The 72089-nt window shown below is 36.4% G+C and overlaps 4 protein-coding genes and 1 long non-coding RNA gene across 5 annotated transcripts; all 5 read left to right on the top strand.

The window, feature by feature from the left end:
- The first annotated feature begins 16353 nt into the window (after positions 1–16353).
- LOC148768529 (uncharacterized) lies at positions 16354–18169 on the top strand. Its single transcript, XM_088821246.1, has 6 exons — positions 16354–16601; positions 16692–16855; positions 17096–17162; positions 17264–17342; positions 17441–17530; positions 17616–18169. The coding sequence occupies exons 1-6, from the start codon at positions 16500–16502 to the stop codon at positions 17810–17812; spliced, it is 699 nt and encodes a 232-aa protein (XP_088677372.1). The 5' UTR covers positions 16354–16499; the 3' UTR covers positions 17813–18169.
- A 3173-nt stretch (positions 18170–21342) lies between these two features.
- LOC148768528 (zinc finger BED domain-containing protein RICESLEEPER 2-like) lies at positions 21343–23013 on the top strand. The gene has a single exon (XM_088821245.1). The coding sequence runs from the start codon at positions 21343–21345 to the stop codon at positions 23011–23013; it is 1671 nt and encodes a 556-aa protein (XP_088677371.1).
- A 4501-nt stretch (positions 23014–27514) lies between these two features.
- On the top strand, positions 27515–29782 carry LOC148768527 (uncharacterized). Its single transcript, XR_016032860.1, has 2 exons — positions 27515–27783; positions 29566–29782. It is a non-coding gene; the product is annotated as an uncharacterized LOC148768527 (long non-coding RNA).
- Positions 29783–30486: 704 nt separating this feature from the next.
- LOC105964362 (uncharacterized) lies at positions 30487–32618 on the top strand. The gene is made up of 3 exons (XM_088821243.1): positions 30487–31947; positions 32050–32265; positions 32346–32618. The coding sequence occupies exons 1-3, from the start codon at positions 30487–30489 to the stop codon at positions 32616–32618; spliced, it is 1950 nt and encodes a 649-aa protein (XP_088677369.1).
- Positions 32619–67910: 35292 nt separating this feature from the next.
- On the top strand, positions 67911–69348 carry LOC148768526 (uncharacterized). The gene is made up of 2 exons (XM_088821242.1): positions 67911–69224; positions 69310–69348. Exons 1-2 carry the CDS (start codon positions 67911–67913, stop codon positions 69346–69348), a joined length of 1353 nt encoding a protein of 450 aa, XP_088677368.1.
- The last annotated feature ends 2741 nt before the right edge of the window (positions 69349–72089 follow it).

Here is a 72089-nt window from a genome sequence, read left to right as displayed (position 1 = left end):
GCACTTAATTAAAAGAGGGACATCTAACTTTTTTGTCTTTCAAATAAAAACAGTTGATTCAAACTTATTTACCAATAAGGAAAATCCTTTTATATATATCAAAATTACCCCCAATTCATTGAAACTCAATTCAACTCCAATTTCATGATTTACACCCTAAGTTAGCCCAATTTCATCAATTAACCAATTTTAACCCTATTTTTAATTTTGACCCACCACCACCGCACACCGCCGGTCAGCCGCCGTTGACCGTCGGTCTCCGGCATTGACTTTTTTTTTTCGAAAACTTTATTTTTTCGGTAGGTCAACCGCCGTTGACAGTAAGATATTGTCACTAAGATATTTTCTGGTTGACAGTAAATTAACGTAATTATACTATCAATGACAGTTAATTAACGTAATTGTACTGCCGTTGACACTACATTTATGTAATTGTTATGCCGTTGACAGTAAATTAACATAATATTATTATTATTTTTTTGTTATTTTTTTTTATTTTGTTTGATTTGTTGACAAGTCAACGTAATTATATTACTGTCGTTGACAGTAAAATAACTGTAAACACAATAATATTACTGTCAACCACATCAATATTATTATTTTTTGAGTTTTTTATTTTGTTTGAGTTATTCACGGAGTAACGTAATAATATTACTGTGGTTGACGATAATATTACTGTTGTTGTAGTAATATTGTTGTGAACCACATCAATATTATTATTTTGTTTAGATTTTTTTTTTTGTTTGAGTTATTCACAGAGTAACGTAATAATATTACTGTCTATTATTGCAATATTATGTTGTGGACGGTAATATTACTGTTGTTATAGTAATATTACTGTCAATCATAGTAATATTAGTTCTTTTGGCTTTTTATTATGTTTACATTTGTTGAACGGTCAACATAGTAATATTACTCTATTACACAATAATAATCAGTTTTGTTGTGTTAATATTACTGTGCTAGAGCTTAATATAGCAATATTACTGTGTTAAACTGTAGTTTAGTTAATGTTACTGTGTTTAACAGTGATATAGTTAATATTACTGTCAGTCACAACAATATTTTGAAAAAAAAAAGAATTTGGGTCAAAATTGAATAGTTTGTGAAATTTGGGGTCAAATTGAGGTTAAATTAAGTTAATATTGAAATTGGAGCATATTAAAGTATGATGGACTATTTTATTCGTTTACAAAAATCTGGACCATGTGTGGACTTATTGGTAAATGAGTTTTTAGTCTGAATGTCTTTATGAATAAGAGGGTGTTTGGCTAAGCTTATAAGATGTTAAAATGAGCTTATAAGATGTTTTAGAGCTTATAAGCTCTTCCAAAGTGTTTGGTAAATTTATAAAAAAAGATCTTAATTTTTTTTTAAGGAGACAAAATAAAATCTTTTTGAATAAGTACCTCTACCCACCTTTTTATTTAAGATCTTATAATGAGTAAAAATAGGAAATAAGCTCATTATCCAAAGACTCTAAAAATTAATCATAAAAATAAGATGTAACAACTTATCAGCTCTAAAAACATCTTATCAGACGTAAGAGCTTATCAGCTGTTTAAAATAAGCTTAGTCAAACACCCTCTAAGTACCCATTGATGAGCTTATTTGTAATCATCCCTTTTAATTTTAAGATATAATATTATATTAAATAGATAATAAAAAAATAGAATAAAGTAATATAGATTTACAAGAGTCTATGGGGTGGGTATACAAACTAGTTTCCGGAGGAAAAAAAATAGAACCCGTACCCTCTTCATTTATTTGCGGGGCGGGTACTTGTATATTGCCATCCCTAAATAGTGGTGTAGAAATTTAGATTGGATTTTGAAATAAAAAATAAAATGAAAATCCAAATTGAAATAGGATTGATGTGATACGTTCCTTAAGGTGTCATACTTCTTCCTTGATAGGAATACTCAAGAGAGTCCATGTTATAAATAAACGATTTCTTTTTCTTTTTCGAATTTATGTTAGAAGCGATTGACATACAAGAGAAATAAAATTATTTTTATCAAGAGAAAGAGCAAACGAAGGAGGAGGAAGGTGCAGCCGAGTCTAGATATATAATAGCAGAAGGAAAAAAACACATACAAGTATATATTTATATATTCAGATTTTAGTGCAGTATTATTTAATTTATGGTTAGTGAGAATCCTCGTCTTGCTTTCTTATTGTTTACCCCCAAAATAAAAAAATAATAGAGAATTCATTGCTTTCTTGAAATCTTTATGTGAATTTTTGGCGTTTGTGTGTGAAGGTGTATAAAAATTGTATACACGTTGCATCAGGTATTAATATTAATAATAATTAAAATAATATTAATCATATAATAATAATTGTTAATGTTGGAATTTCAAAGTGGATTTTTTTTCCGTACAAATGTAGAGTCATAAGAATAAGATAGTGATTTAACAAATATAATCTTATCCTTGAACCGAATAAAACATGTAAACAAATAAAAGTACATACAATAGAAAGAGGGGTGTTTGTAGGAAATTAGTTACGAAAAGTTTCATATAACAAGATGCGTGCGGGCTAACTGGTCCCGAGGAGGCATGGAGGAAACGCATATCATGTGTTTTTGGGCATTTATTTAGGTCTTTTTAGGATAAAGGTGTTGATTCCAATCACGTCAATACATATTGTTTCGTATTTTTAACTGAATTTAATTTTTTATAAATGTTATAAATTTGACGAATTATAATTTGTAAAATGAATTAATTGTGCGGGGCATATATGTTATTAATTTAAAAAATATTAAAACCTCTTCCGAGACGAGTCAAATCACCACCAAAGTTCTCTATTGTGGGGGCATATAGTAATAGATTTTATAAATAGTGAGTAATGAAAATAAAATCATAATAAATGAATTATAATGTTGATGGGAGGCGGGAAAGTAGGGCATTATTAGAACAATATTTTTAATTGAAGATAATATATATAATTATAGGGTACGTGGCTGATTATGGATAAAACTTAGAAGACACACACCGGCCTTGTTATAGTTTGTCTCATTTATATACCAATTTCAGAAATATCCGCAAACTATATCAAAAGATATTTGGTAACGCGTCCCTTTATTTGCAAAATAAATTGCAGAGAGAGAGAGGAGAGAGAAAGCATTTGGGGTGGGGTTGGGTGGCGTCTGTCGAATGGCCATTGAAAAAGCCACCCCACCCTTTACGTTTCTTGGTTCTATCTCCATCTCATCTCTGTGTGTATCTTTTGGTAACTCATTAATATATATAATATATAATATAAATACCCACACCATTAAATTCGGTGAGATAGTTAGATCTTGTGCACCTCCTCCCTCCAATTCAAAGATTATTGGTATCACAATCAATACCAGAAAATACTATTATTATTATTGGTATATGACAATGCCCACCGTCGGCATGTTATTTTTCTTGATTGTTTAATTTTCTAATTCTGCAATTGTAAACAATTGATTCTGAAACATTGAAACTAAAACAGGGGAATTGATTCAGAGAAAGGAGAGTTGGATTATTTAAGGATTTGAATTGAGTGGGGAATGTTCATCGATCGAATTAAATTAAATAAAATAAAATGGCGTCATACCAACTAATCAAAGAAGGGGGATTAGATATGAAGGGAAACAACAACTATATGTTGGGAATCGGACACGTGTACGCAGCGGAAAATAAAAATTTTATGCGATTTAAACAATTTAAAACACATAAACACATGCCCCATAATTGAAATCAATTAATTGCGTACCTTTGCGCTTCCAACGAAATTAAAAACAACATACATGCTTAATTATTAAACCGAATTTAAATCAATTAGCATGCTCGTGTTTAAATCAAATAACATGCTCGCAACAAATAAAACGATTTCATGTAATCACATAAAATCATACAAGAACGAACATGAACATTTTATTTAAACGTAAACGAATAAAAAACAATGAATTCGTGAGTTTACCTCTTGAAGCGTGAGGTAGGAGCAGTAAGCTAGATGACATTGCTATGGAAACCAATCCGTACAATCCGGGGCAGCAGCGGTGGAGCGGCAGCAGCGGCAAGACGGGCCACCGCGGCGCGTGTGACTCACGCGCAGTCTTCGGGCGGCGCGTGGGGATGCGTGCGGCTTCGGCTCGTGTGGTGCTCCTCGATTCTTCGATCTTCGATCTTCCTCCTCTCGGATTTCACCTCGTATACTTCGATCTACTAAACACATGGCACTAGACACGTAATAGTTAGAAAAACGGAAGAAAAGAAAGAAGGAAAGGAATACCGAAAGGGATCGGCCAACAAATGGCCGATTCCGGCGAATTTCCGGCGACGGTGCGGTGGCCGAGTGGAGACGACCGAGCAAGAGAGAGAGAGAGAGAGAGAGAGAGCGGCTAGGGTTAGGTTTTTTGTTGTGTGTGTGTGCAAGACCTATAATCAAGTATTTATAGTGTCTTGCATAAAACCCTAGCGGGCTTAAGTTGGACCGGGCCCAACAGCCTAAGTTCGTTAGTTCTTTTACTTGCTCGTCTCTCTCATTTCAATGATCGGAAAATTATAACGATTACATTTTCGGAATCATTATAATGTCCTCGTCATTACGAGTGCCATCTCTCGATTTCCAAATTTCCAAAAGTGGAAACCCTAATTCAGTGCACTTTCTAAATTTGGAAACTTCCTGATTTAGAAAGTTCACTAATACGTTTGCCTTTTCTTTTCCTTTTCTTATTCTCATTCATAATTCCAAATTACGAATGTTGGACCCAATCATATTGACTTCTAATCATGCAAAGATAAACCATTTTATCTTTGACCGTTTATTTAAAGATCTCATGTGCACGAGCAGTGTGATCCTCGATGGTTCAGGTGTAAGCTAGCCGTGGGCCCACAACCCTTTGTGGTCAAAACTCGTCCCTTAGAGTTACGATTAAGATGAAGCTCGTTTCACCTTAATCACCCAACGAATCAAGATTGGCGTCTAGCAACTACGCGTCATGATTCACTAGAAACTAATGAAGTGCCTGCGAGAACCTTCAGATATAGTTAACGTACAGTACGGTCCCTCCGATTCATATGTCGCGATTGAACTAGAGGCATTGGTTCGTCGAGACCTCTTTATTTGTTCAATGACGGTGCGATCGTTCTAAGTATTGTAATCGTTACGTGCATGGCTTAGAGAATCAAATTCTCTAATCATCACTTAATCAGCTCTGGCCAGAGACTTAGAATGATTACAAACTATCAGAACACACAGGACATCCAAGACTATTCTAGCGATCGAATCCCCGACTACAATGCACAGACCTCCCACTAGATTTCGGACTGCATGAACACTGGCCCTTGGGATGGTCCTCGGTGGAACTCAGGGACAGGTCACGATATAGCTGGTCCTCTAGTGATGTCACGGTGATGTCTAGGTCATAAGGACTAATGGTGTACAACTATACCATAGATATCTCTACTCGATTATTGGGAACAACTTAGAGATTTCTAGGGTGAGGGAGTTAAGTGAACTCGTCAACTTACGAGCACCCACTTATGCATGACGATATCACAATACCGTTTACTAATGAGATACAATACACATACACTAAGTGCTAGTCTCTTAATGGGAAAGGTCGATATCCTCATTGGTGGCGTAGCCCTTCGACTAGGAACATGTTTGACAGTTATAATACTTAAGCAAATATCTCACGATCCTAACGATCAATTACTAGTACTTGTAATAACTGTAAGGAGTATATCTATGCTTGTGACAAAGGGATAAAGATATAGAATGCCAAGTTGTTTTATCATTAATACGAATAAAGGTTCGTTTATTACCATAATAAATACGAAAGACCACCTCCACATGTTGGCTTGTTGGTCACCTACTCTAACAATCTCCCACTTGACCTAAAGCCAACTACCCATGAATCGTAATCCCATCGACTCTTGATGTTTATCGTGGACCGATTTCGGTAAAGGCTTCGTAAAGGGGTTTGCAACGTTCTCTTCCGAGGTGACACGTTCTACTTTAAGTTCACCTTTTTCAATGATCTCTCAGATCACATGATACTTTCTCAGAATATGCTTCGAATTTTAATGAGATCTCGGCTTCTTAGCTTGCGCCAAGGCTCCGGTGTTATCACAGTACAACGGTAATGGATCACTAGCATTAGGAATGACACCCAACTCTTGGATGAAATTCCTTATCCAAGTCCCATATTTTGCAGCTTCGGACGCTGCAATGTATTCCGCTTCGATAGTGGAATCGGCCATCGTGATTTGCTTGGAACTCTTCCAACACACGGCACAACCATTGAGCGTGAATACAAATCTCGAGTTCGACTTTGAGTCATCCACATCTGATTGAAAACTAGAGTCAGTGAAGCACTCTAATTTCAACTTGGCACCCCCATAAACCAGAAATATATCCTTAGTCCTTCGTAAGTTCTTGAGGATATCTTTCACGGCCTTCCAGTGAGCCGGGCCGGGGTTAGACTGATATCTGCTTGTGACACTCACAGCATACGCAATATCGGGTCTCGTACATAGCATGCCATACATATAATGCTTCCTATGGCAGAAGCATAAGGTGTCCTTTTCATCTCCTCGATTTCACTAGGTGTTTGCGGACACATAGATTTCGAGAGACGAAACCTATGGGACATTGGAAAGAATCCTTTCATGGATTCTTCCATGCTAAACCGTTTCATAACGTTGTTTATGTACATGTTTTTGGATAATCCAAGCATCTTCCTTGCTCTATCTCTATAGATGCGTATTCCTAATACATAAGATGCTTCTCCCAAATCCTTCATTGACAAACGTGTGGACAACCATGCTTTCATTTGTTGCAACATTCCTACGTCATTCCCAATGAGTAGAATGTCATCAACGTAAAGCACTAAAAATATCACTGCCCTCCCACTAACCTTCTTGTATACACAAGGTTCCTTCGGATTCTTCTCAAAATCAAACTCTTTGATAGTTGAGTCGAACCTAATGTTCCAACTTCGGGATGCTTGTTTCAATCCATAAATGGATAGCTAGAGCTTGCAAACCTTTTGCTCACTTCCAGAAGATATGAAGCCTTCCGGCTGCGCCATGTAAATTTCTTCCTCAATATCTCCATTAAGGAAGGCGGTCTTCACATCCATTTGCCATATCTCGTAGTTGTACCACGCAGCTATGGCCAACAAAATCCTAATGGACTTCAGCATCGCGACTGGTGAAAAGGTTTCCTCATAGTCAACACCTTGCCTTTGAGTGTATCCTTTCGCAACCAATCTTGCTTTATAGGTCGATACCTTTCCATCAACTCCAATTTTCTTCTTATAGATCCACTTGCAACCTATAGGAACAATTCCCTTATGATACGAACCCCATAGAACTCGTTACGAGACCCAATACCCTACGCGGAAGCAAGATCGAAACACCCAAAAACAAAGATTCAAGTTTGGCGGAAGCACGGAATAATGACCCCATAGCTATAAAGAGCTAGAAACCATTATTATCAAGGTGGAATATTGACCCCGTGATTATAATGAACCAGAAACCAATATTATGGCGCTAAGAAAATTACAAGAATCCACTTGTAAATTCCCGAAGAATGCTGTAGAACAGCGAAGGAGAATTAACTCTCAAAATACTCAAATATTCATTAAAATTCGTCCCATAAAAGAAGCCAAATTGGCAACCTATTTATAAGGTCTAAAAAGACTCCTTTTTCACAAGGAAAGGGCTTCCTACCTAAACTATAATAAGGAAACATGTAAATAAGCAAATCCTAACCATAAAAGACTCTAAAATAATAAAAACATAATAAATACTGTTGGCACCAGATTTCTGTTAGTGAAGATTGAAGAAATCCGCCATACGTGTAAACTAAAGATTGGCAAAGATTTGTTTTCCATGTTTATTTTGGAATTAATTAGAGTCGTATTCTTTTAATATTTTTATTAGGACTTAGATTTATTTCCATGTATTATATTCTAGTTAGGTATCTTTTGTACTTATCTAGAATAGAAGTAGAAATCGACTAGGATTCTATTACCTAGTTAAATCGATTTCTTAGGGCCCAAGTTAGGTTTAGGGTGGTGATTTCGTGCCTATATAAGGCCCTCAACCTCATATGAGTCCGATGGAGCTTTAATCGAAAATATCCCAGCATAAAGGCTTTGAAGGGTGCAGCCCGTGCTGCAGCCCTGTCTGCACGACAGGTGTGGCAACAGAACAGGTTTCTTCTACCAGGCCATAAAGAAGATCGGCGTTTCAGGAGAAGCGCTTAAAAGATCTCGAGAGAGGTCGATTCGCCGTTTGAAGGAAGTTCAACATTGGAGGAAGTCCGAGAGTGCGGAGGAGGAATTGCTTTGATTATCAACAAGTTCGAGTCGTGTGCAAGAACGGCGTATCACATAAAGAGGGAGTCTTTAGTGTTTTATTAAGTCCTATTAATGTACACTTAAATCTGAACTAGTTTTGCAAGTCCTCGTGGATGTAGGGTACGTTTGTATCCGAACCACATTAAATTCTTGTGTTCTTTATTCTCCTTTCATGAGATTTATTACTGTGACAACACAAGAATTCTGTTACGACACCTAATGTTGTAACACGTAGTCTGTCCCAACAGATGAGTGGACTTTGATAGGCATTTAAATTCAACAATTGGTATCAGAGCGGGTCACTAGATATACTTAGTGTCTGATTTTGGGTTTTGATTTATTTGCTTTGCTTATTGGATGACGTGTTCACAAGGAAGGTTGAGACGGAAGTCTGTCACGATATTCACCTAATTCCGCTGCGTTGTAACATGCTCCGTGATGGGACACTCTGATAGAAGACAAAGATGGGTGAAGAAAAGTGACATCTATGTTGTAGGGGGAGTAAATCTTATCTGCAGGGGGAGTTCGTGTTAAACATGGATTCTAACCAATCTATGCCAAAGGGGGAGATTGTTGGCACCAGATTTCTGTCAGTGAAGATTGAAGAAATTCGCCATACGTGGAAACTAAAGATTGACAAAGATTTGTTTTCCATGTTTATTTTGGAATTAATTAGAGTCCTATTCTTGTAATATTTTTATTAGGACTTAGATTTATTTCCATGTATTATATTCTAGTTAGGTATCTTTTGTACTTATCTAGAATAGAAGTAGAAATCGACTAGGATTCTATTACCTAGTTAAATCGATTTCTTAGGGCCCAAGTTAGGTTAAGGGTGGTGATTTCGTGCCTATATAAGGCCATCAACCTCATATGAGTCCGATGGAGCTTTAATCGAAAATATCCCAGCATAAAGGCTTTGAAGGGTGCAGCCCGTGATGCAGCCCTGTCTGCACGACAGGTGTGGCAACAGAACAGGTTTCTTCTACCAGGCCATAAAGAAGATCGGCGTTTCGGGAGAAGTGCTTAAAAGATCTCGGGAGAGGTCGATTCGCCGTTTGAAGGAAGTTCAACATTGGAGGAAGTCCAAGAGTGCGGAGGAGGAATTGCTTTGATTATCAACAAGTTCGAGTCGTGTGCAAGAACGGCGTATCACATAAAGAGGGAGTCTTTAGTGTTTTATTAAGTCCTATTAATGTAAACTTAAATCTGAACTAGTTTTGCAAGTCCTCGTGGATGTAGGGTACGTTTGTATCCGAACCACATTAAATTCTTGTGTTCTTTATTCTGCTTTCAGTAGATTTATTACTGTGACAACACAAGAATTCTGTTACGACACCTAATGTTGTAACACGTAGTCTGTCCCAACAGATGAGTGGACTTTGATAAGCATTTAAATTCAACAAATACTAAATTAAAAACGTGCATAAATAAATTAGATAACTTGATCTTCATGTCGACTTCTCGATCACCTTTCTTAACTCGCGACATTGGGCTGTGCACGTGCATGCAATTAAAGCTCAATTTCGACATTGATCCACTCCGAATATCTCTTTGCTCAAAACATGAAAGTTGTAGATCTTTCAGTTATCTTTCCGAACCATTTTGAATCAGCTTAAATGGACTTCAGATGCGAGAGTTATAACTCGAATGGTAAACTCTGCCAGAATAGGCGAGAATCTCGGATGCATGGAATTCGACTTGTCCAACGAATTCTTCTCTTTCTTTTCTTCCAATTCCAAACCACGGACTCTTCAAAGGCCTGATTCAAGCCTTTATTCTTTAATCCCAACACGAACGGCTCCATTAATCTCACTCGCTTTCCCTTCTTCCAATTCTTTGTCTTGGAGCTTGTGCGAAGAGTTCTTTAAGAACTCTTCGAACATATCGGTGGATTCCGTTTGTTCACCCCGACTTATTAATAGATCTTTCACAATCAATTGTGGCGTCTTCACATACCAAGGTTCTTGCCTCTTTATAGGCAACAGGTCGCGGTTCCACCCCTTTGAATCTGTATTTTTGGATGTTTTCGATCTTGCTTCCGCGTAGGGTATTAGGGTCTCGTAACAAGTTCTACGGGGTTCGTATCACCTTAGGTGGATCTACCAAGGTCCACACCTTGTTGGAGTACATGGAGTCCATCTCGGATTTCATGGCAGTTAGCCAATGTCCCATGTCCGCATCCGATACGGCCTCATTGTATGTTATTGGATCTTGTCCAAGATCAACATGATCCTCATCATTCTCGAGGAGGAATAACCTATCCGGCATTTTCCGAACCCTTTCGGATCTACGTACCGTAGGTTAAGGAGGTATATTAGTGGATTGTTGTATTGGTTAGATTACTTGTTCTTGCGTTTGAACTTCACTTTGTAGTTCTTGAACTACTTCAAGTTCTATCATGCTGCCTTTTCTATCGGATAGAAACTCCCTTTCCGAAAAGATGGCATTTCTCGAAACAAACGTCTGTGCTTCCTTGACATAATAGAATTCGTATCCCATTGAGTCTTCGGGATACCCCGCAAAATAGCATAAGTCGGATTTACTCTCCAACTTGTCTCCCACTAATCGCTTCACATAAGCGGGACAACCCCATATCCTAATATGTTTGTAGTTGGGTTTCCGGGAATGCCAAAGTTAATAAGGTGTGGATTTAACTGCTTTGGTGTTAACTCTATTCAGCAAATACGCGACAGTGCGAAGTACATGACCCCACAAGTATGCCGGTAAGTTCGTGAACACCATCATTATGTTCTATTCCGACGTTCGGAAACTCCATTGAGTTGAGGAGTTCCAGGTGGAGTCCATTGAGATTGTATCCCATTCTCTTTTAGATAGTCAATGAACTCGATGCTCAATTATTCTCCACCACGATCGGATCACAGCTTCTTAATACTTCGTCCGAATTGCTTCTCTACTTCGTGTCTAAAATCTTTGAACTTTTCAAATGTTTCGGAGTTGTACTTCATCAAGTATACATACCCATACCTAGAATAATCGTCGGTAAAGGTAGCGAAGTAGTTGTATCCACCCTTCGCACTAACACTTAGTGGACCACATACGCCTGTATGGATCAAATCCAAAAGACCCTCGGCTCGTTCCATTTTCCCTTTGTAGGGTGACTTGGTCATTTTCCCTTTAAGGCAAGATTCATAAGTTTGTAGTGATTTCACGTCCTCCAAAGAGAAAATCCTTCACTAACAAAATCGTTCATCCTTCTTAAAGAGACATGACCTAATCTAACGTGCCAAAGTTGTGCGGGGTTTTGACCTCTCTCCTTACGTTTTGCTGATTTTCGCCTTAGGGACCCCCACTACCTTCACCCACTTCGAACTTGCAGTTTGGGAAGGGAACTCTTTCCCTTCTCTTCTTTTCGGAAGAACTCTTCTTTTGAGAAGTAGCAGCAATGAGAACGGACTTCTCTTTCTTAATGGTGGACTCGAAACTGACCAACATGTTCATTAACTCATCCAAGGGAGGATCTAGTTTGTTCATGTTGAAGTTCACTATGAACGATTCATAGGAACTAGGAAGAGACAACAAGATCAAATCCAACGAGAGCTCGGCCGGGAGGGTGACATCGAGATTCACTAGCTTTTCAAGGAGAGTGATCATTTTGAGACAGTGCTCGTGGACCGAAGTCCCTTCGCGCAGTCTCGCCGTGATCAACTCCTTTGTAGCAGCGTACCTCGATGCCCTTATATTCTCACTATACATGCTATCGAGATGAGCCTTTATATCGAAAGCATGCATGTGAGACTCATATTTCCTCGCAAGCGCGGGTTCCATGGCGGCTATCATATAGTACCTAGCATGTGTGTCATCTTTCTTCCATGCTTCATAATTTTCCTTTTCAGCATCAGTCGCTGTGACAGGTATAGTGGCGGGAAGTCTCTCGTTCAAAACATAGAGACGCCCCTCAACGGTTAGCACAAGCTTAAGACTACGCAACCAATCTAGGTAATTAGGGCCATTGAGTTTATTGTCGATGATTGACATTATGGGATTCTTAGACATGATTATCTGAGAGGTATAGAGAAGAGGATTATTAGAGATTCGCGTTAAATGATTGTTACAATTAAATGTTTGGTCTTATGTTATTTAATTGTTCTCCCACTAATTTTATCGAGTTCCACTTCCCTCTAGTAGACAAACGAGAAAACTGATTTTTCTTAATGGGCTTTAGGTCAAATAGACAAATATAACCCGTAGTTAATCTAGCCCGATTATATTTGCCCAAAGGTAGATCACAATCAATCATATCAACAATATGACCCTAAATTAATTTTCCTCACACTTGATAATGACCTAAGTTAATCTCGCGGATATCAAATCGTCGTGTGTCAAGTCTAACCTACCAATCAAAGATGCTCATAGAACTTGATTATGCCAAACTAATGCAGTCCCTAGTTAATCTAGCCGACCACGTTAATCTAGCATTACCCTTTTCTATGGCTACCTTCATCGCTATGTCAATTGAATTACAGCTTACTTTACCATAGCATTCCCCGCTAACACGGCTTACTGCACTACTGTAAAGGGCTACACATAATCCAACCGTTGGCAGAAGGAAAGAAATAATTCAACAGATTGGGTATTTCTTTATAGCTTGAAATGATTCTTAATTAGATTAAGAATGAGGGATTTTTATTAAAAGTTTTATCTCATCAGAAGGTTCGGATAGGTCTATGTGATTCTTACATCTATGTTTCTCTAAAGGTATATGGAAACGCATATTGTCCTAAGAGGAACATACGACCTAACTACATAATTAATTACATTAATTAATTATCGGGTTTTTCAAAATAATAATAGAACCTCAACTAGCATAAATTATTCAAATAATGTTGAGGTACTACTAATTAAGTTGAACTATAATCAATATTATATATGTGTTCTATTAATTGAAATTAATTTAACAATTTAAATTAATTAATTAATCTAACACCCATTTACTAAAATAGATGATTGTTGACTCGATTATCTAATTGGGATTAATTGAAAATAATTTTCCAAAAATTAAAATCATTTTGTTTTATGTTTAATTTTAGAAATCTTAAATTTTTTTTTTTATTTTCAGTGAACCGGTTCAGCCCAACTGGTCTGATCGGTTCGGACCGAAGCGGTCCGGTTCTGCCCGGTCCAGTTGACCCAAAGCAGTGGGCCGGGTCAGTCGGACCGAGAACCGGTCTGACCGACCCGAATCCACGTTGATTCGTTCAATTGGATCGTGCATAACCATCGAACCGGCCGGTCCGACCGGTTCGATCCGAACAAATTAAAAACCGACATTTTAAAAATAATTTCAGATCCGATTTTCCAATTTTAAACAATTTTAAAGCTGGAAAAATTCTAAACAATATTTCAAAAATATTTTAAACTTACGAAAACTCCCAATTACATAATAAAACAATCGCTACTTTAATAAATCGAACATGCATAAAATCATAGCATATTAAAACGAACGCAATTAATTGCGCAACGAGCTCTGATACCACTGTTGGGAATCGGAAACGTGTACGCAACGGAAAACAAAAATTTTATGTGATTTAAACAATTTAAAACTCATAAACACATGCCCGATAATTGAAATCAATTAATTGCGTACCTTTGCGCTTCCAGCGAAATTAAAAACAACATACATGCTTAATTATTCAACCGAATTTAAATTAATTAGCATGCTCGCGTTTAAATCAAATAACATGCTCGCAACAAATAAAACGATTTCATGTAATCACATAAAATCATACAAGAACGAACATGAACATTTTATCTAAACGTAAACGAATAAAAAACAATGAATTCGTGAGTTTACCTCTGGAAGCGTGAGGTAGGATCACTAAGCTAGACGAGATTGCTTCGGAAACCAATCCGTACAATCCGGGGCACCAACGGTGGAGCGGCAGCAGCGGCAAGACGGGCCACGGCGGCGCGTGGGGATGCGTGCGGCTTCGGCTCGTGTGCTGCTCCTGGATTCTTCGATCTTCGATCTTCCTCCTCTCGGATTTCACCTCGTATACTTCGATCTACTAATCACGTGGCACTAGACACGTAATAGTTAGAAAAAAGGAAGAAAAGAAAGAAGGAAAGGAATACCGAAAGGAATCGGCCAACAGATGGCCGATTCCGGCGAATTTCGGGCGACGGCGTGGTGGCCGAGTGCAGACGGTCGAGCGAGAGAGAGAGAGAGAGAGAGAGAGAGAGAGAGAGAGAGAGAGAGAGAGAGAGAGCGGCTAGGGTTAGGGTTTTTGTTGTGTTTGTGTGTGTAAGACCTATAAATCAAGTATTTATAGTGTCTTGCATAATACCCTAGCGGGCTTAAGTTGGACCGGGCCCAACAGCTTAAGTTCGTTAGTTCTTTTACTTGCTCGTCTCTCTCATTTCAATGATCGGAAAATTGTAACGATTACATTTTCGGAATCATTATAATGTCCTCGTCATTACGAGTGCCATCTCTCGATTTCCAACTTTCCAAAAGTGGAAACCCTAATTCAGTGCACTTTCTAAATTATGAAACTTCCCGATTTAGAAAGTTCACTAATACGTTTGCCTATTCTTTTCCTTTTCTTATTCTCATTCATAATTCCAAATTACGAATGTTGGACCCAATCATATTGACTTCCAATCATGCAAAGATAAACCATTTTATCTTTGACTGTTTATTCAAAGATCTCATGTGCACGAGCAGTGTGACCCTCGATGGTTCAGGTGTAAGCTAGCCGTGTGCCCACAACCCTTTGTGTTCAAAACTCATCCCTTAGAGTTACGATTAAGATGAAGCTCATTTCACCTTAATCACCCAACGAATCAAGATTGGCGTCTAGCAACTACGCGTCATGATTCCCTAGATACAAATGAAGTGCCTGCAAGAACCTTCAGATATAGTTAACGTACACTACGGTCCCTCCGATTCATATGTCCCGATTGAACTAGAGGCATTGGTTCGTCGAGACCTCTTTACTTGTTCAATGACGGTGCGATCGTTCTAAGTGTTGTAATCGTTACGTGCATGACTTAGAGAATCGAATTCTCTAATCATCACTTAATCAGCTCTGGCCAGAGACTTAGAATGATTACAAACTATCAGAACACACAGGACATCCAAGACTATTCTAGCGGTAGAATCCCCGACTACAATGCACAGACCTCCCACTAGATTTCGGACTGCATGAACACTGGCCCTTGGGATGGTCCTCGGTGGAACTCTGGGACAGGTCACGATATAGCTGGTCCTCTAGTGAAGTCACGGTGATGTCTAGGTCATTAGGACTAATGGTGTACAACTATACCATAGATATCTCTACTCGATTATTGGGAACCACTTAGAGATTTCTAGGGTGGGGGAGTTCAGTGAACTCGTCAACTTACGAGCACCCACTTATGCATGCCGATATCACAATACCGTTTACTAATGAGATACAGTACACATACACTAAGTGCTAGTATCTTAATGGGAAATGCTGATATCCTCATTGGTGGCATAACCCTTCGACTAGGAACACGTTTAACAGTTATAATACTTAAGCAAATATCTCACGATCCTAACGATCAATTACTAGTACTTGTAATACCTGTAAGGAGTATATCTATACTTGTGACAAAGGGACAAAGATATAGAATGCCAAGTTGTTTTATCATTAATACGAATAAAGGTTCGTTTATTACCATAATAAATACGAAGGACCACAGCCATAAAGGAAGAAAAGAAGATAAACTATGTTTTCCGTTCGATTTTGGTCTCCAATGGAGTAGTGATGACGTCTAGAGTCGTCCTGGGTGACTGAGTCGGCGCCTTGGGCGGATGGCTGTGAGAAGAAACTTGTAATGGTTTGGGAGCACTACCCTGGAGCTTCGTGTCCATGGCAGATGCAGAACGTTTGGGGGACGGGTTGGGGGTTGGTTATTTCTTTTCCCAATTAATTTTTATTTAGATTATTATGTTTATTAAATATTTTCTGTACTGTTAATATTTTTTTAATTAATATTAAGTGTTAAATAATTTGCTAAGACAATTAGAAAATGAAATCTATGTTTAACTAAGGGTGCTGATAGAGTAAACGAGGGTGTATTTTCTTTGTTTGCGGAAACAATGCAATTTCTACAATTTAATGGTTTCAATTAGAGATTCTTGTTTCTAAATTTATGCAGGGTGATGGTGTTCATGCTTACCACTGTATATCTTGTGTTGTTATATGGTTTATATGTTCCAGATTGGTCGTATCAGGTTCCACTCAGTTCATCTTTTGAGGTTAAAGTAAGTTGTTATATTTCATTATTTAAACGAAAAAAAAACATTTGGGACGAGAGAGATTAACTTATGACATTTTTTTGACATTTGCTGCAGAAGGTGAAATGTGGTGTGCGAGGTAACACTGGGCCTGCATGTAATGCTGCTGGAATGATTGATCGCATAATTTTGGGCGTTCAACACTTATATAGGAAGCCAATATACGCTCGAACACAAGTAATTCTGTCACTAAGTGGAAAGTTATATCGTCTTCACTTGTTGTATTGCTTTCCTTAAAAAAAAAAAAAAAAAAAAAAAAAAAAAAAAAAGAAAATCTGAGATGCTAGTTTTCTATGACAACAATGCAGTATCAACTCACCAGATTACGGCCCCCTTTGACCCGGAAGAACTTTTAAGGTTTCTTTGCCTCTTTTGTACTTTTATTTCACTACACTAACATTTTCAACCTTCATATCTTGCCTTCAGTTTTAACCGTTAACCTCGTTTTGCCATTTTTCTAGTACAGTGATGACACTTGCCACCTGCTTGATAGGTTTACAATATGGCCATGTTATTGTTCACTTTAAGGTACAAACAAGTTTTTCTTTTTCTTTTGTTTTTGGAGGTGTTTGAGAAAGCAGTTACTTTCTCTCTCTCATGATTTGATATTTCTACCTTAATCTCATCAGGATCATAAGTGTAGACTCTTGCAATGGCTAGTACCATCATCGGGCTTTATAATCCTGGGCGTTCTATGCAATATTTTTGGTAATTTTTTTTTCATTTAATTGTTTTAAATTTACGCACGTGGAAAATATTAATATATGTATAGGATTCACTGACGGGATAATATGTTATTGATGTAGGGATGCATATAAACAAGGCTTTATACTCTTTCAGCTATATGTGTGTTACTACAGGTGTTGCAGGGATTCTACTTGCTTCAATTTATCTAGTGGTAATTAAATTAAGCCTCCACAAAATCTCCGACTGTGAATATATTCTGAAAAAGTAACTTTATTTTGATGTTGTTGATGATGTTGGTAGATGTGTATGGATACAGACGGTTTACAATGGTGTTAGAATGGATGGGAATGAACGCATTGGTGATATATGTTCTTGTAGCATGCAATATTTTACCTCTCATTCTACAAGGGTTTTGTTGGAACCATCCTGGTAACAATATTGTAAGTTTTTCTTTTTCACCTCTTGGATTTTTATTTTTTTTATTACGTTAATAATAATATTCACCCCATGTTTCTTTTTTTTCTTCACAAATATGACATGTTTTTTTGCAGCTAAGTTTGATTGGAATTGGAAAAAAGACACACTAATGAGGCGGTTGGGGGTGATATACTAATAATAATATTCCATTTATTGGTTGAGGGCTGCATTACTTTTTGACACAATTCTTGAATAAATCTGTTATTGGCACGAATTAGACTTTTAGTATGACTTGTTACCTTATTGAGAAACAGTTACAAATCATTTAATCAAGAAAAAAATGCTGTTAAAATCTCTTCCACTTTTACTCGAGGAACACATTTCAAGCTTACAGAGTTGGAAACTGGAAAAATAAATATTGATGTTAGATTTTATTTGGTTTACTTAGAATTATCCTTAACATGAATGAATGTTTTAAATTCTCCAACAATGAGCATAAACTTACATGGGTCGGAAACTCTTAACCGATGGCAATTATATTTTTTTGTCTGAACCGAGGTATTGTATATACTAGGGGTCTTTACAAATAAGCCCATCAATGGGTACTTATTCATAGAGAGATTCAGACAAAAAATTCTTTTACAGATAAGTCCATACATGGTCCAGATTTTTGTAAAAGACTAAAATAACTCCTCATTTAATATACTCCAATTTCATCATTAATTTAATTTAACCTCAGTTTGACCTTAAATTTCACAAATTATTCAATTTTGACCCAAATTTTTTTTTTTGCCGCGGGATCGACGTTGACTTTTTGATTTTTTTTTTCGGCGGTTTCCTGCGTTGACTTTTTCGATTTTTTTTTCCTGTAACATTTTTTTTTTGTTTAAACAGCAATATTGCTGTGATTGACAGTAATATTAAATATATTACTGTTAAAAACACTAACTACAGTTTAACACAGTAATATTGCTATATTAATCTCTAGCACAATAATATTAACACAACAAAACTCATTATTATTGTGTAATAGAGTAATATTACTATGTTGACCGTTCAATAAATGTAAACATAATAAAAAGCCAAAAGATTAATACTACAGTGAGTGACAGTAATATTACTATAACAACAGTTATATTACCGTCAACCACTGTAATATTACAATAATAGACAATAATAGACAGTAATATTATTACGTTACTCCGTGAATAACTCAAACAAACAAAAAAATCCAAACAAAATAATAATATTGATGTGGTTGACATCAATATTACTATAACAACAGTAATATTACCGTGCACCACAGTAATATTATTGTGTTTACAGTAATATTACGATAATAGACAGTAACGTTATTACGTTACTCCGTGAATAACTCCAACAAAACAAAAAACCCAAAAAAATAATAATATTGATGTTGTTGACAATAATATTATTGTATTTAGAGTTATTTTACTGTCAACGACAGTAATATAATAACGTTGACTTGCCAACAAATCAAACAAAATGAAATAAATAACAAAAAATAAATAATAATAATATTATGTTAATTTACTGTCAACGACAGAACACTTACATAAATGTATTGTCAACGACATTACAATTACGTTAATTAACTGTCATTGACAGTATAATTACGTTAATTTATTGTCAGTGACAGCACAATTACGGTCAACGTTTAGCGGCGGATGTAAAAGAAAAAAAAACAAAAAAAAAAACGAAAAAAAAACAAAAAAAAAATGTAAAACAAAAACACTAAAAAAAGTCAACGCCGGAATCCAGCGGCAGAGAAAAATAGACAAGAAAAAAAAAAAAAAAAAAAAAAAAAAGGAAAAGTCAACGCCGGAATCCAGCGGCAAAAAAAATTGTTGAAAAATAAAGTCAAAACTGAATTTGTGTGGTCAAAATTGAATTTTTGTGGTCAAAACTGAATTTGGTATAAACGGTTGGAGGTAATATTGTCATATACATGAATGTTTCCTTTATTTATAATAAATATTAAATGAATGGGGATAAAGAGATATAGCGCCTAAACCTAGAATAATATAGATACTTGGTTGGTAACTTATGCACAAAAACTCAATTTATAAATGGTAAAATATAAATATATTAATTAAATAATTAAATATATTTAATTATCTTTAATTTTGAAAAATGATGACATATTTTTCGATCATTTATTCTCGCCAATCAATTTGCCACATGGGATGAAATTGAATACATATCACCAATTAAAATCGCCAAATATAAAGCAACTAGGACCGGCAATTGAGCCGGGCCTACCCGAAGCCTGATGGCTCGCCCCGATTTTATTTGAGCCGAGCCGAATTAATTGTGAGCCGGGCCGAGTTTGAGCCTTTTAATTAGACCCGATTAAACTATGGGCCGAGTTTGAGCTTACTATGGCTCAACCCGAATAAAGCCCGACTAAGTTGATAATTAAATATAAAATATTATATATATATATATATATATATATATATATATATATATATATATATATATATATATATATATATATATATATATATATCCTGCAAAATAGTTTAACTAATAGTCTTCAAAAGTGCTTGTTGATGAAATTCGAAAATTTTGGTCTCTTTGGCCAAAATGGAAATTCAAATTTTGCCCTAGGAATGCTAATATGTCTGCCCACAATCTTGCAAAATGGGCTTTTGATTCCAAATGGGATGGCGTTGTTTCTGCTTCTGTTATTCCTTCTTCTTGTTTTTGTGATTGTTGTGATTTTGGTTCCCCACCTGTAAACTCTCTGTTTGGTCTTAATTAATTTCATTCTCTTATCAAAAAAAAATAGTTTAACTAATAGGTAATATGTACGGATGGTAACAAGTCAACAATTACTCAATTAGTAGTAACTAATTTATAAATTTAATCAAAATCAATCTTTAGAAAATGAAAAGTTTCCTACATCAAAGATACTAACCGTATCTTAACTTTTTTCTTAATTCATATAAAACATTAAAACCAGAATTTACAGTATCTTGCAAAAATCATGTTTAGGGTTTCTCTGCATATGTCAACAATTGAGGTAATCTTAATTTATCATTCTTTTTTTTTTCTAAATTTTTTTCTTCAATACAATTTCATATTATGAGAAAATTAAAGTAAAACCTGGGATTATTGTAGTTGATTCCAGTTCGTGATATCAAAAGGTATTAGATATAACTTTGAAGACTTATCTCCACAGTTCAACGAAAATTGGGTCATTATTTTTTTGAGTTTGTATTTCAATTTTTATTGAGTTTGTATTTCCAGTGTTCGACGAAAATTAAAGGTTTTATTGAGTTTGTATTTCCATTTTTTTTTCTTACAAATTTATATCATAGACTCCTAGTTTATGACATCAAAAGATAGCATATATTGTAGCCCTGGCATTGGTTTGAATTGCTTAAGTGTTTTTTTTTTTTGGTAATATATAGTACTTTTTTGCAATAGATTTAAATACAATGAATATATATTTTTAAATAATGAAATTGAGTGGTAAACTACATGACTGAAGTTATTATTCCTCAATAATATATGGTCTGACCATTATTTTGTGCTAATAATTATTCATTAGGTACCAACCAATGAAGATGTAAATATGGTCGAGGAAGATACTACGACAACATGTTTGAATCATGATACGAAGAGAAAAAGATCGGTAAAGTTGAGATCTGAAGTTTGGAATCACTTCTCAAAAGTTGAGAACAAAGATGGAACAAAAGCAAAATGCAAGTGTAACTACTGCAAAAAGGCGTTTTCTTGTCCGAGAAAAGGTGGAACGACACACTTACTCCGTCATATCACCGAGTTAAAATGTCCGATCTATCGGAAGATGCAAACTAATAAGAATGTCGGCAGGTCTCAAACTCTTATCCATGTTGAAGATAAAAAACAAATTCAAGATGCTAGAATGGTGTCTTGGCAATTTGATCAAGTGAAAAGTCGAAGTGATCTTGCTGAACTTATTATTGTTCAGGAGCTGCCATTTAGTTTTGTTGACGATCCAACTTTTAGGAAGTTCGTTCTTAATTTATGTCCGAAATTCAAGTTTGTTTCCAGGAATACGATAAAGAGCGATTGCTTGAAAATATATCAGACTGAGAAGAAAAGGTTGAAAGATACTCTACAAACCTTAAGTCCAAGAATTTGTCTCACGACCGACACATGGACATCCAAGACTGAGTTGCCATTTATGGCGCTAACTGCTCATTTTATTGATGATTCTTGGAAGCTACATAAGGTGATTCTCAAATTTTTCATTGTCCCAGTTAAGGCCAGTGGGGAAAATTTAGCAGACATAATCACGAATTGTTTGGTAGAGTGGAACATAGAAAAGATTTGCACTATTACAATGGATAATCATTATGCTAATGACATCGTTGCTGAGATTCTTTCAGAGCAATATTCTTCGAGAGAGTTGTTATTACTTGGAGGCCGTCATCTTCAGGTAAGGTGTTGGTGTCATGTTCTTAATTTAATTGTACAAGAAGGAATTGGAGAAATCAAAGACTCTATATTTAGAGTTAGAAAGGCAGTAAAGTATATTAAAGCATCACCGAAAAGAAAGCTTGAGTTTCTTCAGTATGCTGATCAAGAGCGTATACCACGAGGTAAAATGTTGGCTCTTGATTTATGTACAAGATGGAATTCAACATATTTGATGCTTGAATCAGCCTTGCATTTCAGAAAGGCTTACGATCGTATGCGATCGCGGGACATGCAGTTCAAAGATCCACCATTGGCAGAAGATTGGGAGAAAGTTTATGTAATTCACAAGTTCTTGGAGACCTTTAATATTGTCACTAAGATATTTTCTGGGAGTGAGTATTGCACAGCAAATGCATTTTTTCGCGAGGTCTATCGAATATTAATATTACTTCATGAAACCTCAAATGATCTTAGCACGTTATTGGGGAAAATGGCCTTTAATATGCTTTTGAAGTTTGAGAAGTATTGGCTGGATAAGGAACCAAACTTGTTACTTTCGGTTGCACTTGTTCTAGATCCCAGATACAAATTAAAGTATCTTGAGTTTTGCTACATGAAAATCTATGACAATACATTGGCAACAAAGTTAGCAAATCGTGTGAAGTGTGAACTTAAGAACCTGTTTGACAAGTATTCAATTACTTGCCAAGTTTCAAATCCATTGGAGGGGACTTCAAAAACATTTAAAGAAATTGTGCCAGGTGATAATTCATCGAAGATAGACATGATGGCTGAATTCTACAAATTTGCTGAACAAGAAGATGCAATTAATAAAACATAGTTGGAATTGTACTTGGAGGAGAAGCTGCATCCTGGCCAAATTGTTCAAGAAGATAACTTCAATATTTTAGATTGGTGGAAGTTGTACGCTGCAAAGTATCCTATCATGGCTAGAATGGCTCGTGATATTCTTGCAATCCCAGTGTCATCTGTTGCTTCAGAAAGCGCGTTTAGTACTGGAGGAAGAGTTCTGAATAAGTTTCGTAGTTCATTACTCCCTACTACAGTTGAAGCACTAATTTGTTCTCAGGATTGGATTCGTGGAGGTGAAATACAGTGTGACTACGGTAATGAGTTTGACGACGATTTCTCTCGTAAGGGCATTGATTTTATACTAAGTTGTAAATAATATTTTTTTAATTAAATTAATATATACTGATATTGTTTGTTTTGTTTTTTGTTCTTGGGTCATTTTCCTTTTGCAGGTCTTAAGATTTCCGGAAAGAGTTAGGAGTGCATCTAATGAACTATTGCTTCTATTAGTTTTATGTTTTTTTCATTTCGATTTGGACTCATGCATTTTTTTATTGTTTAATTACTTAAGAATTAATTATTTGCGATATTAAACTTCATATTTTTAAGGAATAGACTATGTCGTTTTATCCAATTTTGATCTTCAAGAGTATTTTACATTTTGCTCTTACATGTTCCTCTTATACTAATGAGGCCCGATGGTATATGAGCTTTAGCCAACCTAAGCTCCGCTCACATGGCTCGATTTCCAGCCCTAAAAGCAACCAATTAGGGTGGAATTCAATTTTTATATATTATATAGAGTATAGGGCAAATGGGAAATAGACCCATGACAAGGGCACTTAATTAAAAGAGGGACATCTAACTTTTTTGTCTTTCAAATAAAAACAGCTGATTCAAACTTATTTACCAATAAGGAAAATCCTTGTATATATATCAAAATTACCCCCAATTCATTGAAACTCAATTCAACTCCAATTTCATGATTTACACCCTAAGTTAGCCCAATTTCATCAATTAACCAATTCTAACCCTATTTTTAATTTTGACCCACCACCACCGCACACCGCCGGTCAGCCGCCGTTGACTTTTTTTTTTTGTGAAAACTTTATTTTTTCGGTAGGTCAACCGCCGTTGACCGTCGGTACGCCGGCGTTGACTTTTCTTTTTTTCTTTTTTAATTTTTTTTTCTTAAAAAAACATTTTAATTAATATTACTGTTTTAGCTGCTAAATTACTGCCTCCAACAGTTATTTAACTGTCGGAGACAGTAATTTAACTGTTAATTGACTTTTTTATTCTTAAAAAAATATTTTTAATTAGTATTACTGTCTTAGCTGCTAAATTATTACTTTTTTTTTTAATTTTTTTTTCTTAAAAAAAAAATATTTTAATTAATATTACTGTCTTGGCTGCTAAATTACTGTCTTCAACAGTAATTTAACTGTATTAGACAGTAATATTAATAATATTACAATTCGGGAAAATAATATTCATAATATTACTGTTCCAAACAGTAATATTACTGTTTGAGACAGTAATTTAGTAGCCAAGACAGTAATATTAATTACAATAATTTTTTCCAAGAAAACAAAAATTCGACAAAAAAACTCAACGCCGAGGACCGGCGGTTTCCGTTGGTCAATTCCAGAATCTGGCCAGAAAAAAAATTTATTTTCTGAAAAAAAAAATATTTTTTCAAAAAAATATTATTTTGGTGGTTAATGTGATATATTTGTTTACAATTAGGGTCAATGTGTAATATTAAGGAAGTTAGAGCATAATGGATGGAATTGATAAGAATTATATTATGGATAGTATTTTAGACGAGCTAATAGCAATGACCCCCCTGTGTTATTTCTAATTGGCGAATACCCCCCTGTATTATAAATATTAGCACAAAGCCCCCTATATTGTGTTTGGCATTGCACACCGCCACCTATTCATCATTTGGCTGTTGACTAAAGTAAAAAGACTATATTACCCCTAATGTAAAAAAATTAAAAAAACCCCCAAAACTCAAAACACCTGCTACGTGTTCTCAAAACCAAAAATATCCACCTCTCCCAAATTCAATCCCAAATCGAAGAGAAAAAAAAAACTCTAAACTCCAAACTCAATTTCGATCGAAATACTCTCCCAAATGCCTTCTATTTAAAGATTCTCGAAGAAAGACGTGAAGACGACTGTGAAATTTCGATTAAAGAGGTATGAAGTTTTTGGGGAGTTGTGGGTTGTGGTCCAGACATTTGTATTAAAATAGTAGGGTTTAAGTTTCTGAGGTTTTCGTTTTTTTGGGGGAGTTGTAGGTTGGAGTCCAAACTTTATGTATTTTTTTCGAGAATGTGGGTTGTTGTCGAGACATTGTCTGGATCTTTTGGGGATTGTGGATTAGTGGTCCATTTTTTTATATTATTGTTTTATGTAGGGTATATGTTGTCTATATCTTCAAGAGACATGTGGGGTCTTATTTTTTGGGGGTTTCAATTTTTTAATTTTTTTATTCAAATTTTTGTTTATGATTTTTGTCCAGACATTGTCTGCATTTCTTTTTTTTACTGTTGAGATTTTTAGGGTTTTCTGTTTGTTTTTTTTTTTTTTTTTATTAACTATTGTAGAGTTTTTTCACTTAAAGTTTTATTATTTATGCAGATGAACCTGTTGTGTGAAGTATCTGTATGGTTGGATGGGGTTTTCGTATATAATCCTGAATTGTGTTATGTTGGAGGGAGAAATGTAGTGGCTGGAAAGATTTGCTTGGACTACTTGAACAGGCAGTTACTGTATGATATGTATAAAGCATGTGGAGGTAAAAAAGTGAATGTCAACTTTTACTTCTTGTACCCTGGGCAATCACTTGAACATGGGCTCAAGTACATTATAGATGATGTAAGTATTGCATGGTTGGTGAATGTTCATGAAGAACTGGACCAGTTGACACTTTACACTGAAGATGTAGACATAGAGCCAATCATTGCAGTTGATAAGGATGGGAATGTAATTGAAAAGAGGAAAGAAATTCTTTATTTGCGGAATGGTGATGAAGATACAGTTGATGAAGACTCAACAACTGCACAACCTCAGCCTAAAGAACCTCATCCTGAAGAACCAACTAGTGAAGAAGTACAACCTGAAGAACCAACAAGTGAAGAACTACATCATGAAGAAGCAGCAGCTGAAGAAGTACAGCCTGAAGAACCAACACTTGAAGAGATTTTTGCTGAATTCCTAACCACTGAAGAACCAACACCTGAAGATGTGTTTGCTGAAGTACCAAGAAATGAACAACAACCAACTGAAGAACCAAGAAATGAAGATACCAGAAATGATGATGTGGTGTTTTCTGAGGATGATGATTCAGATGATGGTGACTACATTCAGCCTGAAGATTGTTCAGATGATGTTGATGTACATTCTGATGCTCCAAGTGAAGAGTTAGAAGACATTGAGGGGTCTTCAGATGATGACATTTTTTTGAATAGACAGTTCAGTAAGCAAGACTTGATCAAGAAGTTGAAAAGAATGGGCAAGAAATCCAAAAGACCAGCTAGAAGGTTGCAGAAATGTGCAGTGCAACCATCTACAACCCAATGGTACAGTGAGGCAGAAGATGATGATACTATTGAGAATCTGAATGACTCAACTAAAGCCAAATGCCCTACATTCAGTGAAGGACAGAGTATGAAGAATAAAAATTTAGAAGAGTTGATGAAATTTTCAAATGTTGATGCATTTAGAGAGGCTCTCACATATTGGTTAGTGAGAAATGGGTATGTGTAACACCCCACCTTTCCAAAACCCGAAAATCCTAAAACCCGGGATTAATATTCCTAACTCGAGAAAACCCTTAGGAAATATTATTACGTGATTATATGCATTACGTGAATTTAACTATACTATTTACGTGAATAATTACATGTGTTATTATATGTGTGATTTATATGATTTAAATTCCCATAAATTGAAATTCTAGGAATTTCGTGAATTACGTGACTTATGTGAATAATTACATGTCTTGATTATTTGGTAAATTATTTTCGAAATGTGATGACTTATGTGAATTATAAAAAGTGTGAGTATGATTATATATATATATATATATATATATATATATATATATATATATATATATATATATATATATATATATATATATATATATATATATATATATATATATATATATATATATATATATATATATATATATATATATATATATATACACATACACACGTACATACATGCATGCATACGTATACATACATATATACTAATACTTGCTTTATACATTTGAATATATATATATGTCCGAAATTGTGTGTGTGTGTTCGGATGATGTGTGTGGTTAGTGCAAGTTGGGTATTTTAAATAAAGAAATTAGTTATATTTTGCATGTTTCTTCCACTTGTCACTTCCTCCTTTTGTGTGGCATAGCCACTACACTTGTCTACTAATCACCCCCTATTAAGAATGACTAAGCTATTTCTCTCTCTCTTTTTATCATATTACCGTAACCCATCTTCATCATTCTCCCAACCCAAGAATATGAAGAATACTCCCCTCTCTCTCCCTCTTGTTTTCTTTCGGCCAAAGCAAACACCACAAACCCCACCAAGAAATATTACCCAAAATTTCCATCTTTCCACCATAAGTCCTTCAAGATATTTCTCATCTTTAAATCATCTCCATAGCCATATCTCTTTAGTTCTTCCAAGAACTCCATAAAACCCACATCTCCATTATAGTGGAATTTCTTGAAGCCTTCTTGAATCCTTTTATTTTCTATTCCATAAAGGTAAGAAATTCGATTTCTTGCTGCAATTAAGGGACATCAATAGTATTGAAATGATTTTCATGAAATTTTAAAAGATTGGGGAAGATTTCGAAAATTTAGGGCTTTTTGAAGAAAAATGGAAAATGAGTGCTTCTTGTTAAATTCTTGTTCTTGCATGCATCATCTAAGTTGATAGTGGTTAGATACAACTTTTATTGGTCAAAAGCCTTAAAAATTTCAGATTTCAAAAAGGGGTTTTCAAGAAAATGAAATTTTAACTTTTTGTGGTTACATGTGTAGATCTTCGAAAGTTTGGGTCAAATCTGTAATTTCTGCAAAGTCTGTCCTAAAAATGTTTTCAAAACTGTTTTCCAGCATTTATTTAACTAAAATTTCGGATTTAAAGAATTTTTGTAAGAAAAAGTTGATTTTGAAACTCTAGTAGGCTTGCATGTGTAGATCTAGAGATTTTGGGGTAAAATGTGTAATTTCCGAAAATTTCTGCATAAAGTAACTTTCCAACTTCATTTTCTGCATCTAGTAAAGTGGAATTCCAGATTTGTTAGGGGTTTTCATGAAAAAGTTGATTTTGAACTTCTAGTGTGGTTGCATGTATAAATTTCGAAACCTTTGGGTCAAAACTGCAATTTCCGAAAAATCTCTCATTTTTAAAGTTTGGATCTGTTTTCCAGCTAGTACTAAATAGGAAAAAGTTTTATTTAACAAGTTTTTAAATCAATTAGAGTTATATTAGAGTTTTGAATTTTTAAATTGAAAAAGGGATTTTCCTAGTTTTTAATTTCAATAAAATTCGAAACTTTGTAAAACTTTAAAAAAATTTCAGAATCTGAAATTTGAGTCAGTAAGGAGTTCTAGGATTTAATTTGGGGATTTTTGGAATTAGTTTGCTAATATTTCGAAATTAGGACAATTTGCATATCATTTAACATGTTTTGTGCTTTAATGTTCATGTTCTTGATTTAATGGTGATGAGTGATGAATTTTGGTATTTTGGTACTTTAATTACCGTTGGATGTGTTTAATGGCTGTGGGAAATTGATTGAAATGGATTATTACCTAGATGGGGTAATAAGTCCATTAAATGAAGGTAAAATGGTATTTGTTCTTGAGCTTGCTTTGATGAGTAATTAGTGATGTTTAATGTGTTGATTGTGCACGTGTGTGTGCTGAAAATGTGTGAAGGTGTGTGTGCTGATTGTGCATGGTGTGTGTGCCGTGTGTGTTCATGTGTGTGAATTTGGGATTTTTGCCTAAATTACAAATATGTGGTGAATTGTGATAATTGTGTAAATTTGTGGCACTTGATTGATATTTATGATGTCATGTGTGGGTTATAACATTATTTCGAAAAGTTGCATTAAATGATTTTTTTTGAAAGATTAATGGAATATCGGGTAATAAACAACTCGGATATAGTGGGCCGGTATCCAACTAGGATGATGTGGTAGTGGTTTGATTCCACTTAGTGAAAACGGGCTCGTAACAGGTTTATTATCCGGTACAGAAATTAATCTTTCACGGATCCGATAAACCAAAAAAATGTGTTTTTCATGATTTTCACAAAAAGGGCATTTTAGGCATTTTGCATAATTACGTGATCTTATTAAATGATGTGTTTTCGTGAGATATGTGATTTGACCGATTGCCTTGTGTTGTTGTGCGAAACGTGGGTAAGAACGGGTGTACAATATTATATATTATATATAACGTATTTCCAAAGTTCGATAATACTCGGATTTCTTACTGAGCTTTATAGCTCATATAGATGTCTTTTAATTGCAGGTAGTAGTAATCCTCGACCGGGATGGATCGAGTAGTGGATCGAGGTCTTGCCCGGGATTTTGGAAGACGTACGAGGACCTATGAACGATGCTAGACTTTTGGTTATTTTCTTTTGGTGGTGTAACCCTAAACCGTAACATTTCTCTTTTCGTACTTTTGAACTCATTTTCATTATGAATCGTACTTAATTCCTACTTTAATATATTAAGCTTCGTAATTTGCTATTTTCATGCCTTCGTTAGAAATTTTCAAATTATCCACCAAAATAACCTTTTCGAACTCTGATTTATTCTCGAACCGAAAAATGTTTAGTGAGAATGTAGCACTCGAATGAGAAACCTCCTTTCGAAACTTATTTCTAAATCAAGCTTTGTATTCGGCTTAAGCAATCCAGCAAAGTTTTCGAAAATGCAAAGCCTTCAATACCCAAAAGAACAAAGTTTTGATAATTGCATTTTCACCCCATTCCAATGTTTCAAAAATTACAAAGAGATCCTTTGCTTCCGCTAGTTTAATAAATATTCCGATAAACCGGTTCGATTTATCGCCCGTCCAGAAGGGGGGTGCTACAGTATGAACTTGAATTTTTGAAAAATGAAAGGAAAAGGGTAACTGCAGAATGCAAAGAAAAAGGATGTAGTTGGAGAATCCATGCATCTGCTGTACAAGGTGGTCCAATATTTCAGGTATTTAAATATTATATTTTTTGTGTACTATTCTATTTTATATTATGGTTTCTTGGTTTCTGTTTTTTTTTTTTTTTTTTTTTTTTGTAATATTTATGTACTTATCTATTATGTATTATTTTTTAATTAAGTATTTTTAATTTATTTATTGTAGATCAAGAAACTAACTAGAGAACACACCTGTTCAAGGAAAAGAATTAACAAGCATGCTAGTGCAAAATATATTGGAAGGAGAATGGGAGACTCCATTAAAGATAATCCAGATGTTGAAATATGCAAACTTGGAAACTCAGTGATGAGAAAGGTGGGTGTAGAAGCTGGCTATTGGAAGACTTTGAGGGCAAAAAAAGATGCAATCAACAAAATAAGGGGACAAGATGCTCAAGAATACAGTCTCCTGTGGGATTACTGTGAAACTGTTAGAGCTAGAAACCCTGGTGCTAAGTTATTGCTGAGAAAGATTTTTTATTCAGATCCTCCAATCTTTGAGAGGATGTATTTCAGCCTTCCCCCAATGAGGTTGGGATTTCTTGCAGGATGCAGGCCACTAATTGGATTAGATGGCTGTTATTTGAAAACACCACATGGAGGGCAGCTTCTTTGTGCTGTTGGGAGGGATGGGAATGATAACCTTTTTCCAATTTCTCTAGCTGTGGTTCCAGTTGAGAACAGAGAAACCTGGACATGGTTTTTGGGTGAGTTGCTAGAAGAAATTGGAGGTGTTGAAGAAAGGAAATGGACCTTCATTTCTGACAGGCAAAAAGGTCTTCTTGAAGCTATTAAAGATGTTGCCCCTGGTTGTGATCACAGGTTTTGTGTGAGGCACATCTACCAGAATTTCAAGCAAAAATGGCCAGCTTTGGAGCTGAAAACAATGTTATGGAGAGCTGCTTCCACAGGCAACAAGAATGAGTTTGAAGCAGTTATGGTGGAGATTGGCAGGTTTGATAAAGCTGCAGCAGAATATTTAAGAAAAATTCCTCCATGTCATTGGGCCAGATCTTATTTCTCAAGAAGCTGCAAGACAGATGTGTTAGTAAACAATCTGTGTGAATCCTTCAATAGCTACATCCTTGAGGCTAGAGAGAAGCCTATCATTAGCATGTTTGAGTGGATCAGAAGTAGATTGACAAGCAGAATTCAAACAAAAAAGGCTGGAATGGAGAAGTATGAAGGATCTATCTGTCCTAATATCTTGAAAAAGATCAACAAGTCTCAACAACTTGCAAGAAATTGTTTTCCAAGATGGCATGGACAAGAAGAATTTGAAGTGGATATTCATAATGACAGATATGTCGTGGACCTAGCTACCAGAACATGCACATGTGGACTGTTTCAATTAAATGGGTATACTTGTCATCATGCATGGGCTTGCATTGCAGATAGAAGGTATAGAGTTGAGGACTATGTGGACTCGTGGTATAAAAAAGATACATACTTGAAGGTTTATGCATATATGATACATGCAGTCCCTGGACCAAAAGACTACATCAAGTCCTCTTTCGAGCCACTTGCAGCCCCAAAGTTGAACAAGAAAGCTGGGAGACCTAAGAAAATGAGAAGAAGAGGTCCAGATGAACTTCAAACCACTTCTTACAGAAAGGGTCTCACACATACTTGTAAGAACTGCCTACAACTAGGCCATAATAAGGCATCGTGTAAAAATCCTACAAATCCAAGGTCTAAACTTTACAAGGTATTTGTAGCTTTAATATTTTTTTTTCCTTTTAATTACTTGAATTTTTTTAAAGGATTTCAAGCATTAATTGTTATTTGTTGATTTATTTTTCTGTGATAGGGAAACCCTGCAAATGAGGAAGTTCAAAATTCTCAAGGTGCTCCTCCATCTTCCAGTCAAGGACCATCAACCTCTGTTGCACCAACATATGTTCAAACACACTCTTCTACACCAAGGTCAAATGTTTCCAGCTCTGTTGCACCATCTTCTACTCAACCAAGTTCTTCCATTCAAGATCAATCTAGCTTTGTTGCACCTGCTGCTGCACCAGGAAGGGTTAGAAACATAAAAAAATGTTTTATCTTTCTGCTCTTTCTGCCCCATTTATTTTTCTAATTCATAGGTTACACTTTTAGGTATATGTGGGAAGAAGAAATGAGGGTTTACTAGGAAGAAGTAAGAAAATCAAAAAACCGCGGGCAACAAATCAAACACAAAGAGTGTCTGCTGTTGTACCAACGGTTCCTCCAACTTCACAAGCAACTGTTCCTCCAATTGCAACAGCTAATGTTCCTCCAAATGTTCCAAATTCCAGCAACCCTCCTGTGCGCAAAAGGAAGCCTCAAATATCCGAAGTCCTTCATAATATTAGGGAGGCTGCCAAGAAAAAGCGCATTTGGAAAGTTTGACTTGTGTTGAAAGTTGAACATGTTTTTTGATGACTTTTGCTGGTATTTTTGGGTTTTTGATGCAATCATAACAGCCTGTGATGGTTTGATGAAATGTTGGCTGTCTATTGAACATGCAATTGTAACAGCCTATAATGTCTATTGAACATTATTTTTTTTTGTTGACTGTTTCTGAAAAATATTGTTGTTTATTTTATGGATGTTGTTTGTTGGTTGTTTTTTTTTTATGGATTGGTTATTGTTATTGTTTATTTTTGGATGTTGTTTGTTAGTTATTGTTGATACATGAATTGGTTGTTGCTGGAAAATACAGGGAAATTGAAAAAAACAGTGGAGATACTTGACAATTTTCATTAACATAGGGGGGTATGTGCTAATTTATTTCAAATCATAGGGGGGTGGTTGCTGATATTTGTTTATACGTGGGGTTATTTGCTAATTTGGTAACCAAATACTGTGAATTTTACAGAATTTTACCATTGCAAAGTTGAACAAATAATGAACAAATAACATCTCAAACTCTCAATAATACTTGAATAAATAACATTGTCAATATTACATTGATAAACAACAACACTACATTATATCTTGCATTGAATAAAACATATTAAATTGATTAAATGTTTCAAATCTTCATTAACAACACCAGAACAATGGCGAACAATGCTACGCATATAACCCATGAGATTTTCAACAAGATTCGATCATGCCGATGGTTTTCTCTTTTCTCTTCGACGCTAGCTTTAGAAATAACTTCATCTAGCTCTTCGATATCATCTGGCAAACCTTGCTCAGCATATTCCCAACCTGGATATTGTACAGTCACCCCAATGGGTTCCCAAGTTGTTCGATACGGGTCACACCAACGAAAAAATTGGCATTGACGAAACTGACAAGAATAATACAATCTTCCTTTTGATGGTTTTGTTGCAGTTTCGACCACCCTTATACAAGATTTCAAATTGCAGAAACAAAATGGGTTAAGTGGATACCTCAGATCCATATACGCCTTGCATTCTTTTCTCTTCGTCGCGTTGCTTGAGGTGTGAGAAGACATTATTTCTCTAATTTGCTGGGAATTGCAGAATAAGAAATTGGGGAAGAAATTTGCTGGGAAATTGGGGAAGAAGACGAGCAAAACCCCTAATTTGCTGGGAATTGCAGAATATATAGGGAAGAGGATATAAAACGACGTCGTTTAGTCCTTTGATGCTTTTAAGGGTATTTTTGACTTTTAAGGGTATTTTTTGACGCAAAATACACCACCATTTGCATAATTTGCGCGTGTGGTACACGAAAAGTTGTCAGGGGGTTTTGTGACCTTGACTAAATTTCATAGGGGGGTATTTGCTAATAATTTTATCACAGGTGGTTTTCCGACAATTAGAGATAACGCAGGGGTGGTTTTTGCAAAAAACCCTATTTTAGACTAAAGACATGGGGATGGGTTTATTTGAGAGACTGTTTTTTTTTTTTTCCAATGTGCGTTGAAGTTTCATGTGATGGACATTTTTTCCATTCGCCTTAGATTATATAGATTACATAAATCCACTGCCATATACAAAATAATATAGAATGTTTAAGAGTAACATTCGTGAAAAACTGTTACATTATTTGATGAATATATTATAAATGCATTGTATTTTATCAAATAACAACAATTGATCCAAATAAATAGTGGTGGGGATGGCCATGGGGCGGGTTTGGCATTCCCAGCACCCACCCCGTCAGAAAATTCACTAACAATAATAAGAATTTGGAAAATTCTGCAAAGAAAAATAAAGAAATAAGATTTTGAAAGGTTTTTCAATTTGGGGTTTTTGTGCATAAGTCCCCAACCAAACACTTTTATTATTTTAGGTTTAGGGGTTATATCTTTTTCATCAATAAGCTCATCCCTTTAATATTTATTATAAATAAAGGAAACATTCATGTATATGTCAATATTACCCTCAATCATTTATACCCAATTCTTAATTGTAACCCCACAATCCAATTTTGACCACAAAAATCCAAATTTGACTTTTTTTTTCAAAAACAATTTTTTTGCCGCCGGATTCCGGCGTTAACTTTTCACTTTTTTTTCTTTCGGATTTTTTCGCGAGTTTCCGGCGTTGACTTTTTTTTTTTTTTTTCTTCCGGATTTTTTCGCCGGTTTATGGCGTTAACTGTTTTTAGTGTTTTTTTTATGTTTTTTTTTCTATTTTTTTTTTACGTCCGCCGATAAACGTTGACCGTAACTCTGTCATTGACAGTAAATTAACGTAATTATACTGTCAATGACAGTTAATGAACGTAATTGTACTGCCGTTGACACTACATTTATGTAATTGTTATGCCGTTGACAGTAAATTAACGTAATATTATTATTATTTTTTTGTAATTTTTTTTATTTTGTTTGATTTGTTGACAAGTCAACGTAATTATATTACTTTCGTTGACAGTAAAATAACTGTAAACACAATAATATTACTGTCAACCACATCAATATTATTATTTTTTTGAGTTTTTTATTTTGTTAGAGTTATTCACGGAGTAACGTAATAATATTACTGTCTATTATTGTAATATTACTGTAAAAACAATAATATTACTGTGGTTGACGATAATATTACTGTTGTTGTAGTAATATTGTTGTGAACCACATCAATATTATTATTTTGTTTAGATTTTTTGTTTGTTTGAGTTATTTACAGAGTAACGTAATAATATTACTGTCTATTATTGCAATATTATATTGTGGACGGTAATATTACTGTTGTTATAGTAATATTACTCTCAATCACAGTAATATTAGTTCTTTTGGCTTTTTATTATGTTTACATTTGTTGAACGGTCAACATAGTAATATTACTCTATTACACAATAATAATGAGTTTTGTTGTGTTAATATTACTGTGCTAGAGCTTAATATAGCAATATTACTGTGTTAAACTGTAGTTTAGTTAATGTTACTGTGTTTAACAGTGATATAGTTAATATTACTTTCAATCACAACAATATTGCTGTTTAAACGAAAAAAATGTTACAGAAAGAAAAAAAGAAAAAATTGAAAAAGTCAACGCCGGAATCCGGCGGGAAAAAAAAAATTTTGAAAAAAAAACTTTTTGGGTCAAAATTGAATAGTTTGTGAAATTTGGGGTCAATTGAGGTTAAATTAAGTTAATAATGAAATTGGAGCATATTAAAGTATGATGGACTATTTTATTCGTTTACAAAAATCTGGACCATGTGTGGACTTATTGGTAATGAGTTTTTTGTCTGAATCTCTTTATGAATAAGAGGGTGTTTGGCTAAGCTTATAAGATGTTAAAATGAGCTTATAAGATGTTTTAGAGCTTATAAGCTCTTCCAAAGTGTTTGGTAAATTTATAAAAAAAGATCTTAATTTTTTTTTAAAAAAGCTGTTGGAGACCAAATAAAATCTTTTTAAATAATTACCTCTACCCACCTTTTTATTTAAGATCTTATAATGAGTAAAAATAGGAAATAAGCTCATTATCCAAACACTCTAAAAATTAATCATAAAAATAAGATGTAACAACTTATCAGCTCTAAAAACATCTTATCAGACGTAAGAGCTTATCAGCTGTTTAAAATAAGCTTAGCCAAACACCCTCTAAGTACCCATTGATGAGCTTATTTGTAATCATCCCTTTTAATTTTAAGATATAATATTATATTAAATATATAATAAAAAAATAGAATAAAATACTATAGATTTACATGCGAGACGGGTACGGGCCGGCGAGTCTATGGGGTGGGTATACAAACTAGTTTCCGGGGGAAAAAAAATAGAACCCGTACCCTCTTCATTTATTTGCGGGGCGGGTACTTGTATATTGCCATCCCTAAATAGTGGTGTAGAAAATTAGATTGGATTTTGAAATAAAAAATAAAATGAAAATCCAAATTGAAATAGGATTGATGGGATACGTTCCTTAAGGTGTCATACTTCTTCCTTGATAGGAATACTCAAGAGAGTCCATGTTATAAATAAACGATTTCTTTTTCTTTTTCGAATTTATGTTAGAAGCGATTGACATACAAGAGAAATAAAATTATTTTTATCAAGAGAAAGAGCAAACGAAGGAGCAGGAAGGTGCAGCCGAGTCTAGATATATAATAACAGAAGGAAAAAAACACATACAGGTATATATTTATATATTCAGATTTCAGTGCAGTATTATTTAATTTATGGTTAGTGGGAATCCTCGTCTTGCTTTCTTATTGTTTACCCCCAAAATAAAAAAAATAATAGAGAATTCATTGCTTTCTTGAAATCTTTATGTGAATTTTTGGCGTTTGTGTGTGAAGGTGTATAAAAATTGTATACACGTTGCATCAGGTATTAATATTAATAATAATTAAAATAATATTAATCATATAATAATAATTGTTAATGTTGGAATTTCAAAGTGGATTTTTTTTCCGTACAAATGTAGAGTCATAAGAATAAGATAGTGATTTAACAAATATAATCTTATCCTTGAACCGAATAAAACATGTAAACAAATAAAAGTACGTACAATAGAAAGAGGGGTGTTTGTAGGAAATTAGTTAGGAAAAGTTTCATATAACAAGATGCGTGCGGGCTAACTGGTCTTGAGTAGGCATGGAGGAAACGCATATCATGTGTTTTTGGGCATTTATTTAGGTCTTTTTTAGGATAAAGGTGTTGCTTCAAATCACGTCAATACATATTGTTTCGTATTTTTAACTGAACTTAATTTTTTATAAATGTTATAAATTTGACGAATTCTAATTTGTAAAATGAATTAATTGTGCGGGGCATATATATTATTAATTTAAAAAATATTAAAACCTCTTCCGAGACGAGTCAAATCACCACCAAAGCATATAGTAATAGATTTTATAAATAGTGAGTAATGAAAATAAAATCATAATAAATGAATTATAATGTTGATGGGAGGCGGGAAAGTAGGGCATTATTTGAACAATATTTTTAATTGAAGATAATATATATAATTATAGGGTACGTGGCTGATTATGGATAAAACTTAGAAGACAAACACCGGCCTTGTTATAGTTTGTTTCATTTATATAGCAATTTCAGAAATATCCGCAAACTATATCAAAAGATATTTGGTAACGCATCCCTTTATTTGCAAATAAATTGCAGAGAGAGAGAGAGAAGAGGGAGAAAGCATTTGGGGTGGGGCTGGGTGGCGTCTGTCGAATGGCCATTGAAAAAGCCACCCCACCCTTTACGCTTCTTGGTTCTCTCTCCATCTCATCTCTGTGTGTATATTTTGGTAACTCATTAATATATATATATATATTTGCAGAAAATGTGGTAGAACAGGTCACTATGCTAATCAATGTTATGCTAAAGATAAGATTAAAAATCTTGATATTGATGATAATTTAAAAGAAACCCTTTATAAAATTGTCATGAATTCTGAGGATGATATAGATTCTAATAGATCTGATTCCTCTCAAGAATCGGATTTTTCCGATGATATTTCTACTAAGAGTGATGAATGTAATAATTGTGCTCTTGGTAAACCCTGTCTTAATTGCATCAAAGATACAGATAATCCTGTTGAAGATGAATATTATAAACTCATGAGTCAGTTCCAAGACCTGAATATAAATGTGTTAACTAATAATAATATTCTTGACTTTCTTAAACAGATTAAGGATCCTAGTTTAAGAGATTATATATATAATATATATATATATCATATATAATATAAATACCCACACCATTAAATTCGGTGAGATAGTTAAATCTTGTGCACCTCCTCCCTCCAATTCAAAGATTATTGGTATCACAATCAATACCAGAAAATTTTGGTATATGACAATGCCCACCGTCGGCATGTTATTTTTCTTGATTGTTTAATTTTCTGGTTCTGCAATTGTAAACAATTGATTCTGAAACACTGAAACTGAAACACGGGGATTGATTCAGAGAAAGGAGAGTTGGATTATTTAAGGATTTGAATTGAGTGGGGAATGTTCATCGATCGAATTAAATTAAATTAAATAAAATGACGTAATACCAACTAATCAAAGAAGGGGGGTTGGATATGAAGGGAAACAACAACTGTACAGTGAGGATTGATGTTGATGATGTTGAGTCTGCTTCTTCGTCTTCGTCTTCTCCTTCACATAGATTGAGGCCTAAAGCTTCTTCTACTCAGCCATCTTCTCGCCTTGTCTCCCTTGATGTTTTTCGTGGCCTTACTGTTGTGGTAACTTTTCTTCTTATTTTTTTTATTATTAATTTTATTATTATTATCTCTTCTTCGTGCAATTTCCACAACCTAAGAGTTTTCAGTCATCAAATTGCTACTCTTGATTTTTTTAAGGGCATTGTGCTGAATACCCGAAATCTTCTAAATTAATATGTTTTCTTGATCCTAAATTTATTTAGTAAAGAAATTTGGGATTTATTAACTTAAGGAAGATATAGGAATTACATGGATCTTTACTAGTCTTGTTGGAATTACGGTTATATTTGGGTAAACATTCATGAATGCATAATTCGATGTGTGATGATAGTTAATGTTTTGTGTAGTATGTAGTTGTTTGTCACTTGATTGATATTTGTGATGTCTTGTGGTGTTTTAAATTTCGTATGGGTTGTTGTGCAATATTGATATTCTTATGTACTCAACCGGAATTTTAAAATACTTCGACCGTGCCACTTTTGATATTAAGTAAAATAAATTGGGGAGATTAATGAAATACTTAGAAAGGATGAGAAAGGATACGGGGGGCCGGTATTCCAACCATAGATACTACAGTTGGGTGGTTTGATTCCACCGAAAACGGGCTCAGAATAATCTTCTTATTTTCTAAGTAAAGAAGTTAATTTCTTATCGGATCCGACAAAATGAAAAAGTTTTATTTTGTGCACGAATTTTGAATGCTAGAAATATGCATTATACTTAACTTCATTTCACTTGTATGGCTATAATAAAATATATGTAGTACGACTATATTTTCAAATCTCGGTATCTTTCGAGATCCTTACTGAGCTTTGTTAGCTCATATAAATACTCTCCGTTTGCAGGTAGTAGTGCTACTCACCCCACCGGATTGGACTAGTCGACGGTTCGAGAAGCCGACTCCGGGTTTTTGGCTCGTATGGAGGATCTACTTATAATGCTTGTACTACTATCTTTTGTGTATATTGTCCTTAGGACAATAACTATTTCCGTAGTAGCTCATGTGTATTATTATCCGTGGTAAAGGAGGCTAATTCCTCCGAATATGGGCCCCTTTTTGTTAAACTATGGTCCATTTATGTAGAATTAATATGTTGTTTTAATTATGGACTTTGATCTTTTATTTTATCAAGGTGACACCACTTATAGTTTATATTATGGATTAATCAGGTAGTTAGACGTATACTCCTCCATCCCACTAAATCACTTCGCCGAAAAATCTTCCGAAGCCAACTCCGTCTTTAAGTCTTGGTCATGAGAAAAAAAAAAAAAAAAAAATTCGGTTCGCTAAACCTTGGAGTCTACCCATATATCTAAATACTTATATAATACATTTAAAGCTTCTGTGCCTGGCAAACCCTCTCGGTTTGCTATACGATTACTAGGGGGTGTCACAAAAAGGATCATGGAAACACAAACTACAATCCTAGGACATTAATACAAATCAACAAACATGCACAAACACACTCGCTCAAATGGACATGCACAAACGTAAATGTAAAAAAACATGCGCAAAAGTGCAATCGCAATAACGTTCTTCAAAACACGAACTACAACACTAAGACTTTAGTAAGCATAACCAAACAACAGCAAAAACACTAGATACAAAAGATACAGTGTAGTTTAGAAATAACACTCAACGTTTACGTTTATGTGGATTTTTTTTTGGATTCATTTTTATTTCTGTTTTAATTGGTGGATTTAGTAACTTATTGGTATAAATCGATAATTAGATGTCCATGAAGCAAAAATGATCAAAGAGTAAGAAAAGAGTTGCAATTAGGAAAATAAAATCAAATTTGAAGAGAGGATCCCTCAACATCTTTGATAGTGTCCACGAAGTCGAGCATAACTTTCTCATCCGGACTCCAAATCAACTGGTTCCGGCGGCCTAAGAAAGCTATTCAGCTGGCTAAAATTCCTATCTAACGTCAAATTTCCAAATTTGGGGTCGAACATGGCCAAAATTGGATTCCAAAAGCGATCATGAAAATACGTACTACAGTTCAAGGACATGAATGCGCATCAAGAAACATGCACAAAAACACACGCTAGAAAAGTACTCACGCAAAAGTGCATTCGCAAAAAGGATCATAAAAACACAAACTACAATCCTAGGACAATACAAATCAACAAACATGCACACACACTCGCTCAAATGGACATGCACAAACGTACATGTACAAAAACATGCGCAAAAAATTCCATTCGCAACAATGTTCTTAAAAACATGAACTACAACACTAGGACTTTAATATGCATAACCAAACAACAACAAAAACACGAGATACAAAAGATACAGGGGAGTGTAGAAATAACACTCTATGTTTGCGTTTACGTGAATTATTTTTTTTGGATTAATTTATATTTCTGTTTTAATTGGTGGATTTAGTATCTTATAGGTACAAATCGAAAATTAGGTGGCCATGAGGAGAAAATGATCAATGAGTAAGAAAAGAGTTGCAATTAGGAAAATAAATCAAATTAGAAGAGATGATCCCTTAACATCTTTGGTAGTGTACACGAAGTCGAGCATAACTTTCTCATCCGGACTCCAAATCAACTGGTTCCGGCGGCATTAGAAAGCTATTTAAGCTGGCTACAATACATGTCTAACGTCAAATTTCCAAATTCGGACTCGAACACTGTCAAAATTGGATTCGAAAAGCGATCATGGAAATACGTTCTACAGTTCGAGGACATGAATGCGCATAAAGAAACGTGCACAAAAACACTTGCTAGAACAGATACACACATAAGTAAAAGTACAAAAGCATGCACAAAAGTACTCACGCAAAAGTGCATTGTGACACCCCTTTTTTAATCATACCTAATAAATATTTTGGAATATGATAGCGGAAGACATTAAAATTTATTAATCAGGAATAGAAAATTCTGACAAAATATTTCTCTTAGAATCAGAGTAAGAGTGTTCACATATTAACAAACAACATTCACTTAATCAATTTCACAAGCTAAGCATGCATGACTAGAGATTAAGTCCCATTTTAGCAAAGTGAGGAAATTTTGGACAATTTCGATCTATCTATCAAACAAATTAATAACTCTCTAACCACAGGTTAAAAACAATTGAAATTTTTACCACGTGCTATAATAAGGGCCTAGATCATCCAGTAAAAACAGTTTAGCCATTTGAAAGGAAAAATTGAAATGGTACAACTGTACAGTTTGTAAATCTAAAACAGAGGAGTGACCTTTGAAATTTTTTTATAAATTCCCTGCTGTTTCTAATATCCTCAAATTCTATATCAAAGTAGATTAGCGAGTTATGATTCCATTCCAAGTGGAATAAACCCTTTTGAGTGAGAAAAACGTTGTATTTTATTGTAAATACTATAACGACTCTGTTTAGAGCAGTGTTGGAAAACAATTCATAATTAATTAATCTTATCCAAATAATGCAAAAGAACTATCAAAATGAACCTAACAGAGAGTCCTATAATGCTGTAAAATTTCATTCAATAATGTATGGAAGAGATAATTAACACGAATTATCAAACTACTAGACAGGACACACAACTAGCCGACGGGCATTTTATAAGGTTTTTATGAAAACTTGCCCTAAGGTTACACAAGTTTTTGAGGAAATACCATAACATATATCAAAAGAGGTAATTTTACTCCTAAGTAAAATTATATATTATGCATCAATAGTAATTTCCTCCAATAGGCGGGAGAGAACGATAATAAACACCTATAACGGTGTCGAATATCCTTAATAGCAAATTGTACAAATAGAACCACATTAGTATAAGAGCACCCAAAATCCACCATGTCTCCATATGAACTCTTCTCCCGATCCACGAACTCAACTTCAACCACGATCATTGGGCTCGAAATCGGGTAATCCTACAAGCAATTCAACACCTATATGAGTCTTTGAGACTCAATGAGAATTCCATAGAATATCAAATACAATTAGACAAGGAATCATATAATCATACATATACATAAATATACAAGTATACATATACCTCAATCACCATTCTTTAAGAAAATTTACCGATTCACCTTAACCTTCTCGGTGTACCTCTTAGACCTTTTCGATTTACCTCTTAGACCTTCCTTTCATCATTTCATAAGGAATAAGAGGAGATCCCTCACAAGGGAGTCGTCATTCTTTTGGAACCCGTTTCATAAGTGGAATCAAACCACACACTCATCATCTCATTTTTGGGGTACCGGTCCCTCATACCCCGTGCTTATTCGATCTATGTTTTACAATACTTTCCAACTTAAAAAACGTGCAAGTGAGGTTAGTACATACTTTCATTCATTTCAAGCAACTTGATTAGTTGTGTGAGAAAACATTTTTGTTCGGATATCCCTTGAAAAATCAAGTAAAACCATAGACAATAAGCCTTCATTTATTTGGAACCCGTTTCATAAGTAGGATCAATCCACACACTCTTCATCTCATTTTTGGGGTACCGGTCCCTCATACCCCGTGCTTATTCGATCTATGTTTTACAAGATTTTCCAACTTTAAAAACGTGCAAGTGAAGTTAGTATATATTCTTCAATTCACATATTCAAAGTTAGCTTTCACATAAGCACACATATTTCCACATATTTCACAAAGGCACATAGTTTAGCCACAAAATCACAAAAGCAAGTAAGACACATAACAACTGAAGCAAAGAACATAGATCACATATTTACACATATAGCAAAACAACTCCAAGCATTCGGTTATTTATAATTACTATCTCCAAGTTTCATTAATTAAAGTTCAAGCCCTCTTTCTCAAGAGACTTTAAGTTTTCTTTCAAGTAGCACCAAATTTCCATTTATTTCATTTTTTTTCCAAAATATTTGAACCATCGACAATTCAATCACACAAAATTCTATTTTTATTAATCTTGTTCTCGATTTTTATCTTCGTATATTATCTTATTACTTATAGATCATAAACCATGGATCGTAAGCTTCCTCGACCCGGAGGGAGTACACTTACAACCACGTAGGTCGATATATATACACATAGAAACATATACTTATATATAACTGTTGGATGCTAAATACCTAACACGCAAGTGCACGTATCGCAAACAAGTAGTAAAAGTGGACTCGTGAGAGTCGGATGTCGATCCCACAGGAAATACTCAAATTATCTAATCCTAAGTACCAAATTGTAATAACTTATGATTTTATCCAGCCTACGCAAAGTTGTCAAATTAAATCAACTAAAAAATTTAAACTAATTAAGAAAACAATTAATCACGAGAAAATATCAATATAAAAACGGATCTAGGATTTTATCTTCCCCCCTATGCGATAATTCTTCACCCAATTAATCTTCTATCATGCAAGTTACGATTCACGATTATTAACCCAACACACAAAATTACTCATAACCCATTGTCGCGTGTATTATAAGTCTATTATTCATAAACGATTCACTATATGTCTATGCAAACCTAGTATGAATAAAACATTAAATAACAAGTCTCGTAAACGGCTACCTAAGGTATTATCTATATGTCTACGATAATACATGCAATTAACACACTCATCTGGTGAAAACTACTCGAAGGCTCTTCCATCACTGTTCTAATTATTAAAACGATTTGTCAATCAATTCTAACAATAACACATAGCAACATAAATTAGCTACGTTCATGCGCTAAATAAGATCAAAATAGAAGAAATAATCAAAGAATTTAAACTTGCATAATAGTAGAAAAATAGGTTCGAATTACCACATAGGGTTCCAACAAAATCCTAGAATAAAAAATTAGCTACTCATGTTCTCTACGGAAAGCATAATAAAAATACGAAAATTCGTAAAAATCGAAAAATAAAAATAAAAGTAAAGGGAGAACTATGATGAAGATTCGTCAAGTCTTCGTCTTCGTTGCTCCGTTCTCTCGCTCCTAGATTGTGTGTGTTCAAAGATAGATTCCTAATTGTGTGCTATTTGGCCTTTAAATACGGTGCAAAAATGTTAGAGGGCGGTTTCCTTGTGTAATTAAACTTCTTTCACTGCGCCACCTCGTGAACCCAGACGGCCGTGCGAGAATTAGTTCTGAAATCCGGACGGCCGTCCGTGTTGGGGATCGTGCATGTATACGCAGCGGAATTTAAAATTTTTATATCGAACTAGTTTCGATAACATGCATAAACTAATCACATAGTCAACGTACCTTAACGCTTCCGCCATACATATGGTAATTATCGATTTAATTGAAAAACACGTAAAACCGAAAATTACGAAACATGCTTGTTCATCATTCAATAAAATCGAAACACGTAATCACATATTACTCATAATCATAAATTATAATTCATACAAACATGCTCGAATTAATTTACGAAAGTTTCGATTTATTTACCTCTTGTAGCGTGAGATTTCGACGAATCGAAACCTAGAACCAATCACGTACAAGCTGCGAATTACCAATCCTCGGGGCTGCAACTCACGGCTGGAACAAGCTGATCCAGCAAGCGACGAACGGCGGTGAATGGCAGCAGCAGCGGCGGCGCGTGCGGCGGTGCGTGGATTCCGTCGGGGCAGCAGCTCCTCTCCAATTAGGTTTCACCTTGTATTTTCGACCCAGTCGAACTACAGCACTAGATGTAAACGAGTTAGATAAACAAAAAGTAAACGAAGGAGAAGAGAAGAGAAAACCGGCGGATTCCGGCGGTGGTGCGGCGGGGCAGCAACGGCCGAAGGGGAGAGCGGCTAGGGCTTGGGCGGCTAGGGTTTGGTCCAAAAATCTGATCTCAAACTCTTGTTTGAGGTCTATTTATACTTAGGGTTTTCAACCCTAGTGGGTTTAAGTCATTGGGCTTGACCCACTGATGTATAAAGCCCATTCCCTCGTTGGCCTCGTTTCTAATAAACGATCGTCCACAAAATTATAACAAAATTATATTTGTGACGAGCTCAAAGTCCTCGTCGATACGAGTGCCTCTTCGAAATTTTCAATTTCCAAAATTGGAAACATCCACTTCAGTGGACTTGCTAAATCGGAAAACTTCCCAATTTAGAAAGTTCACTAAATTCCGCATGTCTCTCTTTCTCTACGTTTATTCCGATTCGCAATCCACAATTACGAATCTTGGATTCAATCATATCGACATCCAATCGTTCAAAGATTAACACATTAATCTATGCTTGTTGTTATCAAGGATCTATATTACACGTAAAGTGTGACCCTCAATGGTTCAGGTGTATGCTAGCCGTGGGCCCACAACTCTTTGTGATTCGAACAACACATTGTTCTTATACAAACTCCTCCCAAGAGTCCCGATTAGAGTAAAACTCATTTTACCTAATCCCCGATCAAATCGGTGCCCAACGAATCAAGATTGGCGTCTACCAACTACGCATCATGATTCCCTAGATACAAGTGAAGTGCCTGCAAGAACCTTATGATATAGTTAGCGTACAGTACGATCCTTTCGCAACACATGTCCCGATTGAACTAGAGGCATTGGTTCACCGAGACCTCTTATAAAGTTCAATAACCGTGCGAACGTTCTAGGTATTATAAATCCGTTCGTGTGCGACTTAAGGAAACACATTTCCCTAATCACCCCACTATGAACTCTGGCCAGAGATTCCTTGGATTATAAACCGTCAGAACACACAGGACATCCATGACTACTCAAGCGCTCGAATCCCCTACTACAATACGCAGACTTCACACTAGATTTCGGATTGCACGAACGTTGGCCCTTGGAGTGGTCCGCGGTGGGACTCAGAGACAGGTCACGATACAATCGGTCCTCTAGTGAAGTCACGGTGATGTCTGGGTCTTAAGGATTAATGGTGTACAACTATATCTTAAAAACCTATTACTCGATGAATGAGAACCACTTATAGATTTCTAGGGCGAGGGAGTTCAGTGAACTCATCTAGTATGAGCACCCACTCAAGTATGCCGATGTCACAACACCGAGGACTGATGAGACGCAGTACACATACACTAAGTGCTAGTCTCAAAATGGAAAGGCCGGTATCCTCATTATTGGTGTAACCCATCGACTAGGAACAAGGTTTAACAGTTACATTACATTGCTGAGTTATCTCACGATTCTACTAGATCAACTCACAGTAATAGAGTAACTCGTTAGGACTATATCTATGCTGCTTGCATGGGATAACAGATATAGAATGCAAAATGAAATGTTTTATTATTACGAACGAAAAACGATTGTTTTATTACAAGGAAAAAGAGAAGGACCACAGCCATAAGTTGGCTTGCCGGTCACCTACTCTAACAATCTCCCACTTGACCTAAAGCCAACTACTCATAAATCTAAGTCCCATCGACTCTCGATGTTTCTCGTGGACTGATCCTCACAATGTCTTGGTGAAGGGATCTGCAATATCGTCCTCCGAGGTGACTCTGTCTAGCTTGACTTCACCTCTCTCTATGATCTCTCGGATCACATGGTATTTTCTCAACACGTGCTTCGACTTCTGATGAGCTCTTGGTTCCTTAGCTTGCGCTACGGCTCCGTTGTTATCGCAGTACAGCTGTACTCGATCGCTAGCGTTCGGAAATACACCCAACTCTTGGATGAATTTCCTAATCCATGACCCTTCCTTTGAAGCATCTGATGATGCAATACATTCAGCCTCGGTGGTGGAATCAGCCGTCGTGCCTTGTTTGGAACTCTTCCAACACACGACACCCCCGTTGACTTTGAATATATACCCCGAGTTTGACTTCGAGTCATCCACGTCCGATTGAAAACTAGAATCCGTGAAGCCTTCTAATTTCAACTCGGTATCCCCATAGACCAAAAACAAATCTCGAGTTCTTCGCAAGTACTTGAGAATGTCCTTCACAGCCTTCCAATGGGCTGGGCCGGGGTCGGACTGATATCTGCTTGTGACGCTCACAACATACGCAATATCAGGTCGTGTACATAGCATGCCATACATTATGCTTCCTATAGCGGATGCATAAGGTGTCCTTTTCATCTCCTCGATTTCCATTTGCGTTTGAGGACGCATGGATTTCGAGAGACGAACCCCATGGGACATTGGCAAGAATCCCTTCTTGGATTCTTCTATGCTAAACCGTTTAAGAACGGTGTCTATGTACATGGATTGGGACAAGCCAAGCAATCTCCTCGATCTATCTCTATAGATCCGTATTCCTAATACGTACGATGCTTCTCCCAAATCCTTCATCGAGAAACGTGTGGATAACCATACTTTAGTTGACTGCAACATCCCTACATCATTCCCAATGAGGAGTATGTCATCAACATAAAGTACAAGGAAAGTCACTGCACTCCCACTAACCTTCTTGTAGACACAAGGTTCCTCCGGGTTTTTCACAAATTCAAACTCTTTGATAGTTGTGTCGAACCTTTTGTTCCAACTTGGGGATGCTTGTTTCAATCCATAAATGGATCGCTGGAGTTTGCAAACCTTTTGCTCATCTCCAGAAGATAGGAAGCCTTCCGGCTGCGCCATGTAAATTTCCTCCTCAATGTCCCCATTAAGGAAAGCGGTCTTCACATCCATTTGCCATATCTCGTAGTCATACCACGCAGAGATGACCAGCAAAATCCTAATGGACTTAAGCATAGCAACAGGAGAGAAGGTTTCCTCATAGTCAACTCCTTGCTTTTGAGTATAACCCTTCGCTACCAATCTAGCCTTGTAGGTCGATACCTTTCCATCTACTCCAATTTTCTTCTTATAGATCCACTTGCAGCCTATGGGAACGAGTCCCTCGGGTGGGTCTACCAAGGTCCATACCTTGTTGGAGTACATAGAGTCCATTTCGGATTTCATGGAATTTAGCCAATGTCCCTTGTCTGTATTCGATACAGCTTCGTTGAAAGTTCTAGGATCACATCCTTGGTCAACTTCATCAACGAGGAATAACCTATCGGTCGCTCTCCGAACTCTTTCGGATCTACGCAGCGACGGTTAAGGAGGTATATTAGTGGTTTGTTGAATTGGTTCATTATCTGATTGTTGTGCTTGAACTTCAGATTGTGGTTCTCGAACTTCTTCGAGATCAACTACACTGCCCTTTCTATCCGATAGAAATTCCTTCTCAAGGAACACGGCATTTCTCGAGACGAACACCTTTGCCTCGGAAACATAGTAGAATTCGTATCCCATGGAATCCTCGGGATACCCCACAAAATAGTATAAGTCGGATTTTCTATCCAACGTATCTCCCACTAGCCGCTTCACGTAAGCGCGACAACCCCATATCCTAATATGTTTAAACGTGGGTTTCTTGGAGTGCCAAAGTTCATAAGGTGTGGAGTTAACTGCTTTGGTATTAACCCTATTCAGCAAATACACGGCAGTTAGGAGTGCATGACCCCACAGGTATGCCGGTTGCTCGGTGGACCCCATCATAGATCGAACCATGTCTAACAGTGTTCGATTCCGACGTTCGGAAACTCCATTAAGTTGAGGAGTTCCAGGAGGAGTCCATTGAGACAGAATCCCATTCTCTTTAAGATAGTCTATAAACTCAGTACTTAAGTATTCACCACCACGATCGGATCGTAGTTTCTTAATACGTCTACCGAGTTGGTTTTCTACTTGGTGTCTAAAATCTTTGAACTTTTCAAAAGTTTCAGACTTATACTTCATTAAGTACACGAAACCATACCTAGAATAATCGTCGGTAAAGGTAACGAAGTAGTTAAAACCACCCCTAGCACTAACGCTTAGTGGACCACACACGTCTGAATGGATCAAATCCAATAGACCCTCGGCTCGTTCCATTTTCCCTTTGAAGGGAGTCTTGGTCATTTTTCCTTTAAGGCAGGATACACAAGTTTGAAGTGATTTCACGTCCTCCAAGGAGAACAATCCTTCACTCACAAACTTGTTCATCCTTCTCAAGGAAATATGACCCAGTCGAGCGTGCCAATGTTGTGCGGGGTTAAGACTTATATCTTTTCGTTTTGCTGATATAACGTTAATTGGTATTTCACTTGGATTTAGTTCATATAAGTTGTTTATAAGTTTTCCCTTACAAATCATATTTTGATCCTTTTGTATAATGCAAATCGAATTTCCAAAAACAAAAGTAAAACCTTCATTATCCAAAACAGGAATAGAAATAAGGTTTTGAATAAGTGACGGAACAAATAAACAATTGTTCAAAACAATGGAAAAACTAGAATCCAAAACAGAAAGATAAATTGTCCCAATTGCTTCAGCAGCAACCCTTGCTCCGTTGCCGATTCTTAGGTAGGTCTCACCCACATTAAGCCTCCTACTTTTTGTCATGAGCTCCAAATCATTACAAAGATGTGAGCCACAACCAATATCCAATACCCAAGCAGAATATTTAACGGACAAATTAACTTCAACTAAATACGTACCCTTTTCAGAACGTTTATGATCAAGGTAAGCCTTGCAGTTGCGTCGCCAATGGCCCTTCTTTCCACAATGATGGCAAGCATCATCAACTTGCTTGGTGACCTTGTCATTCTTCACTCCGCTCGACTCGCCCTTCTCAAGTTTCTTGCTCGGGCCGAAACTTCTTTCTTTCCTTTTCTTCTGGAAAGAACCTTTCTTCACAGAAGGAGCAACTAGGAGAACAGATTTCTCCTTCTTGATCGTGGACTCATAGCTGACCAACATGTTCAACAACTCATCCAATGGTGGATCGAGCTTGTTCATGTTGAAGTTCACTATGAACGATTCATAAGAACTAGGAAGGGACAGTAGGATCAAATCCACCGAGAGCTCGGCCGGGAGGGTGACATCAAGGCTCACCAACTTCTCAAGGAGAGTGATCATCTTGAGACCGTGCTCGTGGACCGAAGCCCCTTCACGCAGCCTCATGGTGATCAACTCCTTGGTAGCTGAGTACCTTGATGCCCTAGTATTCTCACTGTACATGCTTTCAAGATGATGCTTGATATCATAAGCATGCACGTGAGACTCATACTTCCTCGCGAGCTCTGGCACCATGGATGCTAGCATGTAGCACCTCGCATGGAGGTCGTCCTTCTTCCATGCCTCGAAAGTGGCAGTCTCGTCAGCAGTAGCAGTCGCAGGGAGAGCAGCGGGGGGACGTTCATTGAGCACATAGAGACGCTCCTCGACTTGGAGCACAAGTTTCAGATTGCGAAGCCAATCCAAATAGTTTGGACCGGTGAGATTGTTTTGGTCGAGGATTGAGGAAAGGGGATGTTTGGACATTGTTGCTGAGAAAATTTTAAGAAGACAATAATTAGAGTTTAGTTCGTAATAATCGTTACAATTAAAATTTTGGACTTTTATGTTTTAATTGTTCTCCCACTAATTTTATCGAATTCCACCACCCTCTAGCAGACAATCGAGAAAACTTATTTTTCTTTAATGGGCTTTAGGTCCAATAGCGCTAATGTAACCCGTAGTTAATCTATCCCGATTACATAAGCCTAAAGGTAGAGTACTATCAATCACATCACTATGTGACCCTAAAGTTCGATTTACCTCACACTTGATAATGACCTAAGTTAATCTAGCGAATATCAAAATCTTCGTGTGTCAAGTCTAGCCTACCAATATGAGATGTCATAGATCCAACTATATCAAACTAATGCAATCCCTAGTTAATCTAGCCGACCACATTAATCCAACATAATTTTATCTATGACCGTATCTCCATCTAATGTCAATTAAATTACAGCTTATCCCACAATAGCACTCCCCGCTAACACGGCTTACTGCACTATTATAAGAGGCTACACATAATTTAATTGTTGGTAGAAGGAAAGAAAAATTCAACAATTTGGTTTTTCTTTATAGCTTGATAATTATTCTTGATTAAGAATGACGGATTTTATTTATTAAATCTTATTAGCTCATGTGAAGTTTTAGGTTATGATCGTTTGTGATTCCTACAACTACGTTCTCTAGGTATGTGGAAATGCATATTGATCCTAAGAGAGACATACGATCATCATCGTACTTAATCACAATTATTCATCTCATGAATTAATTAATAAATACGATTAATTGCAAATATAATTAACGGACTCCCTTCGTTCATAAATCATTCAAATAAGAATGAAGTCCATTAATTATTTGCCATCTAATTTGTGTTCCATTAATTAAACTAATTTAACGATTAAATTAAATAATTAATCCAACACCATTCTTTGAATTCAAATTAAATTAATGGATCAATTATCTAATTGGGTTTAATTGTTGAATAATTTCAAAAATTAAAAATCAATTAAGTTTAATATTAATCTCAGAAAATCATAATTTTTTTTTTTGTTTTGTTGTTGTGCTGACTGGACCGGTTCGGTCAGCTGAAAAGCAGCAGAAAAAATTGAATTTTTTCAAAATTAATTTTTTTTATATTTTCTGAAATATTCAAAATATTTAATTAATATTAAACCACCCAATTTGATAACACCAAAAATTCAACAATTCAACAATTCAACAAATCGAAGCATGCTTTCGAAAGCGATAAACACGTTGACAAATAAACGATTAACCCGTGGCTCTGATACCACTGTTGGGGATCGTGCATGTATACGCAGTGGAATTTAAAAAATTTATATCGAAGTAGTTTCGATTACATGCATAAACTAATCACATAGTCAACGTACCTTAACGCTTCCGCCATACATATGGTAATTATCGATTTAATTGAAAAACACGTAAAACCGAAAATTACGAAACATGCTTGTTCATCATTCAATAAAATAGAAACACGTAATCACATATTACTCATAATCATAAATTACAATTCATACAAACATGCTCGAATTAATTTACGAAAGTTTCGATTTATTTACCTCTTGTAGCGTGAGATTTCGACGAATCGAAACATAGAACCAATCACGTACAAGCTGCAAATTACCAATCCTCGAGGCTGCAACTCACGGCTGGAACAAGCTGATCCAGCAAGCGACGAACGGCGGTGAGTGGCAGTAGCAGCGGCGGCGCGTGGCAGCAGCAGCGGCGGCGCGTGAGCGGCGTAGCGGCGCGTGCGGCGCTGCAGCGGCTGTGCATGGATTCGTCGGGGCAGCAGCTCCTCTCCAATTAGGTTTCACCTCGTATTTTCGACCCACTCGAACTACAGCACTAGATGTAAATGAGTTAGATAAACAACAAGTAAACGAAGGAGAAGAGAGGAGAAAACCGGCGGTGATCGGCGGTGGCGCGGCGGAGCAGCAACGGCCGAAGGGATGAGCGGCTAGGGCTTGGGCGGCTAGGGTTTGGTGCAGAAAATCTGATCTCAAACTCTTGTTTGAGGTCTATTTATACTTAGGGTTTTCAACCCTAGTGGGTTTAAGTCATTGGGCTTAACCCACTGATGTATTAAGCCCATTCCCTCGTCGGCCTCGTTTCTAATAAACGATCGTTCACAAAATTATAACAAAATAATATTTGTGACGAGCTCAAAGTCCTCGTCGATACGAGTGCCTCTTCGAAATTTCCAATTTCCAAAATTGGAAACTTCCACTTCAGTGGACTTGCTAAATCGGGAAACTTCCCAATTTAGAAAGTTCACTAAATTCCGCATGTCTCTCTTTCTCTATGTTTATTCCGATTCGCAATCCACAATTACGAATCTTGGATTCAATCATATCAACATCCAATTGTTCAAAGTTTAACACATTAATCTATGCTTGTTGTTATTAGGATCTATATTACACGAGAAGTGTGACCCTCAATGGTTCAGGTGTATGCTAGCCGTGGGCTCACAACTCTTTGTGATTCGAACAGCACATTGTTCTTATACGAACTCCTCCCAAGAGTCCTGATTACAGTAAAACTCATTTTACCTAATCCCCAATCAAATCGGTGCCCAACGAATCAAGATTGGCGTCTAGCAACTACGCATCATGATTCCCTAGATACAAGTGAAGTGCCTGCAAGAACCTTATGATAAAGTTAGCGTACAGTACGATCCCTTCGCAGCACATGTCCCGATTGAACTAGAGGCATTGGTTCACCGAGACCTCTTATAAAGTTCAATAACCGTGCGAACGTTCTAGGTATTATAAATCCATTCGTGTGCAACTTAGGGAAACACATTTCCCTAATTACCCCACTATCAACTCTGGCCAGAGATTCCTTGGATTTTAAACCGTCAGAACACACAGGACATCCATGACTACTCAAGCGCTCGAATCCCCTACTACAATGCACAGACTTCACACTAGATTTCGGATTGCACGAACGTTGGCCCTTGGAGTGGTCCGCGGTGGGACTCAGAGACAGGTCACGATACAATCGGTCCTCCAGTGAAGTCACGGTGATGTCTGGGTCTTAAGGACTAATGGTGTACAACTATATCTTAGAAACCTATTACTCGATGAATGAGAACCACTGATAGATTTCTAGGGCGACGCAGTTCAGTGAACTCATCTAGTATGAGCACCCACTCAAGTATGCCGATGTCACAACACCGAGGACTGATGAGACGCAGTACACATACACTAAGTGCTAGTCTCAAAAGGGAAAGGCCGGTATCCTCATTATTGGCGTAACCCTTCGACTAGGAACAAGGTTTAAAAGTTACATTACATTGCTGAGTTATCTCACGATTCTACTAGATCAACTCACAGTAATAGAGTAATCGTTAGGACTATATCTATGCTGCTTGCATGGGATAAGAGATATAGAATGCCAAATGAAATGTTTTATTATTACGAACGAAAAACGATTGATTTATTACAAGATAAAAGGAAAGACCTCAACCACAAGTTGGCTTGTTGGTCACCTACTCCAACATTTTTATCTAGTGTTTTTGCTGTTGTTTGTTGATGCGTATTAAAGTCTTAGTATTGTAGTTCGTGTTTTAAAGAACGTTGTTGCAAATTCACTTGCGCATGTTTTTTACAAGTAAGTTTGTGCATGTCCATTTGAGCGAGTGTGCTTGTGCATGTTTGTTTATTTATATTAATGTCCTAGGATTGTAGTTTGCGTTTTCATGATCCTTTTTGCGAATGCACATTTGCGTGAGTACCTTTGTGCATGCTTTTGTACTCTTACTTATGTGCGTATCTTTGTAGCGAGGTTTTTTGTGCATGTTTCTTGATGCGCATTCATGTCCTCGAACTATATTACGTATTTTCATGAACGCTTTTGGAATTCAATTTTGACCATGTTCGAGTTCGAATTTGGATTTTTGCCTTTAGACAGGAATTGTAGCCAGTTGAAATAGCTTACTAATGCCGTCAGAACCAGTTGAGTTGGAGTCCGGACGAGAAATTGATGCTCGACTTCGTTGACGTACACTACCAAAGATGTTGAGGGATTCTCTCTTCTTATTTTATTTTATTTTCCTAATTGCAACTCTTTTGTTACTCTTTGATCATTTTTTCTTCCGGGACACCTAATTTTTTGATTTGTACCTATTAGATACCAAATCCACCAATTCAAACTGAAATCTAAATTAACCCGAAAAAAAATCCACGTAAACGTAAACGTAGAGTTTTATTTCTACACTCCACTCTATCTTTTTTATCTAGTGTTTTTGTTGTTGTTTGTTGATGCGTATTAAAGTCTTAGTATTGTAGTTCGTGTTTTTAAGAACGTTGTTGCGAATGCACTTTTGCGCATATTTTTTTACATGTTCGTTTGTGCATGTCCATTTGAGCGAGTTTGCTTGTGCATGTTTGTTTATTTGTATTAATGTCCTAGGATTGTAGTTTGCGTTTTCATGATCCTTTTTGCGAATGCACATTTGCGTGAGTACTTTTGTGCATGCTTTTGTACTCTTACTTATGTGCGTATCTTTGTAGCGAGTGTTTTTGTGCACATTTCTTGATGCGCATTTGTTGGGTGCTAAATACCAACACGCAAGTGTACGTATCGCAAACAAGTAGTAAAGTAGACTCGTGAGAGTCGGATGTCGATCCCACAGGGAATACGCAAATTATTTAATCCTAAGTACCAAATCCTAACAATTGTGATTTTTATCCAGCCTACGCAGGGTTGTCAAATTAATTAACTAAATAAATTAAACTAATTAAGAACGCAAGTAATCACGAGAAAAAATCAATAATAAACGGATCTAGGATTTTATCTTCCCCCTATGCGATAATTCTTCACCCAATTAATTTCCTATCATGCAAGTTACGATTCCCCATTATTAACCCAAGACACGAAATTATTCATAACCAGCTGTCGCTGCGCTATAAACCTATTATTCATAAAAAATTCACTATATGTCTATGCAAACCTAGTATAAATAAAGCATTAAATAGCAAGTCTCGCAAACGGCTACCTAAGGTATTATCTGTATGTCTACGATAATACATGCAATTAACACACACATTCGGTGAAAAACTACTCGAAGGCTCTTCTATCCCTGTTCTAATTAGTAAAACGATCTGTCAATCAATTCTAACAATAACAAATAGCAACATAAGTTAGCTACGCTCATGCACTAAATACGATCAAGATAGAAGAAATAATCGAAGAATTAAACTTGCATAAAAGTAGAAAAATAGGTTCGAGTTACCACATAGGGTTCCAATAAAATCCTAGAATAAAAACTTAGCTACTCATGTTCGTAACGAAAAACATAATAAAAATACGAAAGTTCATAAAAATCAGAAAAGAAAAGGAAAAGGAAACTAGGATGAAGAGTCGTCAAGTCTTCGTCTTCGTTCTCTTGCTCCTTGATTGCGTGTAGAAAAGATAAAAAAAACTAAAAACTAATAATAACGATAAAAGGTAAAAGATCCATCTAATTGTGTGCTCTTGGCCTTTAAATAGGGTGCAAAAATATAATAGGGCGGGTTTCCTTGTGTAATTAAAATTCCTTCACTGCGCCTTCACGTCCACCCGGACGGCCGTGTGAGATTGAGAACTAAAATCCGCACGGCCGTGCGGTCTTTTAATTCTCCAGAATTCTGCTTTTTTCACTTTTGGCCCACTTTTTCTCCGAAATTGCAGTTTTCACCCCAAAAGTTGTCAATTCTCCAATTTGCACCTAAAATACAAATAATAGCCATTTTAAGCACCAATTATTATTAAAACACACCAAAAGCTCCAATTAAAAGGTACAATTAAGTGTATAAATATACACTTAACACACCCCCAAACTTGAACTTTTGCTTGTCCTCAAGTAAAATCAAATAAAATAGCACAAAACAAAACCATACATCTCATTACATAGATCGATGGGTCAACTTCGCGTTTTCAGAACTTGCAATTATGATGACAATTCATAGGTATTCGCGAGCTTAACATTCAACGGCACTTAGTCACTCATTATTACCAAAAACCACAAATCATACAATTGCTTCAAGTATCCAATATTTGCAAGTTAAAGAAAGAAAGAATTTATACTTACATGCATATATTTGACTCCAAATACTCACCAAATTATTCTACTCAACTAATATTGAACAATAAGCTCTTGGGATCATTGGGACTTTGTGGCTTTCAATTGTTAGGCTCTTTGGTCCGAGGTAGGTAATATGGGAATGTGTGGCTAATTTTCTTGAATTGAGGTGATTACGCCAAAATTTGAGAGATAGGCGTTTGAAACAATGAATTCACCTCTAGGGACTTTAATAAACTCGATTCTCCAAAATTCACACGTCAACACTTTTGCCTTGAGGCAATGACTCGAGTTTCAACACAATTCATCCACTAGTCCTTATTTCTCCCTTCTAATCTATTCTTCTTCTTTTTTTTTTTTTTTTTTTTTTTTTTTTTTTTTTTTTTTTTTTTTTTTTTCGAATCGAGGAATTTAGATATATATATAAAGATGCACATATATATCTATTTCTCTTTTTATCTTTTTTTTTTTTTTTTTTTTTTTTTTTTTTTTTCTCGAAGAAGAAAGATCTTATAAAACATTTCGACCGAAATCCAAGGGATAATTATTCAAAAATCTCCACTTTTCTACCTTCTACATATTGGCTAAAAGAAAGAACACCTTTTCTCTCCGAGGCTCAAATCAAGGTTCTAAGGATAAAAATTTAAAGGTACGCTTGAAAGGCTCAAACGGTTCAAAGAAGGCCCAAATCATCTCCCAAATCACTTACTACCCAACACTTCGTATCATAAATGTCCTAAGGTGAGATTTAAAACCGAACAAAGCATGATTGAGCACAAATAAATTCCAAATTTAAAATGCAAAACCTTCAACCAAAGCAATGCACAAGATGTGATTCCTAGTAATAATTCACTTCTACGTTCCGTTGAATCGAAAGCTAAACAAATACATACTCCTTATCAACATAAAACAAGTAGTCTCATCATCAAACATTGACCATCTATCATCATCATAATTCATCGATGCATCGGACACAAATTTTTTCTTTGTTTTTTTTTTTTTTTTTTTTTTTTTTTCGAAAAACGAAAATAATAAAACGGCAATTAAAACAAAAGCTAAAGCATGCAAAATAAAATAAAAAATAAAACACACATAAAGCGCACATAAACGAAAACAAGTAGGTAACACCCCCAAACTTAAAATTCACATTGCCCTCAATGTGATTCGCCCGGAGTTTAAGGATAGAAAACACCTGTTTAAATGTCGGGACCACCGTCGGGTTGCTCACCAACTCCACCGTGCGCATGAGCATTAGAATTGTGAGAATTGTGGGTTGGAAAACCTTGTTAATCGGCCCCGTTTTTTTTTTTTTTTTTTTTTTTCGGACGGCCGTGCGGAATTTAGGCCTGCAATCCGCACGGCCGTGCCAAAAGCCGGATTTGGGCAGTAGCCCCTTCGAATCTCAGACGGCCGTGCGAGATTTTGGCCTAAAATCCGCACGGCCGTGCCAAAAGCTGGTTTTGGGCAGTAGCCTCCCCGAAGTTTCACACGGCCGTGTGAGATTTCGCCCTCTTTCTTGCACGGCCGTGTCAATAATTGCATTTCGGTCCCTGCAAAATAAAAACTTCTTATTAGTGCCCCTGAAACTTTTTTTTTTTTTTTTTTTTTTTTTTTTTTTTTTTTTTTTAATAAAAAAAAACTAACACTAACAAGATAAATAAATAAAAACAAAAATTAAAAGAAAATAAAATAAAAGAACGAAAAACGAAAGCTCGGGTTGCCTCCCGAGAAGCGCTAAGTTTACAGTCTTCAGCCGGACTTTGTCTGCTTCTTTGTTCAAGCTAACGTGACCGAAGTCACTTGGCAATTGAATTCCTCTCCCCGATGACGCTCGTTTGATTTTTAAGGTGGCCACATCCTCCTTGCACGTTCATCACCGTTAGCACCCCAACTCCTTTGACTATCTCTCGGAGGAGTTGAACGTGAGTCCGCACAATAAATATGTTCCTTTAATTTGCCGTTTCCGCCGCCATCTATTGCACTCAAAGATGATTTCCCATGGTCCAAAATTGAAAAATCAAATTTTTCATGATTTGTAAAATCGATAAGATCAATAGTAAAACACTCATTATTCTCACATGGATTTTTATTAGCACAAAAAACATTAAATTTGATCGTTTCATCATGCACTGTCATTGTAAGATCACCACTCGCACAATCAATTAAAGTTTTTGAAGTGGCTAAAAACGGTCTCCCTAAAATAAGAGGTATCTCCCTATCTTCATCTATATCGAGTACAACAAAATCAACCGGGAAGATAAATTTGTTCACCTTTACTAGCACATTCTCTAGAATACCTTTTGGGTAAACCAAAGACCTATCGGCTAATTGAAGAGTTATAGCCGTAGGTTCAATCTCACCTAACCCAAGATTTTTAAAAGTGGAATAAGGCATAAGATTAATGCTAGCACCTAAATCAATAAGCGATCTAAAATTTTTACCTCCTATAGTACAAGGGATAGTGAACTTACCTGGATCGCCGAGTTTTTGTGGAAGGGGCCGTGTAAGAATTGCACTACATTGTTCCGTGAGTTGGATCATCTCGTTCCCTTGCAGTTTCTTCCTCTTTGTCACGAGATCCTTGAGGAACTTCACCCACTTTGGCATCTTTTGAAGGGCTTCAATAAACGGAATATTTACTTGAATTGTATTACGTATTTTCATGAAAACTTTTGGAATTAAATTTTGACCATGTTCGAGTCCGAATTTGGATTTTTGCCGTTAGACAGGAATTGTAGCCAGGAGAAATAGCTTTCTAATATCGTCGGAACCAGTTCAGTTGGAGTCCGGATGAGAAAGTTATGCTCGACTTCGTTGACGTACACTACGAAAGATGTTGAGGGATTCTCTCTTCTAATTTGATTTTATTTTCCTTATTGCAACTCTTTTATTACTCTTTGATCATTTTTGCTTCTTGAACACCTAATTTTATTTTTGTACCTATAAGATACCAAATCCACCAATTCAAACAGAAATATAAATTAATCCGAAGAAAAATCCACGGAAACGTAGACGTAGAGTTTTATTTCTACACTCCACTGTATCTTTTTAATCTAGTTTTTTGCTGTTGTTTGTTGATGCGTATTAAAGTCTTAGTATTGTAGTTCGTGTTTTTAAGAACGTTGTTGCGAATGCACTTTTGCGCATGTTTTTTACATATACATTTGTGCATGTCCATTTGAGCGAGTGTGCTTGTGCATGTTTGTGTATTTGTATTAATGTCCTAGGATTGTAGTTTTCGTTTTCATGATCCTTTATGCGAATGCACATTTGCGTGAGTACTTTTGTGCATGCTTTTGTACTCTTACTTCTGTGCGTATCTTTGTAGCGAGGTTTTTTGTGCACGTTTCTTGATGCGCATTCATGTCCTCGAACTGTATTAAGTATTTTCATGAACGCTTTTGGAATTCAATTTTGACCATGTTCGAGTCCGAATTTAGATTTTTGCCTTTAGACAGGAATTGTAGCCAGTTGAAATAGCTTTCTTATGCTGTCAGAACCAGTTGAGTTGGAGTCCGGATGAGAAAGTTATGCTCGACTTCGTTGACGTACACTACCAAAGATGTTGAGGGATTCTCTCTTCTTATTTGATTTTATTTTCCTAATTGCAACTCTTTTGTTACTCTTTTGATCATTTTTTCTTCCTCGACACCTAATTTTTCGATTTGTACCTATAAGATACCAAATCCACCAATTCAAACAGAAATATAAATTAATCCGAAAAAAAATCCACGTAAACGTAAACGTAGAGTTTTATTTCTACACTCTACTCTATCTTTTTTTTATCTTGTGTTTTTGTTGTTGTTTGTTGATGCATATTAAAGTCTTAGTATTGTAGTTCGTCTTTTTAAGAACGTTGTTGCGAATGCACTTTTGCGCATATTTTTTTACATGTTCGTTTGTGCATGTCCATTTGAGCGAGTTTGCTTGTGCATGTTTGTTTATTTGTATTAATGTCCTAGGATTGTAGTTTGCGTTTTCATGATCCTTTTTGCGAATGCACATTTGCGTGAGTACTTTTGTGCATGCTTTTGTACTCTTACTTATGTGCGTATCTTTGTAGCGAGTGTTTTTGTGCACATTTCTTGATGCGCATTCATGTCCTCGAACTGTATTACGTATTTTCATGAAAACTTTTGGAATTAAATTTTGACCATGTTCGAGTCCGAATTTGGATTTTTGCCGGTAGACAAGAATTGTACCCAGCTGAAATAGCTTTCTAATGCCGTCAAAACTAGTTCAATTGGAGTCCGGATGAGAAAGTTATGCTCGACTTCGTTGACGTACACTACCAAAGATGTTGAGGGATTCTCTCTTCTAATTTGATTTTATTTTCCTTATTGCAACTCTTTTATTACTCTTTGATCATTTTTGCTTCCTGAACACCTAATTTTCTATTTGTACCTATAAGATACCAAATCCACCAATTGAAACAGAAATATAAATTAATCCGAAGAAAAATCCACGTAAACGTAAACGTAGAGTTTTATTTCTACACTCCATTGTATCTTTTTTATCTAGTTTTTTGCTGTTGTTTGTTGATGCGTATTAAAGTCTTAGTATTGTAGTTCGTGTTTTTAAGAACATTGTTGCGAATGCACTTTTGCGCATGTTTTTTACATGTACGTTTGTGCATGTCCATTTGAGCGAGTGTGCTTGTGCATGTTTGTGTATTTGTATTAATGTCCTAGGATTGTAGTTTGCGTTTTCATGATCCTTTTTGCGAATGCACATTTGCGTGAGTACTTTTGTGCATGCTTTTGTACTCTTACATATGTGCGTATCTTGTAGCGAGGTTTTTTGTGCACGTTTCTTGATGCGCATTCATGTCCTCGAACTGTATTACGTATTTTCATGAACGCTTTTGGAATTCAAGTTTGACAATGTTCGAGTCCGAATTTAGATTTTTACCTTTAGACAGGAATTGTAGCCAGTTGAAATAGCTTTCTAATGCCGTCAGAACAAGTTGAGTTGGAGTCTGGTTGAGAAAGTTATGCTCGACTTCGTTGACGTACACTAAGAAAGATGTTGAGGGATTCTCTCTTCTTATTTGATTTTATTTTCCTAATTGCAACTCTTTTGTTACTCTTTGATCATTTTTGCTTCCTGGACACCTAATTTTTCGATTTGTACCTATAAGATACCAAATCCACCAATTCAAACAGAAATATAAATTAATCTGAAAAAAAATCCACGTAAACGTAGAGTTTTATTTCTAATTTCCACTCTATCTTTTTTATCTACTGGTTTTGTTGTTGTTTGTTGATGCGTATTAAAGTCATAGTATTGTAGTTTGTGTTTTTAAGAACGTTGTTGCGAATGCACTTTTGCGCGTGTTTTTTTACATGTACGTTTGTGCAAGTCTATTTGAGCGAGTGTGCTTGTGCATGTTTGTTTATTTGTATTAATGTCTTAGGATTGTAGTTTGTGTTTTCATAATCCTTTTTGCGAATGCACATTTGCTTGAGTACTTTTGTGCATGCTTTTGTACTCTTACTTTTGTGCGTATCTTTGTAGCGAGTGTTTTTGTGCAAGTTTCTTGATGCGCATTCATGTCTTCGAACAGTAGTACGTGTTTTCATGAACACTTTTGGAATTCAATTTTGACCATGTTCGAGTCCGAATTAGGATTTTTGCCGTTAGACAGGAATTGTAGCTAGCTGAAAAAGCTATCTAATGCCGTCCGAACGAGGTTCTTTAGAGTCTGGATGAGAAAGTTATGCTTGACATCGTGGACGTATACTACCAAAGATGTTGAGGGATTCTCTCTTCTAATTTGATTTTATTTTCCTTGATCATTTTTGCTTCCTGGACACCTAATTTTTGATTTGTTCTCATAAGATACCAAATCCACCAATTAAAACAGAAATATAAATTAAGCCGATAAAAAATCCATGTTAACGTAAACGTAGAGTTTTATTTCTTTACTCCACTCTATCTTTTTTATCTAGTGTTTTTGCAGTTGTTTGTCGATGCGTAATAAAGTTATAGTATTGTAGTTCGTGTTTTTAAGAACGTTGTTGCGAATGCACTTTTGTGCATATTTTTTTACATGTACGTTTGTGCATGTCCATTTGAGCGAGTGTGCTTGTGCATGTTTCTTTATTTGTATTAATGTCCTAGGATTGTAGTTTGCGTTTTCATGATCCTTTTTGCGAATGCACATTAGCGCGAGTACTTTTGTGCATGCTTTTGTACTCTTACTTATGTGCGTATCTTTGTAGCGAGTGTTTTTGTGCACGTTTCTTGATGCGCATTCATGTCCTTGAACTTTAGTACGTATTTTCATGAACGCCCTTGGAATCCAATTTTGACCATGTTCGAGTCCTAATTTGGATTATTGACATCTGACAGGAATTATAGCCAGCTGAAATAGCTTTCTAATGCCGCCAGAACCAGTTGATTTGGAGTCCAGATGAGAAAGTTATGCTCGACTCCGTCGACGTACACTACCGAAGATGTTGAGCGATTCACTCTTCTAATTTGATTATATTTTCGTTATTGCAACTCTTTTGTTCCTCTTTGATCATTTTTGCTTCCTGGACACCTAATTTTCGATTTGTACCTATATGATACAAAATCCACCAATTGAAACAGAAATATAAATTAATCTGAAAAAAAATCCACGTAACCGTAGAGTTTTATTTCTACACTCCACTCTATCTTTTTTATCTACATGTTTTTTTTTGTTTGTTGATGCGTATTTAAGTCATAGTATTGTAGTTCGTGTTTTTAAGAACGTTGTTGCGAATGAACTTTTGCGCATGTTTTTTTACATGTACGTTTGTGCATGTCCATTTGAGCGAGTGTGCTTGTGCATGTTTGTTTATTTGTATTTATGTCCTAGGATTGTAGTTTGTGTTTTCATAATCCTTTTTGCGAATGCACATTTGCGTGAGTACTTTTGTGCATGCTTTTGTACTCTTACTTATGTGCGTATCTTTGTAGCGAGTGTTTTTGTGCACGTTTCTTGATGCGCATTCATGTCCTCGAACTGTAGTACGTATTTTTAGGAACGCTTTTGGAATTCAATTTTGACAATGTTCGAGTCCGAATTTGGATTTTTGCCGTTAGACAGGATTTGTAGCTAGCTAAAATAGCTTTCTAATGCCGTCAGAACTAGTTGCTCTAGAGTATAGATGAGAAAGTTATGCTTGACTTCGTGGACGTACAATACCAAAGATGTTGAGGGATTCTCTCTTCTAATTTGATTTTATTTTCCTAATTGCAACTCTTTTCTTTTTCTTTGATCATTTTTGCTTCCTGGACACCTAATTTTTGATTTGTACCTATAAGATACCAAATCCACCAATTAAAACAGAAATGTAAATTAAGCCGAAAAATAATCCATATAAACGTAAACGTAGAGTTTTATTTCTACACTCCATTCTATCTTTTTTATCTAGTGTTTTTGTTGTTGGTTGTTGATGCGTAATAAAGTCCTAGTATTATAGTTCGTGTTTTTAAGAACGTTGTTGTGAATACACTTTTGCGCATGTTTTTTTACATGTACATTTGAGCATGTCCATTTGAGCGAATGTGCTTGTGCATGTTTGTGTATTTGTATAAATGTCCTAGGATTGTAGTTTTCGTTTTCATGATCCTTTTTTGCGAATGCACATTTGCGTGAGTACTTTTGTCCATGCTTTTGTACTCTTACTTATGTGCGTATCTTTGTAGCGAGGTTTTATGTAACACCCCACGTGTTCAAAACACGATAATAAAACCTCTAGTCCCGTAAATGCTAGATTTTTCCAATAATAGGGCTATACGTGAATTATTGATATCCGAATTATTAGATATCAAATTTATTTCGTGACCTTATGTGCCTATGTGTTTCGGTAATTATGCATGCATATTAGGAATTATCATAATATATAATATATATATGAATATATGTATGTGTGTGCCGTGTATGTGTGTGTGTGCAATTAGGGGTGGATTATTAAATAATTAGAAATTAAATAAATGATTATCCTAAGCCTAGCCTAACCCCTATTAACCCAATCCTACACTCCATCTCTAGCATGCTTAATTAGAAGGTCAAGAGTCCTTCTCTCCCCCTCATTTCGGCTGCACCTAAACCCCTCTCCTTCTTCATTGTTCTTTCCTCCTTCAAACCACCGAAACCACCATTGATAGCAGCTCCACCAAAGCTCGAACCACCCCCAAATCAGCAAGATACTTCTCAAACCAACAATGAGAATTCCCTATCTCACCCTTGCCCTTGAATTCTCCAAGAACACTATAAATACATGGTGCCCCTTCACTAATGAGAACACTTCTCACCTTGAAATCTACACCGTGTCCTTCCACATTAAGGTAGCTTGGCTGAATCTTCAAGCTTGAAGAAGGTAAGAAGCTGCCATTCAAAGTTCTTCCACCTCTTCTTTCTTCTTCGTTCTTTTCCCCCTCTAACTTTCGGTTTTTCTTTGAAGGCTCCCAAGAACCTTCCCTTTTTTTCATCTATCCTTTTTTCCTTTCTGTTTTTAAGGTAAGGAATCGAAATCCTTGCTGCAAATGGAGGTATCAAGTATTAAGGATAAAATTTCGAAATTAATTAAAAGACACCCCTAATTCTTGTTTGTGTTGATTCTTGCATTTATTTGGTTCTTTTTGTTAGTTCTTATGATTTATGTTATTGCATGTATGATCAGAGGTCTTAGATGGTAGATTTGAGTTGATTACCTTCAAAGAATTTTCAGTTATTTCGAAAGTTGTGTAGAAATTTAAATTGGGAAAAGTTTTGGGGTTGCATGTGTAAATCGGCATATTTTCGGGCCAGATCTGCAATTTGTGAGGAGTCAGTCTCATATAAGTTTTCAAAAATAATTTTTAGCATTTATTGAACTGAAATTCCAGATTTAGAAATTTTTTTAAGAAAGAAATAATTTGTGAACTCCTAGTGGCCTTGCATGTATGGATCTAAAAGTTTTGGGGTGGAAAATGGAATTTTCAAAGTTGTTGCATAAATTAAAATTTTAACTTCGTTTTCTGCATATTTTGAATAAAGATTTTGGATTTCGGGGATTTTTCATGAAAAGTGGATTTTGAAATTATAGTGTTGTTGCATGTGTAATTTGAAAGAGTTTTGGGGTAAATCTGTAATTTTCGAGAAATTGGGTTCAATTAGAATTCCAGGTCTGTTTTCCAGCATTTAGTAAAAAGAAAATATTCAGTTTTAAAGGGGTTTTACTAGAAAATGGAATTTGTGAATTTCTAGAGGTCTTGCATGTATAGATCTAGAGAATCTAGGGTGAGTTATGTAATTTCTGGAAATTCGGCATCAAATCATTCTAACTGAGTTTTCTTTATTAATTTGAATTTCAGTTAAGTTAAGGGTTGATTTTGTGAAAGTATGAATTTTTGAACTTTAGATCATATTGCATGTGTGAGTTTTAAACTTTAGAGGGCAGAACTGTAAATTTCAGAAGTTCAGGGGTGTTGTGCTGAATAACCGAAACCTCCTAGACTAGCATGTTTTCCCTTAAATCCTAGAATCAATTAGCAATAAGATTGGTTTTGAATGTTTTGAGTATTATTTTGGGTAAGTATGCTTTAATGTGCTTTTCGATAAAAGCCAAGTTTATGGGAAACATGTGTTTAATGGTCACTTGATTGATATTTGTGATGTTTGTGGCTTTTATATTTCTTATGGGTTATTGTGGAATATTTATACCTTTATGTACTCAATCGAGATTCTAAGTACTTCAGCCGTGCCATTTGTGTAATTAAATAAAATAAATTGGGGAATTAATGAAATACTTAGACAAGATGAGAAAGGATACGGGGGGCCGGTATTCCAACCATAGATACTACAGTTGGGTGGTTTGATTCCACCAAAACGGGCTCAGAATAATTTTCTCGTGTTCTAAGTAAAGAAATTGATTTCTCATCGGATCCGATAAAAAGAAGAATTCTTATGTTTCTGTAGTTAATGAATTATATGTACTATGAATGTAAATTATGTTAATTGTTGTGATGCTTGTGCTATTATTATATAGTATATGTAGTATGACTATATTTTAAATTCTTGGTATCTTTCGATAACCTTACTGAGCTTTGTTAGCTCATATAGATATTCTCCGTTTGCAGGTACTAGTACTACTCACTCCACCGGATTGGACTAGTCGACGTTTCGAGAGGCCGATTCCGGGTTTTTGGTTCGTATGGAGGATCTACTTATAATGCTTGTAGTGCTATCTTTCGTGTACATTGTCCTTAGGACAATTACTATTTCTATAGTAGCTCATGTGTATTATTATCCGTGGTAAAGGAGACTACGTTCTCCGAATGTGGGCTCCTTTTTGTTAAACTATGGTCCATTTATTAATATGTAGTTTTAGTTATGGACTTTAACCTTTTTCTATGTTTTATCAAGGTGACACCACTTAAAAGTCTATATTACGTAATCATTGGGTAATTAGACGTATACTCCACCATTCCACTAAATCATCCCGCCGAAACATCTTCCGAAGCCGACTCCGTCTTTAAATTCTAAGTCCCAAAGAAAATAATAATAAGGCATAATCGGTTCACTAAACCCCTTGGAGTCTACCCACATACCCAATTACTTAATTAATACCTTTAAAGCTTCCGTGCATGGCAAACCCTCTCGGTTTGCTATACGAATACTAGGGGGTGTCACAGACATGGTATCAGAGTAAAGTTTGTAGAAACTTTATACGAGCATCGAACCGGAATTCGGAATCCTCGAAGCGAGAAAGACTTAGTCGGTCCGGTAAATATGTGCTTACTTGTGTTTTATATTATCTTCTGTTGTTCTAAAAAAATTATTTTTGCAACACACACACTAAGACATGACAGGAAGACCATCTCGGAACACCGCCACCGCCAATAATCTCCCGGACACCGCTAACATTATTCTCGGTCTCTCAAACCTCATCCGCGAACAAGCGCAAAATCATCATGACCAGATCCAACAACTCCTTCAAAGCCAACGCACCCCACCTACGCCTCAGCCAAACCCCCAAAGCCTATACGAACGTTTCCTCCGTATGAAGCCCTCTAAGTTCCACGGTGATCCCGACCCGGTCGTAGCAGAAGAGTGGATCAAATCCTTGGAGGTGATCTTTGATTACATGCAAATGGATGACCGTGAACGAGTGCACTGTGCCCTCTTTCTACTTCGCAACGAAGCCCGGAACTGGTGGGAAGGAGCTAAGGAAGGTGTTGAACTCGAGAACTTGTCATGGGAAGCATTCAAGGTTCAGTTCTTCGAGAAATACTTTTCCAAGGACGTCCGGGCCAACAAACTCAAGGAATTCTTGGAGCTCCGCCAAGGAGATCTTACCATGACCGAATACGTTCGGTTATTCGAGCGAGGATGCCTGTACGCCCCATTCATCGCCAAGGACGTTGAGGAAAAGAAAAATCACTTCACAAGGGGTTTACAACCTGAAATTCGAAGGGACATCCGCATGTCCGACGCCACTACTTTTCGCCAAATGGTGGACAAGGCACTGACGGCTGCTCAAGACGAAAATGAAATTCAGCAAGGGAAGCGATCCCAACCACCCACACCACGACCATGGAAGAAGGCCAACTTTGGGAATCATAAATTCAAAGGAAAGAAGGTTCAGAGTCCAAGCCCTAAACCAGTAGCACCGACGACCAAGCCAACTTGCTCGAACTGCGGAAAGGCTCACTTTGGAATCTGCGTAAAGGACACCGAATTGTGTTTTCGATGCAAAAAGCCAGGCCATAAGGCGAGAGACTGCCCCAGCGCTCAAACTCGAGTCCCCGGCCGCGCATTTGCCATGACCCGAGAGCAAGTACGTCAAGATCCGACGATGATCGCAGGTACCGTCCTTATTCTTGGAGAACCCGTGTATGCTTTGATTGATTCTGGTTCCACACACTCCTTTATTTCCACCAACGTGTGCGTACGTCTTGGATTAGTACCAACTCGAGTAAGCCACGAATATCGCATCTCTATGCCCTCGGGCGAAGAAATGATCACTAACAGAGTAGTGGAGGATTGCCCCATTCAAATTAAATCTCAACCCATGAGGTTCGATCTCATCGTACTAACAATCGAAAATTTTGACCTCATAATGGGAATGGATTGGTTGACCAAATTCAAAGCCCAAATCAACTGCGCCTTAAAGACCGTAAACTTTTCTCTTCCAAATCACACCCTCTTAGAATTTCAAAGCGACGCCGAGACTCTAATTCCCATAATATCCGCAATCAAAGCCACCAAACTCATCAACAAAGGACATTTCGGCTACCTAGTCGACCTTCTGGAGACCAGCTCAAAACCTCAACCGGTGATGTCCGAACTTCCCGTCGTCCAAGAATTTCCCGACGTTTTCCCCGATGACCTACCCGGGCTACCGCCCGATCGCGAAATCGAATTCGAAATTCATCTTATTCCGGGAACAGAACCAATCTCAAAAGCTCCGTACCGCATGGCTCCTGTGGAACTCAAAGAATTGAAAAATCAAGTTCAAGAGTTACTTGATAAGGGTTACATCCGCCCCAGTCACTCTCCATGGGGAGCCCCGGTACTATTCGTTAAGAAGAAAGACAGATCTTTCCGCCTTTGCATCGACTATCGAGAGCTACATAAGGTGACCATAAAGAATAAATATCCTCTACCCCGCATCGACGATCTCTTTGACCAACTCCAAGGGTCATCCGTCTTCTCCAAAATCGACCTTCGGTCAGGATACCACCAGCTTAAGATCAAAGACACCGATATTCCAAAGACTGCCTTCCGAACACGATACGGCCATTATGAATTCATAGTAATGTCGTTTGGGTTAACCAACGCACCAGCCGCTTTCATGGACCTTATGAATCGAGTTTTTCATCAGTACCTCGACAAGTTTGTCATCGTCTTTATCGATGATATTCTTATATACTCCAAGACCCAAGAAGAACATGCCTCTCAATTACGAATAGTACTCCAAACACTCCGAGATCATCAGCTCTACGCCAAGTTCAGTAAATGTGAATTTTGGCTATCCCAAGTCACTTTCCTTGGCCACATCATCTCTGCCGAAGGACTTTCTGTCGACCCCGGCAAAATAGAAGCAATCTCAACTTGGCCTACTCCAAAGAACGTAAGGGAAATACGAAGTTTCCTTGGTTTAGCCGGATACTATCGCAAATTCGTTCAAGATTTTTCAAAAATCGCATCGCCCCTCACTCAACTCACGAAGAAAGGAGTCACTTATCGATGGACCCCAGACCGCGAGGCTAGTTTCCAAGAACTAAAGAAGCGTTTGACCACCGCTCCAATTCTTTCACTACCAGGAGGATCCGGAGGATTTGTGATTTATAGCGACGCATCCAAACTTGGACTAGGTGCCGTACTTATGCAAAACGGAAAAGTGATAGCTTACGCGTCCCGACAGCTCAAGGAATACGAGAAGAATTACCCAACTCACGATCTGGAGCTCGCAGCAGTAGTCTTTGCACTTAAAATCTGGCGTCACTACCTATACGGCGATAAGTGCACCGTTTACACCGACCACAAAAGCCTGAAGTATTTCTTCACGCAGAAGGAACTAAACATGAGGCAGCGAAGATGGCTCGATCTGGTTAAAGACTATGACTGCGAATTCTTATACCACCCCGGGAAGGCGAATGTCGTGGCTGATGCACTTAGTCGGAAGTCGATGAACGCCCTAGTGGTTGAATCAAATTTCCGAGACCACGTAAGGACAGCTCAAGTTCTGGACCCCCAACTTCAGAAAATTCGCACAAATCTCGAAGCAAACCCTAATTTCCGAATTTCCAAAAACGGATTGCTCCTATTCCAAAACCGCACTTGCATTCCCGACGATGCCGAAATTAAACGACTCATATTAGCCGAGGCACATCAGACCACATATACATGCCATCCCGGATCAACCAAAATGTACTAAGACTTGAAGAAACTATATTGGTGGCCGAGAATGAAGAATGATGTAGCTCGATTCGTTGCCCAATGCCTCACCTGCCAACAAATCAAGACTGAACACCAACGACCCGGAGGATTACTTCAACCAAACCTAATTCCCGAATGGAAGTGGGAAGTGATAACGATGGACTTTGTTCAAGGATTCCCCAGGACCCAGCGCGGATCCGACTCTATTTGGGTAATCATCGACTGGCTAACCAAATCGGCCCATTTTCTTCCAATCCGCAAGACGTTTAGCCTAGATAAACTCGCCGAACTCTATATGCGAGAAATCGTCCGACTCCATGGAATTCCGACAGCTATTATTTCGGATCGAGACCCACGATTCACCTCAAGATTCTGGAAAAGTTTGCAAGGAACTCTTGGAACCAAATTATCGTTCAGTACTGCCTTTCATCCCCAGACCGATGGCCAGTCGGAACGTACGATCAAAACCCTAGAGGATCTACTTCGAGCCTGTATACTCGACTTTGGAGGCAACTGGGAATCTCGACTACCGTTGATCGAATTCGCGTATAATAATAGCTTCCAATCATCAATCGGAATGGCGCCATACGAAGCACTTTATGGACGCAAGTGCAGATCTCCCCTTTACTGGGATGAAGTTGGAGAGAGAAAACTTCTCGGACCCGACTTAGTTCAACAAACGGTGAATCTAGTTCGAGACATCCGAGAGAATATGCGAGTCGCCCAAAACCGACAACGAAGCTACGCTAATAATAGGAGGCGAGATTTGGAATTCGAAGTCGGAAGTTTAGTATTCCTAAAAGTAGCCCCTTTTAAAGGAATTTTGCGATTCAGAAACCGAGGCAAACTATCTCCGCGATATATCGGACTGTTCGAAATACTCGAAAGAATAGGCAGTCGCGCTTACCGTCTAGCACTTCCACCTAACCTATCCCGAATCCATAACGTATTCCACATCTCCATGCTTCGTAAATACATTCCCAGCCCCGAACACGTTCTCAAGGCCGAACCTATTGAGCTGAACCCAAACCTTTCATACGAAGAAAGACCCCTCCGAATTCTCGACTCCAAAACCAAGACACTCCGAAACCGCGAGATT

This window comes from Erythranthe guttata, chromosome 8 (genome assembly GCF_056151865.1).
Source record: "Erythranthe guttata isolate IM_541 chromosome 8, IM_541, whole genome shotgun sequence".
NCBI lineage: Eukaryota > Viridiplantae > Streptophyta > Magnoliopsida > Lamiales > Phrymaceae > Erythranthe > Erythranthe guttata.
The sequence above is the reverse complement of the archived record's forward strand: the minus strand, read 5'-3'. Positions and strand labels throughout refer to the sequence as shown.

Excerpts from the sequence above, each read along its gene's own strand:
- LOC105964362 (XM_088821243.1), top strand. The coding sequence starts at position 30,487 with ATGGGAGACTCCATTAAAGATAATCCAGATGTTGAAATATGCAAACTT. Across the intron at positions 31,948-32,049 it reads CAAGGTCTAAACTTTACAAG|GGAAACCCTGCAAATGAGGA; the intron begins GTATTTGTAGCT and ends TTTCTGTGATAG. Across the intron at positions 32,266-32,345 it reads CTGCTGCTGCACCAGGAAGG|GTATATGTGGGAAGAAGAAA; the intron begins GTTAGAAACATA and ends TTACACTTTTAG.
- LOC148768528 (XM_088821245.1), top strand. The coding sequence starts at position 21,343 with ATGGTCGAGGAAGATACTACGACAACATGTTTGAATCATGATACGAAG.
- LOC148768529 (XM_088821246.1), top strand. The coding sequence starts at position 16,500 with ATGGTGTTCATGCTTACCACTGTATATCTTGTGTTGTTATATGGTTTA. Across the intron at positions 16,602-16,691 it reads GTTCATCTTTTGAGGTTAAA|AAGGTGAAATGTGGTGTGCG; the intron begins GTAAGTTGTTAT and ends CATTTGCTGCAG. Across the intron at positions 17,531-17,615 it reads ACTTGCTTCAATTTATCTAG|TGGTAGATGTGTATGGATAC; the intron begins TGGTAATTAAAT and ends TGTTGATGATGT.
- LOC148768526 (XM_088821242.1), top strand. The coding sequence starts at position 67,911 with ATGACAGGAAGACCATCTCGGAACACCGCCACCGCCAATAATCTCCCG. Across the intron at positions 69,225-69,309 it reads TCAACTGCGCCTTAAAGACC|CCACCAAACTCATCAACAAA; the intron begins GTAAACTTTTCT and ends CCGCAATCAAAG.